The sequence below is a fragment of the Myotis myotis genome, unplaced genomic scaffold (assembly GCF_014108235.1).
Source record: "Myotis myotis isolate mMyoMyo1 unplaced genomic scaffold, mMyoMyo1.p scaffold_m19_p_15, whole genome shotgun sequence".
In the NCBI taxonomy this organism is placed as follows: Eukaryota; Metazoa; Chordata; class Mammalia; order Chiroptera; family Vespertilionidae; genus Myotis; species Myotis myotis.
In genome coordinates this window covers 13,940,782-14,012,870 of record NW_023416319.1, presented here as the reverse complement: position 1 = coordinate 14,012,870, position 72,089 = coordinate 13,940,782, and positions in this window count along the sequence as shown.

Sequence of the window (72,089 nt, the reverse complement as noted above, 5' to 3'; positions counted from 1 at the left end):
ACCGTATTGCCCTGCTTTTGGAAAATGCTAGAATATAATCTGAGAGTGTATATTGTTCTTTTGTTTAGTTGTTCCTCATAAAATGCTTTTTTATATGAGCATGTGTGATTATATCTTGACTACCTCGTTTGAAGGAAAGAAGTTTACATGCCAGGATGGATAGATAAGGAAGATGGAATGTACATCATAAAGAAGCATCTGGAGATGCATTTTTAGTTTATATGAGAATAAGCACTGAGAATGCCTTTTTTATTTCTTTTTTAAATATATATATATATTTTATTGATTTCAGAGAGGAAGGATGTGGGAGAGAGAGATAGCAACCTTAATGATGAGAGAGAATCATTGATTGGCTGCCTCCTGCATGTCCTCTACTGGGGATCAAGCCCACAACCCAGGCATGTGCATTTAACAGGAATCAAATTTGGGACCCTTCAGTCCACAGGCCGATGCTCTATCCACTGAGCAAACCAGCTAGGGCTTTTTTCCCTAATCAATATATATATTATTGATTTTTTACAGAGAGGAAGGGAGAGGGATAGAGAGTCAGAAACATCGATGAGAGAAAAACATTGATCAGCTGCCTCCTGCACACCTCCCACTGGGGATGTGGCGGCAACCAAGGCACATGCCCTTAACCGGGGTTGAACCTGGGACCCTTCAGTTCGCAGGCCAACGCTCTATCCACTGAGCCACACAGGTCAGGGCTGGCTTTTTTCCTTTTTTTTTTTTTTTAATCAAGAGAGGCCCTTTGTGTTTCTTCTGTCCAGCATCCTAGATTTCTTCTCCCCCATTCCAAAATTGTGGCTGTTTGGGCTCCTAATTACAGTCCTTAAACTTGCTGATGCTCGTGGAAATCAGCCCTGGCCTAGCGTAGTCTATACCCAGGCCACAGTGATTGAAGCAAGGTGAATATGTGCTTCTAGTCATCAGTCAGTATTTCCCCCAGTAAACTTGTTTTGAGCTTAAGGAAAGGCACCCTGCCTTTAGGATTATGTGGCTGAGGATATGTGAATAGGACACTGGTAAAAATAACCTTCCCCACACCTAAGAATTGAAACAAACACATGAAGAGGGATGAAGGTCAGCCCTGAGTTCCTACACCCATTGGGACAAACACCACATCTTCCCATATAGTTTCCAGTTCCAAAAACCAATCAAATATCTCTTCTTTAGGGTTGAACCTCTCTCTTACAGTTGAAAGAGTCTAGAGTAAATGACTCCTTATAGATAATATCTGTATGGGAGACCAATTTATAGGCTTTTACAATTCTTACGCATTGATACTGTTTAACATCTTGTATATACATAATAATTTTAATTCTAAACAGATATGAATTGGGGATGGTGAGAAGAGGGAGGGCACTTGACAAGAAAGCAAAGAACTAGAAAAAAAGGATCATCATGAATTATAAACTTACTTGCAGATATGTCTGTTCAGACTTATATTTCAGCCTCTACCAGAAAATAAAGACCTTATGCTTCAAAACGTGTGCTGATAATATAATAAAAGTTCAATAGTTTGATGCTGAGACTTTGTTTTCTAAGAAGATCTTACTATATTTTGAAGTAAATAAATACACCTTTGGTATGATTCTTCCTTTCAAAGCTAGCTAGTGTCTTGATCATTTTCAAAATACTTCTTCAGATGTGGTTAATTAATCCAGAGGGTTGCAAATACGAGATCTGATGCAGCCCTCATAATTAATTCCCATGCATGTGAACAGGAGGGGTTTTGTAGATGGCATTAAGTAGCTTATAATAATTTCCAGGAGGATTCGCAAATTATGCTTGGATATACACAGATAGGAAAAAAAAACAACTAGGAGAAATGGGGTTCTAGGGAAACCCATTGGCCTCCGTGCTGCTGCTCCCAGCCTGTGGTGCTCTCTGGATAAGATGACTAGAACCTTCACCACAGTTGCCATAAGGAGCAAGTGCCTAGGTCTCTCTACCTTGCAAGTAGCAACCATCTCCACCCTGTGGTTGCTGACACCCAGTTCTTCCTTCCAAACTTTGTACAACTGTACGCATGTGGCAGAATGTAAGCTGCATCTGGAGCGTAATGCTAAGGTGTCTCCAAACTAAATTTAGATTTCTAACTCTGTGGTATAGGAAGCCTGATAGAGAAGATTTAGCTTAGGGTTGAGTGGGCCAATCTGCAGGGTCCTTTGCATATTTTGTCTTCTATGAGTCTTATGAGACAGGTATAAGGCATCTATCATCCACATTAGCCACTGCTCAGAGATTACCATTGGAAGAATGGCATCAACACCTGGGTCAGATCAGGGATTTGGGGATTTTCATAAAGGACAGTTTCTAGGACTGTCCACTGCACAATAGAGCTCTTCATGGTAGTCTCCTGAGGGAACCCAAATTAACATTCTAAACGGGCCTTTGTCAAAATAGTTAATTCCAGCCACAGTCTTCAAGAGTGCAGTGATGGCACACATTCGGTTATTGTCCTAACAAAATGTCTCGTAAATGTGTACTGTGATTGGGTGCCAGGAAAAGACCCACTGTTTTTTTAATGATAAGTGGAAGGCATATAGGACCAAAAAAGGAAACTGATTTATGTTATTAAAAAACAGTTTCTCCTGCATTTAGTCATTTAACTATCACACCTACAGATGAAACTGTCAATTCATGATCACAGGTATCTTTAAGAAATTGGGATAATTACTGAAATAGTTGGAATATAGGAGCATTTCACCTGAATTCAACCTATGTACCAATTCTGTTGGGTTTAAAAATGACCCATGGAAGGTGGGGAAGGGAAATTAAAAAATCTTGAAATTGATGAGCTAGAATTGAATTTTCCAGAGTCAAAGTTTATCTTGCCTTATAAATAAAGCTAGAGGCACTTGTGATCTTAATTTAAATATTTAGTCCCTGGCTATAGAATATTACTAAAATTTGAATTAAATAGCTGCATGGATAACTGAAGTTTAGACTCAATATATTAAACCACTATATCAGTTGGTAGTCATTAGAAGGAAGGGGGCACCATTATTGTTACAAAAATCTGTTAATTTCTATTCTAAATGCCAGGACACAAGACATGGCTTTGCTAAATGATAACCTGTCATTAGGTAAAGAGTGAACTTAGGGCTCTGAATAGTATAAAATCTTTATGACAGTTAGATACACAAGATTAAATGGGGGGAAGTAAGAAAGGAATTGCATGGAAGCTCTGCCAACTTAGTAATGGTTGTGTAATTGTCCTGAGTGTCAATATTTGTTAACCATGATTTGTAGTGAGTTACAGAGTTTCTATTTTCTACCCATCCTCTGCCTATTGGCTGTAATCTCCACTACTAACTATTCTTTACACCAGAGAACCCATGTAAGCCAGTTTGTTGCTGAGCATTTACCAAGTATTTTTGGTAATTTGGTTCAACTCCCATATTCTGTGGAGGTGCAATGGCTATATATCTCATATGAGATTGTATATTACAATGAAAGCAAAATGTAAAGCAAATCTCTAGTGTAGAGCAAATCTCAAGTATGCAATCATACATTAGTGAACTCACACTAAAATATAACTTGTACTATAAGTCAGGCAATTCCTACTCTCTGCCCTGAGGCACTCTGACAAGCACCTTGCATAGAACACTCTTTTCAAGGTGCACAACTAGCATTATATTACAAAGTGGTAGGGTCATAAAGGAGGTAGGACAGGAGGCTCTGAAGGCCCCGGAACTCAAGTGTTTCCCTCAGATTATTGGATGGCAAAGTTTGCTGGCTTCCTCAACTTTTTTTAAATGCCAATTTATGTTGACATTTTTTTTGATACAGAGAGGAAGGAAGAGAAGAGAGAAAGAAAGAGAGAGAGAGAGAGAGAGAGAGAGAGAGAGAGAGAGAGAGAGAGACTTGTTGTTCCATCTATTCATGCATTCATTGGTTGCTTCTTGTATGTGTCCTGACTGAGGATTGATCCTGCAACTTTGGTATATTGGAACAATGCTCTAACCAACTGAGCTACCCGGCCAGGGCTGGTTTCCTAAACTTCTTCAAGATTGGTAGAGCCCATGTAATTTTTCTACCAACAGTCTAACTTTTAACATCTTTAGGATAATTTAAAAACTCTCTGGTGTGAATTTTGACAGATATATAAAGTGCCCAAATTGCAATATTTCATTTTCTATTCAAATATCCTTTAATTACCTTGGATTGTACAATTCTGATGTGATTTCTTCAGGTTTTATCTAACTAACTCTAAGGTGTAGATTAAGAGTTGAAAAATGTGAAAACACATCTTTCACAATTTATACTCATTTATTTTTAAATTAACTTACCATGCAGACAAAATAACATACCTACACCTTCCTTTGTTCTGTTTTTTGAGTTTTTTCTCCATGTCCAGATACTTTGTTTCTAAGGCAAATGCAGGAAATTGACCTTCACCATTAAGACATCATTTCCTTTGCCCTAGAACCCACAGCAAACGTTCCCTTAGATGCCTACCACTGGCTACCTTATTTGATTACTCAACTCTTTCATAAGTTTAGATCTTATTCTACACTGTAGCTCTTTATTCATCTATTATAAGGCCACATACCTTGGATACCTTGGAGATGTGTTCAAAAGATATCTGTTGATGAATGGTAACATGAAAGGACCATTAAGGAGAACTCCAATATGCCTATGACTGCTTCTATTTGAGGGAGATTTTGTGTCCCTTTTAACTTTGTGATCCAGACTTCTGGGGCAGAAGACTTACATGGTATTTGATTCTAGAAGCAATATACATTGAGGCATCCACGTTGACAGCTAAGGCAGGTGTCTTAGTGTTCCCTGCTGTAGCCTCTGGGAGCAGTGCTATTTAAGTTTATTATGAACCTTGAGCCCTAGGTATCTGCCAACCCCCACCCCAACAAATTCATGCATACACATACACCACACACACACACACACACACACACACACAATAGCCCTATCATTTATTTTGTTCCTTGGCATTTACATAGCAACAGCTGTGCTGTGAATAGACACATAGCTACAGGGCTGGCGTACCAATGGACCCAGAGGTGAGACATCTGGTAAAACAGATGTCACATGGCAGGGGGACACAGACTATCTAGAAAAGTGCTCATCTCCTATTCACAGCACCAGAGTTCTGACCAGTGCCTGCTTGGGCACCATGCCTTCCAAACAGATGGGAATATATTTGAGCCAAGTGTATATGGAGACAGTCCTCAGATTGCCTGTGAGGCAAGGGTCTGTGCCAGAGAAGTTGAAGCAGCCCTCTTCTTAAATTCAGCTCTTCACTGTCACCTGCGCACCACCCATTCATCAACCCCTGTCAAGCAGTTTTTGCCCAAGCTTCACCCTGGCATACTGAGACGTGAGATAAATGCCTTACCTTGTTCACGGAGATGACAAGAGGATTAATTAGTTAATGTTAGCAATGCTCTTGCAAGATGAATGGATGAAAGAAAACTCACAAAGTGTATTATTAATAATGGAATGAGGTCACACTTCATAAAAGCCCTGTAGGAAGTCCCATTTTCAGGCTAGAGCAGTCATTTTGTATTAGAGTCCCACTTTTTACTGAACTATTTAATAAGCATAATGTAATGTAATTTGTGTTTCTAACTAGAGGAAAAAAGTGCATACGGGAGAAATGTTTGGGGAAAAGCATTAAATTCACTCATCTTTTTACTTCTTTTGTGTGATCTAGAAGCAGGGTCATTTTTCCCCAGGAAGGATAAGCTTACTGATGCATGGCTTCAATACTTTTAATTTTTTGCATTCATTACATTAACTACTATAATACAAAGAAGAAAAACTAACTGTAATTTTCAGATATCCAAAAATAAGGTGATTGATATGTTGGTATAAAATAACATCCTTGAATAAATACAGTTCTCTTATTCTCAGGTATATTTGGCACCAGAATAAAGCTAACAAGTATTTCCAAAGTCTCCAGGGGCCTGTATTCCACAGAAGCATCCACAGGATAAGCAGCAATGAACACAGACAATAGGACTTAACATTAGCAACATTTCTTCCACAAAAGAATCACTGGACTTCCTTGTCTAACTTTCTAAATGTCAGCTTTCTATCACTACTTCCTGAATTTCATCCCCATTGTGAAACAAACTAGATCATCTTCCCTAAGAATCTTCTCTTGCACCTTACATCTGTTACTATAAGCTTTACCATATTTGCAGTTTTTCTCATTAACATTTCATTCAGAGTATGCGTACTGTTTCAGCAAGGTGATCAAAAGCTTATATTAGGCAGAGTCAGTATTTTCTCCCCCACCATCTCAATTACATTATCTTAATGTAATATGTCTTTCAATAAGTACCTATTGACTGATGCTTTTAAAAAATGATGATAACAGATGACATATATAAAGCACTCTCGTTCTGCCAGTTATTGCACGGTTTTCATGCATTGTCTCATTCTAGTCATCACAGCAGTCTTTGAAGTGAATACTGCTATCGCTTCAATTTTACAAAAGAGGGCAATGAGACTCAGACTAGCTTACTAAGTTGCCCCAAACTATACAGCTAGAAAAGTTTACCCCTTGGCTTGAATCCAATTCAGGATGATTTTAATGATCCATTACGTTATATTGGATTCCATTCCTTTGAGACATCCCCACCCCCCCACAATGCATCGTTTAAGGTTCCTTTAGAAAAATTTTTATTACATAATATTGTAAGAAAAACTCCAACTCCCTAAATTTATAACAAATGCACATAGGAAGAATACCAGTACACTCTAGAATTTGGTGGTAAATATAATAAGCTGGACAGAGCAGGTCTAAAAGAGAGAAGAAAACTTGCTCTTTGAATCCACAGAGTTCCATTCCTACAATAAAGGCACCCATGCTGTTGTCTGTCTCCATGGCTTTTCAGTTCCCTCTGTTCCCAACCAGGAATGCTGTGGGGACTAATTAGATACTGTTCACAGAGCATAAAGCAATAATACAATTGATGATAGGCCATCTAGGAGCTCTGTTATTATTATGAGATCATTTAAATACAACCATCTCTACGGTCCAAAAGCAGTAAATAACTTGCAGCCAAATGCTTTGACATTCAAGTTCCAGCCATTCTAGTGCATGGTACAATTCAATGCACTATAATAGCTTGTATTGGCTACTTGTTTTCTTGATTGACTCTCTATTAATAGTGAATTATTTAGTTAGTTAACAGGATAACTGCTGGGGAATGGGAACTAAGATCATAAGGGCATATGTTTTCAGAAAATGACTTCTCTGTAGTAAAGATTTATAACCTTATCTATTCATTCATTTGATAAATACTTATTCAGCAACATCCCTGTACTGCTGCTACAGATACTGAGATAGGCAATATAAATTCCTTGACCTCTGGAGTTTACAGTCGAGTAAGTAAGACACAAAATATATGTATTCACTATGTTATCATCACACTTCAGATAGTGATCATTGCTATAAAGCAAGAGCACATGAGAGGATACAGAGGAAGAAGGAGGTGACAGATAGTCAGGGAAGGACTATAATGGAAGTGACATGAGAAGACCCCTGCATGCTGCAAAGAAACAAATGCTAAAAATCTGGGAGAGGAACATTCTAGGGCTAGGCAGAGAAAACATCAACCATAAAGATTTTGAAGTGGGAACAAGATTGGTCTGTTTGAGGAATACTGAACAGCCATACTGGCTACTAGAAAATGAGTGAAGACTCATTTGTGGAATATAATGAACAACATAAACTGATAAACAAGGACTGATCCAGAGACGGAGAGGCATTGATTGGACTGTCGGGCCTTGGAGGGAAGGTAGGGGAGGGTGGGGTAAGGGGGAAAGATCAACCAAAGGACTTATATGCAAGCATATAGGCCTAACCAATGGACACGGATAACGGGAGGGTGAGGGCATGAGCGGGGGGGGGGGGGGGGGGGAAGGGGGGGGGTAGGGGGTAACGTGGGGATAAGGACACATATGTAATATCTTAATCAATAAAAAATATATATATATATATTAAAAAAAAAGAAAATGAGTGAAGAGAAAGTGCTAGACCAGTGGTTCTCAACCTGTGGGTCGTGACCCCTTTGAGAGTTGAAAGACACTTTCATAGGGGTCGCCTAAGACCATCGGAAAACACATATATAATTATATATTGTTTTTGTGATTAATCACTATGCTTTAATTATGTTCAATTTGTAACAATGAAAATACATCCTGCATATCAGATATTTACATTACGATTCATAACAGTAGCAAAATTACAGTTATGAAGTAGCAACGAAAATAATTTTATGGTTGGGGGTCACCACAACATGAGGAACTGTATTAAAGGCTCATTGCATTAGGAAGGTTGAGAACCACTGTTCTAGACTAATAGGTTGGGAAGGTAGACAGAGGCCAGACCATAAAGAGCCTTGGGGGCCATCTTTGAATTTTAATCTGAAGCCCTTGGGAGATTTTGAGCAAAGGAATGTCAGGATTACATTTACATTCAGAAAGGTCACACTGACTGCTTTGTAGGTAATAAGCTGTCGAACTGAAGAGAGAAAGGCGGTAGACCAATTAAGAACTATTTAAGGAGATGACAACTTTTTGGACTGTGATTTAGGAATGGAGGTGAGAGTGTTCAGATTCAGGATATACTCTTGAAGCTACAGGTGTCAGGATTTGGGTTCTTTGAGAATAAGAAAGAACGTCTATAGTCAACAGTTAAAAAGAGACTTAAAAATGCTAAAATACCAAAAATAGGTTTTACAAACTGTTTTCTTCTCAGCCACACTTACACATTTCAATGGATTATCCCCAGTGGGAATTTCTCAGAATACAACAAAAAGCTCTTACTGTTTTAAGGCTAGAAATGAGAGTTATGAAAAGTCCTTGGGTTTAGCAATCTAGTCCAAGCTCTGTGGTTATTTTTTCCCTTTTGACTCAGAATAGGCCACCACACTTCTCTGGGCCTCGGTTTCCTTATTTGAAAAGTGCCCCTGGAAGCAAGAACTGGAAAATTTCTAAGGTTCATTCTAGCTACATTCTTTAAGCAAGTGGTTAGATTTCATAAATTGTGAACTACATTCTTTAAGCAAATGGTTAGATTTAATAAATTGTAAACTACATTCTTTAAGCAAGTGGTTAGACTTAATGAGGTGTAAGCTTTATTTTAAACATAAGTAAGCAGTCTATAGACAGATGTCTTTTATGAAACTGAAAATAATCATTGATGTAGACCTTTATCACTAAAATTGGAAGTTGATGTGGTTTGACAAGTACAGTCTGAGGAAGAATGGCAAGTAATACTTATTCTCGAGGAGCCAGTGGGTCTTTCTGTCCTGCTGGATGCACCTACTTTAATTTGGAATATTTGTAGTGAAAATATTTTCCTTGTACCTTCACCCGGTACAAGTACTAAATCTATAGAACTACTTTTTCTTTACTCCCCTTTGATACTAAAAAATATGTATCAAACTATATTGCTTTCAATTATTATCAAGCCCTTATCAGATATTTGAAAATTCTTTACTCTCCAAATCAAGGATATGAAGATGAAAGGAAGAACAAATATTCTAGATGAAGGAATTAGAATCTCTTAAAAATATGAATGCTTTCAATTTAAAATAGTATAAATGTAAGAAAGATGTTAACATTCTATAATTGGTCTTTGCCTGGATTTCCCCAGAAAGCAGAGCTTGAGCCTAAGGCTTATCCACCACTATCTTATTAAGAAATAGAATCAGATAGAAGCAGAAGTGAGTAAAAAAGGGAGGGACCGCCAGTGCAAGGGTGCTTACTGAGCTGGCTTTATTGAGAATGGCTGATGTTGTGGAACTACCTTCTCAGAGGCTTCAGAAACTCCATCTCAAGTAGTCTGTCTAGGATGGGGATTTATACACCAGCTCCTTATCCTACTGATCAAAATCCATTCCATCAGGTGTTAACCCCCTCACATTCCTAATGTGCATAAATAGGGTGACCAGGTTGGGAGGCAAGAAACAGACGGCATAGGAAGGAGGTGAGGTGCTGTTGGGTTTCCCCTGTGTGCAGATGGACAGAACCGTGCAGAGTTGGTCTCCACAGTGGTGGCTGGAGGCATGAGTGTCTGAAGTGGTGCCTAAAAGGTGTCTGATGCAAGGCACTCCCCCTGCTAACTGTACAAATGCAAGGTACAGGGAGGAAGGGTCTCAATAGCCAAATACGTAAGGAGGACTTAGAAGACTTAACCCACAGTATCAGTGGCATGAGTTAAGTATGTCATGCATCTGACAAAACAAAACAAAAACAATTCCATGTTGGGTAGGCTCAACAAGAGTAGAGTGTCTAGAAGTAAGAAGACGCTAATATTGTTTTATTCTGTACTAGTCATATTACACAGAAAGCAGAATATGATCAAAGAAGAGTGGCTATGATAGCTAGGTGAATGATAAATTATGCTAGATAATGAGTTACAGATAAAGAAATGTAATTGTTTTATTTGTAGAATAAAATGAAAAGAAATAATGCTATTCTATAGACTTGAAATATTTCAAATGGAATTCAGCTGAGATTTATTCTGTGAGGTACAACCCATAGAAATAAAAACAATTGGCTAAAGTCATCAGAGATACCGTTATTTTAATAGTGAAACCTGTTCACATACAGATTGTATGCCTTGGGGTACAGTAGAATAATCCTAGTTATATTAGTGTACATTGGAGAGATATAGAAACAAAACATGGGATTTCTTAGCCAGAGAATATGTGTTTGAGTGTAGAGCTAGCTGGGTGATAATTGACAAGTTGCCTGACATCTCTGAGCTTGAGTTTACTTAACAGAATAATAGCAATAGTATCAGGGTTAACGCAAGAATTGCAAGATATGGGATGGGGAAAATGAAGAGAGGTTGTTCAAAGGGTATAAACTTTCAGTTATAGGAGGAATACATTCTGATGATCTAATGTACAGCATGATGACTATAGTTTATTATACTGTATTTCATACTTGAACTTTGCTGAGGAGTAGATATTAAACTAGTTATGAAATGTAATTATGTGAAGTGATAAATGTGTTAATTGACTTGATTGTAGGAATCATTTCACAATGCATACACAGATTGCATCAGCACATTGCACATGTTAAATATATTGCTGTTTTGTCGATTTTACCTCAACAAAACTGGGAAAAAACAAGGAAGTTTCTCAAGTAAAGAAAATTTACAAGATATATTATATGGCTTCCTGTGACTCTCTAGGAATACTAAGCAGGATATACCGTTATCAACATTCACTTTAACCACTGACAGAGAAGAAGAATGTTAAAGTAAAAGAATAGAGGAAGACGCCCTGACCGGATTAGCTCAGTGGATAGAGTGTGGGCCTGCAAACTGAAGGGTCCCAGGTTCGATTCCGGTCAGGGGCATGTACCTTGGTTGTGGGCATATCCCCAGTGGGGTGTGTGCAGGAGGCAGCTGATGGATGTTTCTCTTTCATCGATGTTTCTAACTCTCTGTCCCTCTCTCTTCCTCTCTGTGGAAAATCAATAAAATATATTTAAAGAAAAAAAAAGAACAGAGGAAGAGATTCTGAGGTTGGAAGGGTGAGTTTTGGCATCTCACACATAGCTGGTGTTCCCAGGTCCAGCAAGTTGGGCTCTACAGAGAGAAGCCTGGGTTTTCCAGAGCCAACATTCATTTAATGGCAAAAACATGCTGCATTTTAAAATGGGGTTCATTTGAATGGAAGGAAAGAGGCTTAAATTATAATGAGCCTCCAAGGCATTTTATAAAATTCTTATTAGAAAATAACACAGCCAACAGGCTGTATGGGTACTAAATCTAGGAACAAATAACATGAATGAGATGCTAAACATTCAGAGCCTGCACCGTTTGCTTAAAAGCATAAACTCAATTGGTCAGATGCCAAATTAAATCTAAGAGAGACTAACAAAATATTACCATAGCAGAAAACATTATTAGGAATTAAGCAAATGAATAAACATTCCCCCCTCTGGTGAATATTTGCAGCAATTATTGAAAAAAAAATTTGCAAGTCTGTGATATTTTAACAAACCTTAGCATTACATGATGTGCAATTGTATGTGGGGAAGCTCTGGGGTGTTTTGCTCTGAGAATTGGATGGTGCTCTGGCCTTCTTCCTAATGAAAAACAAGTAAATAATGTAAACCATAAATTGTGCACTCAGATGGCGCTAATGAATGAGCAGCACAGACTGCCAGCTCTTATCTGGGCAGGTGACTCCACGGGTAGCAAGATCCTAGGTACTAATGAGACTTTAGGCTGTCCAGCAGTTTCCATGAGATGCAGATGCTTTTTAGGTGACTTCGTCACAAGTGGCCCTTTTAAGAAAAGTCATTAATTTTTTAAAATTTCATTAAAACTAAATTGGAAACAAAAAAGTTTTCAAATACATTTGAATCTCCTACTATTGTTTGACACCATCTCAGAAGTAGCTCATATAGTTATTCATTTATCCAATCACCATTCACCATCCACCATCCATCCATCCATCCATCCATCCACTGATCATTTAAAGTATGGTCCTTGGAATTGTGCTGCTGGATTTCCAAATCTTGAACCTCAACTTGGTAACAATATAGCTTTTGGCAAGTTATTTAACCTTCCTAAGCTTTAGCTTACTCATGTATAGCAAGAGGATAATAATGCTACTTATCCCCCTAGATTGCTCATCATAAGTTGGAGAGTAAAAGATGGGTTAAGAACATAGCTGTCTCTCACTTAGTGTTAGAAGTTCTAGTAACAGTTGCTATTTTTTTTTAATTTGTAGGACATGCTTACTGACAGCTGACATTCAAAAACTATGCTCAATCATCCTTCTGCTGCTATGCTCCCTTCCTTAATTACTTTCCACAGTATACATACGAGAGGAAATAACTCACTTATTGGATGTGTTCATCTCCAGAAAGAAGGACAGGTCTATTAGGATTCTATAGGAATGCCCAACTTACCAATTCCTTCATTTACCTAGTCTGCTGCTCATGAGTAATACATGAGGCTGGTTTTCTGAACTTCTCCAGAATTCGTGATACCCTACCTTGGTCTTAACATGGGGTAGGATGTACAGAATATGCTTTGGCACTTTTCATTCCTAATGAGCATCAGTTTGAAGGCAACACATAGCCCTTTGCACACAGACTTTCCTGAAAATAACCCTGCTGTTTACTAAGGGACTCGAATAACAGGATAATGTCCATGGATGACCAGCCTTCACTCTTCACTCATGAGACATGTTTGCACAATGAAGCCCACCATTTGAATTAGCTTTTATTTTCTTCACTCGATAAAGTCCTTACTCTCCCCTCACCTCCATAGTGTATACACACACACACACTCTGCAGCTGTCCCTCTTTTCTGAGATACACTGTTCAAGTGAACTGTACTTAGTGTTGTATTAATTTAATTAATAAAAACAAAACATTAGTTTAAAATAATTAGGGAGAAATTAAGGGTATAGAAACCTAAACTATAAAATGTATGTTAGGGGATATCAAATTGTTTTTACCCAATACCACAGGCAATTGCAACATTATGTTGCCAGGGAAGGATTCTTGAATGTGGCTTTTAGAAAGAAATTAAGACTGATTTGTTACAAGCATATCAAGTCTATGCAAATGAATGCTGACAAAACATTTGAAAAGTGTATTTGCATGAAAAGCTTCCATTTGTCCCTGAGATCTGATATACATTTTATTTTATTCTTAAAACATTTTTTAAGACTAGGGCACAGATAAAACCTCTGTTAGAATTTTTGAATAAACATAGTAAATGACTCAATATAGCTGAAATATTTCTTGCCATTCTCCTACCAAAATATAAAATAAAGATACCTAAGAAGATAAAATGTGGAAACAGGACTGTAAATAAAGTATAGAAAAGTCATTTACCCAATCCCAGTCAAAAGTTTTATGTTGAGAAATATGTTTTTGAATGTACAACTCCTTAACAAGACAAAACCTCCCAAATAAGGGAGGGAGGGAAGTTTAAAAGGAGGGAAGGGGAAAGGAGAGAAAGAGACACAGGAGAGAGAAGGAGAGGGAAGTAGGGGGAGGGTTGAGGGGATGAGAATGAGGGAAGGAAGGAGACAACACCACCAGCCTTTGAATGATTCAGCTTCATAATGGTTTGGAGTTAGGCCTGGATGAGAAAGTGAGATAAGTTATATATAAGTGACCAATTTTATTCCTGATAATGCTGAACTGTAAGAAAAGAATGAGACAATGTGGTATGTTAGTATGTGACTGGGTTGGCCTAGGAAATGCTGTTTGCGGGGTGACATTTGAATGAGAACTAAACACCAGGCAGGGTCTAGATCTGGAGACAGCAGGAACAGCAGGTACAAAGAACAAAGACAGGGATGAAAAGGAGGCTGAGCATCACAGGTAAGTGGGAGGAAAGCGACTGAGATAAGTGTGGAGATGCAGGCAGGGAATCAGGTCATTGAGAGCTTTATGAGAGGTTGAATTTCATTTAAGTGAGGTGAGAAGTAATTGGAGGTTTTAAAGTCTCCCATTTTCTCATTTGCCTTATTTCCAATTGTTCATGTAACGTTTACTTTTTAATGATCATATATTAGACTAAATGTAGGCCTCATTAAGTTCCAAATAACATAAATTGCATATGAGACTTTTTTTTTCTCACAGTAACATAGAATTAGCAATTAGTAAAAGGGAAAGGGAAAAAAAATCTATTACCTAGATATGTAAAACACACACACAAAAACCCTCCTATGAAACCATTAGATCATGAGGGAGTCAAAACTGTAATTTCAGGCTATTTAGAGAATAATGAGAATTATATTAAAATTAAGTTATACTTTCATTTCTAGCCATGAACCAGACTTGGTACCCTGCACTACTGTACGACCATAAACAACTAAAACTCCTGCATAGAATTTGTGGCACAAACTGGTTAGATGTTCACTATCCTATTCTCTTTCTCTGAGAACACAAATGAGCTACATTTCCCAAACCTCTTCAATACAAAGTGGGATTACCTGTGTAGTTCTTGCCAATGGAATAGAAGCTGAAAGAAGCAAGGAGATGAGAAAGCAAAGAAAGACAGCTTACCTGGTACTTTAAGGAATACCTTTGCATTGTGTTGTTGGCATAAGAAATTGACTGAGCAAAATAGATTAGAAGCCGACTAAGTGCCAGAGGGATTTAACTTTTAAAAAGAATAAAAAACCCAAAACATAGAAAGCAAAACAAAAAATCTATCAGCACAGACTCAAATGAAATCATCTGATCAAAATTTAAAACAACCTTAGGCCACCTTTTGATGAGTAAGAAGCAGACTTGATAAAGCTATACAGCCTGAAAGGTTCATTTGGTCTCCCAATCACATCAGTATGGCCAGGGAAAATAAAGAATCAATCATTTGAGGATGAAGCCAGAAAGAAAAAAATTGACAAAGGCATCCCTCCAAGAGCCAAAAAATAGAACCGAATGAAGTAACTTCTCCCATATAAAAGTCTTCCAATATCTTCCCAGCAAAATTGTGGAATTACTAACAAGTGATTGTTTAGGATCTCGTATTCTTACCTTTCCAAAGAGAAGAATTTCCTGGTACCTCGACTATGTAGCTCGCTGTGTATTGAGTGTAGAAGGCCACTAGAAAATGAAAGCCATGCTTGGATTTGATGGAATTGACTATACATCTCTAGGTGATCTTAAACCCTGAGTTGAATGCAGTGGGGAAAATAATGGGGCATGGGTAGGTGTGATAAAATTAACATGGTCTTAAGTTTTTTGCTACTCCTGGTATTGAGAAGTAGAATCTAATCCCTCTCCCCTGAAGTTTGGCTAATCTTAGTGATGCTTTTGACCATTAAAATCTGGCAAAAGTGATGTTCCTAAACCTTTGAGGTCAGGCAATAAAAAGCCCTATAGATTCTGACAAAAATATATTCAATCTACTTGTAACACACATTTAGAGCCCTGGGCTTTTTTACACATCCAGTCACCCTGAGACCACCATGCTAGAAGGCCAAGCCTTCTCCAGAGGCCGCTGGAGTGGTTCTGAGATCACGTGGAAAAGGAGAGAGACCAGGCATTATGCCAAGGCATCAGGCACATGAATAAAGTTCACTAACCCAGCCATTAGATGACCATAGCGATTCAGATGGAAGCCATTCGAAACATAAAGTTGCCTGTGAGCCTTTTCTGAATTCCTGTCTCATAATTAGGAGATAGAAAAAAAAAATGTTATGGAAAACATAATTCATCACTACCGATTAAAAATAAGTAATTACCAAAAAAGCTAGTAAAACCCCTGAGGTTTAAAAATTGAAAGAACATATTTCTAGGTAATTGAGTCAATATGGAAATAATAATATAAGTTAGATGATTTAGAACTAAACAATCACAGAAATTCTATCTACCAAATATGAAATGAAACTAAAGCAGTTCTTAAACACTTAGGTCTGTATTTTGAAAAAGAAGACAGGTTAAAATTAATAAGCCAACTGTTAAACTTAGGAAGTTTGAAAAGAACAAAATAAACAGAAAGAAAGTAAAAGGAAAGAAGAAATATAATAAACCAGAAATTAATAAGCTAGATGACATGCTTATCATAGAGAAGATCAAAATAAGACACATGTTTTTCAAATTTTTATTTTTGGCTCTTCAGATTAATCTCTTGAAAGATTGAGCAACCAGTAGGACACAAAGACAATATTAGAAATGACAAACAGACATAGCTAAAGATAATTGAATGGAATAAAATATAACTTTAAAACAATTTTATTCCAGTAAATTTGTAAACATGCAAAATCAGTAAGTTACTAGAAAAGTATATCTTACTAACTTACTGAAGCTAGTTCAAAAAACATAAAAAATAAAGCTCCTTAAGGCTAGGACTATAAATCACAATACTTTGAAAAGCAATTTTTTAGAAAGACATTCTCTAGAAGAGTTAGAATGACCATACCTCTCACTTTCCTTGATACAGTTCCAATGTATAAATATTTTTTAAGCCTAATTGTGATTAGTGTTTCCTTTCTAAAGCAAAGTGATTACAGTGTTCAAGTTTGGATGTATAGCCTACAGCAAGCATGTCAAACTCAAAGGCTAATACGGGCCAAATAAACAAGGTTTAAGTTTATGTGGGCTGTAAAAAGCCAAAAGCTTCAATTTTCATAGAAACATAGGTTTATTTCGATAGAGACATCCTGAATACAAAGGGCTGAAATAAATGAGTAATCGTTAACTTAAAAATAATAGAACACTTTAATAAAAATTAGTATTTTTTTCTTGAACATTAACATAACAGACACTGAATAACTGCACAAATTAATAAGCGTAATGCAAATAAACCTATTTTTCTTGTTCTCCAAAAGTGAAGTATTTCCTGTTGCGCACACCAAACAAGTCAGTCCAAGACTAATGAGGTGGCAATCAGCTGCTAAAATATTCGCTGCTAGTATTAGTGGAGAGACATGGTGCGCCTGCACATAAAGTGCATAGGAGAAATGAATGCGACATGATTATAATAATCAGTCATTAGCAAACGTTGTAGTTCGTTATTAATAATTATGTATAACAGTATATTGTAAAAATTATGAAATTTTTATTAGAACATTTTTTACATACTGTTATATTGCCTGGGCTGCAAAAATATCATTGTGGGCTGCATGTGCAAGCGGGCCAGGAGTTTGACATGCTTGTCCTGCAGCCTACCAACTCCACTCTCAGGTATTTACCCTAGAGCTAATCCTGCATTGTCCCCCCCAAAATATGCAGAGATATTAATAGCAACGTCACACAGATGAGAAGAAAGAAACAAAAACACGGGGACCAAATAAACTATTCCTCTGAAATGTGTTTTATGAATTATGAAGAAATACCATACTGCAGAAAAAAAGAATGACCTACCACTCTATAAATCAATATTAATGAACTTGAGAATAACATTGTGCAGGAGAGGAAAGACACTGGTTACAGAATATATAAATATGATTTCATTCCCATAATACGGCTCAGAGGTACACAAATAAGTGGTTAAGAAAGATTAAGAAAGTAACAAGGATATAAACACAAAATTCAGAACAACAGTTATCTGTAGGGTGTTGGGATAGAGAGAACTAGAATTAGGGAAAGGCATAAAGATTCAAAAGTTCCAATTCCTTTCTATTTCTTACATTGTATTTTTATCTATATATATATATTTTTTTCAAGCAAAAATATAATAGTAATAACAGTTACTAACATTTATGAAGTACTTATTCTGAGCTAGAAATTATTCAATTATTCTAAGAGCTTTAATTCTCTCTACAATTCTATGAAGAAACCATTGTTATTTTCTATTTTTAAAAATGAAAAAAAAAACAGATATTATTTAAAATACAGGGCTAAACCACTTATGTATGGCAGAACTGGAATGTTTTAACCACTATGCTCCACTGCTCCTATAGCCTGGCTCTAATATTATAGATTTTCTACAATAACTATATATAAAATTTATATTCGAACAAAACAAATATTACAAAGCAATCTTCAGCCCTGCTTCTGCTGGAATTCTCACAAAACTTGAATTAATTTAGGCTAAATTAAGGAGACTGTAATGTATGACTGAAAGAACTGTGGAGCACATTTACAATGTACAGTGCGTTGCCAGTTACATTGAGCTTTCAACGTTAGAAGCATGCTGCCATAAGCCTTCATAAATGCATAATAAAATAGGTTTATGCCATTATTTGCATGTTATGGATGAGGAAATAGGTCGTGTGACTTCTCTCCTTCACAAAGAAAGGAGTCATCATCATGGATACAGACATGCATCTACCTCTTACTCATACTTATTCACATATATGTCTCACAGGTACAAAATAGTTTTTTATTTCCACAATGATTCTAAGTATGGTCCATGGAAAATGCTCACCTTAAATAATTCACTCTTCTTCAAGGGACCGGTTATAACCCAATAATGCTCACAGAATATTTGAATGAAAATTAAAATATTAGACCATATCTGGTGGCTAGAAAGGATAGGATCTCAAGGTGAATGTGTTTTTATTAAAAAGATGATTCTATGTACATTTATTTCCCATAAGCTGGATATGATTTAGGTGACAGTTCAGTGAGGCTACCTCTTGACAAAAAATGTAAAATTGGCAATGTTTATTTTCCATGATCTGTTTCCTTCCTTTTATTTTATTTGATTGCTCTTGATACCACATCCTTTAAGCACCTAGATCCTGTTCCTGCCTCATTCTTTCCTTAATTGGCTAACAGACTTCTAGGTTGGTAACTGGTGAAGCTGGTATTCTGGGAAGCAGGCTAGTTTAGAAATCATAAGACTAGTTTTGGTCCCAATCCTCCACAAACTCACCTAGAAATATGAACATTCTTTCCATCGTCTCTGAATCTCTGTCCCCCAACCCCCATGTTTTTGGAAAGAATTGAACTAACTGGTTCAATAGAAGCAATGCCTTCTAAATCTAACATTTATGTCTCTATAGCAATATTATGTGATTAGAAAATTGCCTAAGCTATTACTTCTCCCAGGAGTACCTACCATTATAAAGAAAAGACTTTCATATCTCATTGGGTTATTTCATTCCTTATTATCTCTTATAAGTGATAGTAACACTCTCCAAATTTTCCTTCCTTCAGCCATTCTCTCCTCCAATGTATTCTACATACTATTGCCAAAATGAGCTTACTATTGATTCTTCTACCCTGTTTCCATCATGGATTTATCTACCTTATCAACTTGTTAAACTTGTGATGACATTAGATAGGAAGGCAAATGAGGCAACATGGATCTACAGAAGTGTAGTTTATATAAACTGAGCATGACCAAGTCAACAATGGACATAACTTGCCTGCAATCCCAAGGATTTCCTGATTATTTTCAACATATTCATGTTTATTTTAAAACCAAATCCAAAGCATATTTCATATTACTTTCTTACATTTTTTTAAATGTTTCCATTGTACTTGACATATGATATTATATTAGTTTCAGGTGTACAGCATAGTGATAAAACTTATGAAATGATCACTCTGATAAGAATTATACCCATCTGAAAACACATATAACATATCAGATATTTACATTACAATTCATAACAGTAGCAAAATTACAGTTATGAAGTAGCAACAAAAATAATTTTATGGTTGGGGTCACCACAACATGAGGAACTGTATTAAAGGGTCGTGGCATTAGGAAGGTTGAGAACCACTGCGAGGATATGATAACATCACTGTCTATATTCCCTATGCAGTACATCCCTGTGACTATTTTGTAACTCTCAATTTGTACTTTTAAATCCCTTTACCTTTTCTCACCCATCCCCCCAACCCACCTCCCATCTGACAACCAACAATTTGTTCTCTGTGTCTATGAGTTTGTTTCTCTTTTGTTTGCTCATTTATTTATTTTTTAGATTCCACATATAAGTGAAATTATATGGTATTACCAATTAACCAACCCCTTGAAACTCTCCTAGTCTTTCTCCTCTTCCACATTGCTCTCTCCTGGGTTAGAGCATTTTTGTTTTGTTTTTCTCATTCCAATAATAACCTGACAAGAAAAACACCTTTACTACAGCAACATGCATATGCACCCTGGGGTGGTTAGTCCCTCTGGACCATTTGCTCCATTTGCTTAAATTACAAGTGCTCATTTCGCTCTTAGGTCATAAAACTATAAATATTTCATAGTTTTTCCTTTCTAGTCTTCTTTCAATAAGGTCTTTCTGATATGATATGTTCTTCTAAATGCATTCATAGTACATTATCTTCACCAATGCCATGGATTTTTTATCTTCACTATACAGCCCAGTTTGAACATACAAAATCGCTCAATTTTTTAAACTAATGGATCATATCATTTGTTAAGTATTGATTGCACCATGAAAATTCATTACATATGGACAGACAATAGCGCAGTGAAGGCCTAGGTAGGGGTTAGAAGTAGAGTGGAGGGTTCAATGAAGGGGAGGAAGGAGGGACATCTATAATACTTCCAACAATAAAGATAATTTTTTTCAACAGACATTGTGGAGGGAAGAGAGATGACAATAGAGGGTGATCAGTTCTGAAATACAAATAAACAGTGGGGTTAATATGAGGAATGGGTAACAGTAGGGCCCCATGTATTGAAAACACTCATTTTTTAATGACACTCTATTACTATCAAAACGGAAACCCAGACTCCATATGCTGGTATTCAAAATCCTTTGCAATCTGGTTCTACTTTAGCTTTCAGCTTTAATCCACCCTCTATCTCTCCTATCTTACCTACTGTCACCTCATGTCCTCAATTCTACTGAATAGTCAGAACTAGTCACCTCTAATCATTCTCATAAGGGGTGTTTTTTGTATTGATTGAATAACTTAACCATGTAAGGGCCTAGGAAATTTAAAAACACTTATAAATGATTTACCAGTAAATATGAGCTATTAGTTTTTATTATCATTACTCACATTCATGTCTGCTCATGCAGTTTCTATAGCATGAAATGTCTTTCATTATTCTCTATTTATTGAAATTTTACTTATTCTTCAAGGGTCAGCACAAATACTATCAATCTGTGGTCTTCTGAGATAATCATGGTCAGAATTAATTGTTCCCTTTTGTGCCTTCTCAAAGCTTTAGCTAGACTTCTGTTTTAGGTCACATTAGAGTTATTTATTTCTGTTTCTGTAATTAGATTATAAGGTTAATGAGGGTGGGGACCAAGAGCTATTTGTTACTCAGCTTCAATTATCCCCAGAGTGCCTATGACTGATTATTCAGCCAAAAAATGCTTATTAAAGTGATCTTGGAAACTGAAGATGAAAATTCTTCAGAACACTTAGGAGATAAATTAAACAATGAAGCAATGGGCATTTAAAAATCTTCTGGATAGTTTTGAATGGCCATCTATTAATTTCTAGTTCTGCCTCACTTTGAATGGTCACCTATCCAAGGTCACCATACAATTTACTCTTCTCAGAAAAGCGACACAAAGCTAAAGAGAATGGAGGCAAGAAAGGGATTTATTAAGTAATTATATAAAACTTTTTATGCTCATCCAAGGACATGTTTATTGAGAGAAAGAGAGAGAGAAAGAGAGAGAGATAGCACTGCAAGAAACATCAATTGGTTGCCTCCTATATGTGCCCCAACTGGTGATAAAACTCACAATCTAGGTATGTGCTTAGGAATTGAATGCACAACCTTTTTGGCGTATGAGTGTGTGGGACAATGCTCTGACCAACTGAGCCACCCCACCATGGCTAAATGAGTAACTTTTTAAACTGAACATTAATTTTGTCCACAATAGAGTGCCATTGGAATATTAAGATTATATGCAAGCAAGGAAGTTACTAACCAAAGAGAGAGGTTTTGGGGGGTGATAATAAAAGTGTTCTAAAATTGATTGTGGCAATAGTTGTACAATTCTCTCAATGTATTAAAAACCATTGAATTGAATATTCACAATGGGTTGATGCCCTAGCTGGTTTGGCTCAGTGGATAGAGCATCAGCCTGTGGACTGAAGGGTCCTGGGTTCAATTCCAGTCAAGGGCACATGCCTGGGTTTCGAGCTTGATCCCCAGTAGGGAGCATGCAGGTGGCAGCCGATCAATGATTCCCTCTCATCATTGATGATTCTATCTCTCTCTTCCTCTCCCTTCCTCTCTGAAATAAATAATATATATATATATATATATATATATATATATATATATATATATATATAAAGTGCATCACAGAAAGAACATTGAACTTGTCCAAGGTCACATGGCTATTAGGTGGCAGTCAGGATTGGAATCAAAGTGATCTGCACTCTTAGCCAACCCATATATTGCAGCTCTTGTAAAGGTTTCAACAATATTACATAAAAGCACCAAGGGAGAGGCAGGCCTAAAAGAGGAAGAGGAAAACTATTAGAATGGCGACTTTCCTAGCATTTCCTGGCTCCAAGTTGCTCTTGGAAATAGACAAGGGCAGACGCTGAGGGGAAAATGTCATTAAAGTCCTGATTACACTCACAACCTCCTGTAGAGGAAGGAGGCTTTTTTTTCTCATTGCAATTCTGAGGGGGGTTGTATTGAAGGAAGCAAAAGAAAAGGCCTCCAAGCAACATGATAAACACACTCCTTGTGCCCACTGAAGTTATTTAGATGCATGACAAAGCGTCATCTGAAACCAACTTAAAATTAACTCTAATGTAGCAATATTGCCTTCATTTCACAGCCTGTTACACATTGGCTTTCCTTTCATGATAGGTGCCGCATGACTATCAAGCACAACTTAGATTCCCCCCAACCCCACCCCAGCAACTGAAAGGTTTATGCAGCGGATGAAGGAACTTTCAGGGTGTGTTCTGTTGAAGCACTTTTTTTTTCAAATAGCAGGGGTCGACCCCACTGATCATGCTGCACTCTCAAAATCATGTCCCTCAGGCCTGAATAGAGATGGAGTGTCAAGGTTCTACACTCCTCTGATCCACAGTGACAAACTAACAGTCCAGCCTCTGAGAGCCTTGGGCAAGCCCTGAAGGCAGCTGAATCCAGAGGAAGACAGAATCTTCGGGGTGTAGTTAGTGGAACAAATGGTTGTGGAGGAAGAGTCCCGAGGTGTTCATACAGGCAGGATCCCAGCTGGGAAGGGCCATGTATCTCACGGTAAGGAGCTAGTGCCTTATCCAGCAGGCCATGGAGAATCTCTAAAGGGTTTTCCGTATGGGAAAAACATTTGATACTCAGATATTATTTCTGTTTGTGTTATGGAATGCTGATTTGAGGGGGCAAGAGAAGAGATGGCAGAACCTAAATGGATAATTACACATAGACATGTACTTAATGTCAACTTTATAGTTGAATAGTTGTAGACTGGATGATAAAGACCTGAACTCAAATCTCACTTTACCTTTGATAAGCTATAAAAGTTTTGGACTTTTTTTTTTTAATCACTAAGGCTTTTATAAAGGGTTTTCAGGAAAACCCTTGCCTGTAAAGTAAGGATAAAATAATATCTCCTTCCCAGGGCTTGATTAAAATCAGGTAATATATAAAAGTGTTTATTGCTTATTATGTGTTTCAAAAAAGCAGAGAATTAGGCAAGGTGAGTATTGTTGTTAGTTCCTAATGTTAGGTGCTTAAGAATGAGGAATTCAATGATTTATGTATGGGCCCAAGAAATAATAGAATTGAATTCATGATATCACTGAAGAATTTGTCAGGTACTAATAATATTGTAGAAATGCAGTTCTTAATGGGGTCATACTAAGGAACAGGAAAGCCCAGAGATACCCAGAAATCTCAGAAATTCCTAGAATACCAGAAATTACACTGAGAAGTGAATTAATTCACCCATCAATCAAACATGCCTTGGCATTTTATTTAATCTTCAATTTGACAAGTTTTCCTGAGCTCCTACTTGGTGCTGGGCACCAATGACAGGTGATGAGTAAGCAGAATGTGACCAAGCATAACTCATTGCTATGAAGAGAGGGTGGGAGACTGTTCAGCGAGAGACTCTGATGCAACAAATTATGAGAGATAATCAGAAATAGCGGATAGAAATTCCTGGTTAGTAAAGACACCCAAGTTTAGAAAAATAAGCTGTGACCCAAAATGCCAGCGTTGAAGTTTATGTATAGCACAGGACATTGAGAAATATTAGAAAAATTGAATTTCTAATGTAAGTGCTATTTTATTTTGGATTTATCTGTTAAAAATATGCAAGATTGAAGCAAGGTGGCTATTGCAATTTTTTAGAACACTATGGGGAACTGAACTCTTACAATAGGAATGAAAAGGGAGAACATGCAAAACTGACTATAAAGGAAATACTGATTTATTCTGGGGAGAATGGGAGATGGGAGGATGACAGGAACTTCACCCTGGTATTATTAGTGATAAAACTGATTTGCATATAAAATTAGGCAAATGTATGAGATGCTACACATTCCTACATTGCGTTATAAAAGAAAAGGACACACACATATGCAAAAATGAAATAAAATGACTTAGGCACAATTTATCTTTCTTCGGAGTAAGGAAAGATCACAGAGGCCAATTGATTTGTCCAAGGTTAACCACAAAGTGGCAGAATTAGAACTTGAATTGGCATCAGTTCCTCTTTATTCCATAGCACAGGTCTCTATGGCCAAGTGCACTTACATCGGGTCCGGGTGTAAAATAACTCCCCATGGTGTTCTTGGGCACTACAGAACCTGCCGCTGCTGCCAGGAGGTCCATCGGAGCACACCTCACTTATGCCTTTGTCTTCTTTTGCTGAGCACATGCCAATGATTAAAAATGCCTCTTTGGGTTTTCAAAAGAGCCCATTAGGAAAGCTTTTGAAGGCGCTGCCTTACTGGATCATGGACACCCAGAAATTTGGAAACATAGAGCATTTGCTATCATGCATTGAAAATTGCAGCTCTATTAAGAGGTCTTGCTGCCGCAACCTCTTCTACAAGACTCCTTGATGTATGAGCATCTGCCAAAATAAGCTCCTTAAAGGTAGACACTTGTATCTCTTTTACTCAATGATATAGCTCAAGTGCTAGAATGATAACTGGCACATAGTAGATGCTCAATAAATGTTTAACGTATAAATCCCTTTCTTCTGGATGCAAAATATGAAATGTTTAACTTAAAATACCCAAAGAATAAAGGGCTTAAAATCCATTAGGTTTCCCCCCCACAAGAGGCCAATGAGACAATGTCTTCATTACTGGATCACCCTGAATCTTTATAAGCAGAGGAGCACTGCAAGGCTCTCCCAAACATGGTCCTTGGGTAATGTCTTCATTTGCGATTTGATCCACAAGGAACCTATAGACAGAAACAGTGAACGTAGAGTCAACATGAGCAGAGAAACCCTTGGCTACTTGCAAATGAGGGAAACTCCATTCTCTAGCTTTTCTGTCTATCATCATCATCATCATCATCATCATCATCAGTCTGAATGACGTCTGGGAAAGGGCAACCTGGTCCAGTGAAAAGAACATGAGCCTGAGTCCAGGCCAAGAAAGTCCTTTGACTCCCAGCCAACCGTTTGTCCTTGGTCATTAGCTGTGTGACCTAGGACAAATCATTACACGTTTCTGTGTCTATTTATAGCATCCTCATCTGTATAATTGAGAAGAAACTATCTACATTAGGTTGTTGTTGTTATGAAAATTAAAGACTCAGCCTAAAGGTCTTGACACAAAGCAGATACTTAGTAAATATTTATTGTTTTCATTTTTACATTTGTTAATTCTTTCTCACTGTCCCTTTTTATCTCTGTAGATAATGGAAAAAGGTAATGTAGGAAGAAGAATCATATGCCAACATCTTATAGCTATAGGTAACCCAGGATTGCAAATATCCGAAGGCAAAAAAGAACAAACTTCTGGTGTCTCTGTGGGTCTGTTTAATGAGTCAAGGGGCCTGGAGGCTGGCTTCCTTTGTTCATTAAAGTCCAATGGTGTGTAGAACCCAGGTGTGAACAGTCAGAAATTCACCTTTAAAAATAAGATCTGCTGTGATATCTTTTAGGGACTGTGGCCTGGGGAATAAGCTGCAAGTTCCTGGGGCTGTCTGCTGTGCGGGAGAGTGACTGTCACTGGCTCTCAGCTTGTCAAATACATGTCTCAGCCATTAGAACTCACTCCCGAGGGAGCCACCGCTGGGAGTATCAACACAGAGAGTTTAATAGACCCTAGGGTTTTGTGGCTCCAGGGCTCACACTAGCCCAGCAGGAAGCCTGCTCCCCTTGCTGGCATTTACAATTGGTGTCCTAAGTTTCCCATCTTCAGCTTTCTCCCTCTTGACATCTATTGAATTTCTCTAATGCTTAATCAATGCCGGCTTTGTGGCCAGGACTGGTGCATACCCTGTTATTTGCCTTTACAGTGCAAAAGGATGAGTGGTTTGTATTTACAGCTAAAACTGAGGTTCAGAGAAGTTAAACAACTCTTTCATATCCACCCGGATAGTTTTGCAAAACAAGATCCAAACCTACCCCGAGTGTTAGTGCTCTAGGGAATGATCGTCTGTAAGGCAGTCAGCTCTGAGTCGGGTGGTCTGAGACCTGTTGCCCTGGACATACTGTCAGGCTCATCCTGAGTGAACCACAGTCACCCTTCATGCTACCCTTGGTCCCTATAGGAAGCCTCTCTGATCAAATCTTTTCTAATTTGATGTGTATAATCTTAAATTGATTTTGAAAGATGCAAACAGGACCAAAAAATGGGAAGTGGACAAGTGTAACTTGGTTCCCATTTGCCCACATGCATCCATGATAAGGCTATGCCGGGAGCCGGTCCATGCTTGCTGTTTCAAGGGACCCGGCATATATGGCATACTGTTCTTAATATGTTAGCTCACCTTCTTGGCACTATGTGTTTTAACCAAGGTCTCTGAGAAAGGTTGTTTCCCCGGGATTTTCCCCTGAAGTTAGGGAGGGAATAAAACCTCTTAACTAACTGCCAGGCGGGTAATTAATCACTTTAACTACGAACAATCATGCTTAAGCCACATAATCTTTACTCCCTGGAATGGAGATAAGAAACGCCCTAACCTTTGTAATAGAGATTGATAGGATTGAATCAACTGGTATAAATACAGATGTAACAAGACAGCAACACACAGAACTTAGAACTCAGAACTTAGAACACAGAACTTAGAATACGGAACCGGGAGAGACGAAACCTAGGCACAGAACCTACACAGAACATTCTCTAGAGACAGAAGAACTTCGCTGGAGAGAACATGGCAAAAGTTCCTGGACAGAAACTGGCCTCAGAACCTAGAGACAGAACCTAGCGAGAGAACATGGCAAAAGATCCTGGACTGAACCTGACTACAGAAATTGGCAAGAGAACCTGACTAGAACCTGGTAACTGAACCTGGCTGGAGAACCTGGACAGAACCTGGCTGGAGAACCTAGCGAGGGAACTTGGCTACAGAACCTGGCTGGAGAACCTGGATAACCTAGCAAGAGAACATGGACACAGAACCTAGCTGGAGATCCTAAGCAGAACCTCTCTGGAGATCCAGACCAGAACTTGGCTGGAGATCCTGGCTGGAGATCCTGGCTAAGCTGCTGATCAACGGAACGCTGTCTCCGTGTCATTCCTTCTTCGCTGACTCCATCCACACCTTTGGGGACCCCTGGACCTGCTGGGGCAGGACCCCGGCAAGGCTATCCGGAAATTATGGAATACCTACTGCACACCTGGCCTGGCTCAGAGTTTTAGACATACTAGCTCCTTGAGTCCTCCCAGCAGCCTCAGAAACCAGGTACTGCAACATCAGATGTAGAAAGGCACTTAAAGAAACAATAGCCTTTGTTTGCTTTTTAAAGAGAAGACAAGAGTAAGCAAAGACTGAGGAGGCAGATACCTTAGAAACCCATTTAGATAATGGAGTGCCCCCCCAACACCAACACTGCCACCTCCCCCCCAAGGAAAGGTTATTGAGGCAACTGAGCTGAAAATGATTTTAAAATTGATTAGCAAAGACAGAGAAAGGGCCTGAAAGAGCTGCTGGGAGTTGTGCTTGCTTATTTCTGGAGGCTTCCATTGTAAAGGTTGTGGGATGGGGGGATGATCATAATCAAAGGATGCCCAAAAGATACCAAACCAAAACATCCAAATGACCAACAATCTCCTTAAAGGGCAGGTCTTCCTTTCCTGCCACGTGGGGAGAAGTCACGGAATCGTGGCAGAGATGCGGAGCCTGTGGGATAAAAGCAGCACCAGGTGCAGCCAGGGTTTCTCTCACAGAATCACATTGCTCCTCGTCTGTATGAGGAACAAGGAGCAGAGAGTCTATGATGGGAAGGAGGGCCTCATTCCTTTATTTACTTCCATATCGAAAGGATAAATACATACACAAAAGCTTGAGGTGAGCTTTAGTGGTTTCAGAAGCAGTGTGCATGCATTTAAAGAACCCGGGGGAACATGTTAAAATGCAGATTCCTAGTCCTCCTGTCCAGAAAGTGTCATTCAAAACGTCCAGGAGATGGCCCAGGAATCTCCAGTAATAAACCTGCTTAAGGCAGTTCTCTTTTTTTTAAATGTATTTTATTGATTTTTTTACAGAGAGGAAGGGAGAGGGATAGAGAGCCAGAAACATCGATGAGAGAGAAACATGGATCAGTTGCCTCCTGCACATCTCCTACTGGGGATGTGCCAGCAACCAAGGTACATGCCCTTGACTGGAATCGAACCTGGGACCTTTTAGTCCATAGGCCGATGCTCTATCCACTGAGCCAAACCAGATAGGGCTAAGGCAGTTCTCTTGCAAGGGCTGTTCAGATCTCATTTTCAGAAGACCCGTTGATGGTTTTTAACAAGAGGTATGTATTGGAATTGCCTGTGGACCTTCGCAATACAACGTCTGCCTGTGCTGTGAGGCCCCGTGTACTCAGACTTCTGTGCGAGGAGGCCATTTGTTCCCCCGGAAGCTGACTCTGAGACAGATATGTCCTCTTGGTGGGGGATAGGGGAGGAGATTGTGCAGAGAAAGAAGGTGAGCTGCGAAGTGGTCTCAGTGGAGCCTTGGTTAATCTAAGGCTCCTGGTGCTAAGATGACCCACTCAGAGGCATAATTATTTGGGGTGAGAGAGCTGGGACTTGATAGCCTCATGTTGATCAGTCATTGGATGCTGGCTGCCCTGGGGAGGGAAGGAGACCTTGCTTAGCCTTGGCAATCCCCACAGCAGTCTCACAGTAGAGAGGGATCCTGAGAGCAGGATCCTGAGAGCAGCTCTGGGCAGTGCATCACAGCATCCTTACACTGAGTATGAAGGTTTTTTGGTTTAATTTTCTTTTAGTGTGGAGATTCTTACATACTCCAGGCTGAGAACCAGGGGAATATGAAGAGAAAGAGAAGATCCTTACATGTTTTTCTGGCGGGCCAGCTCTATAGCTCCCTCTCAGAGAATTACCCTCATTCAGCAGGACTCAGATCAAGTGTCCTCAGTTCTTGGAAGACATTTTTCACCCTCCCGGCTGAGTTAATCACTCTGTTCCCAGAGCACTCACTTATCCTGTATTACCTTCCATCATTACATGTCCCACCTCCCTCCTAGTCTGCTTATTTGGACTAGTATCATGTTTATTTCTATATCCTAGCATCTAACAGAATCTACACATAGTGGATGCTGTATATGAATCCAATATAATAAAAGGCTAATATGCACATCGACCGAACAGTGGAATGACCGGTTACTATAACACACACTGACCACCAGGGGGCACATACTCAACACAGAAGCTGCCCTCTGGTGGTCAGTGCACTCCCACAGGGAGAGTGCCACTCAACCAGAAGTCAGCTCACGACTGGTGAGCACAGTGGCGGTAGCAGGAGCCTCTCCCGCTTTCGTGACAGCACTAAGGATTTCCAACTGCTGGCTTAGGCCCACTCCCCATGGAGAGTGGGCCTAAGCCATCAGCCAGACATCCCTCGAGGGCTCCTGGACTGCAAAAGGGTGCAGGCCAGGCTGAGCCCCGCCCCCCACCCCACCCCGAGCTCATGAATTTCATGCATCAGGCCTCTAGTTAATAAATAAATTAATGTTTTGTTTATCAGGAACTGAAGGGTTAGGAGAAAAGGCAAAAAGAAGATAATGCTCCTATCAGGCATCCCTGGATATCCCCAAACACAGACTTTAGGTGAGATAGACAATATCTGTACCTTGATGTGAAGATTCTGACATCATAGTATCTCTTAGCTTATTTGAGAACCAGTCACTATTGGGGGAAACATTATTTTTATCAACCCCTAAAATGAAGTTTACATTAAAAATATATTATAGAAATAGTTTAAACAGCAGGGTGATCCTGCACACCTTCTTTCTCTAAGACTCATATCAGCCATGTCTCCTTCTTGCCTATGAATTAAAGGAGCATGTGTAAAATGACTAGGATGAAATGATAGACCAGCAAGCTGGTAACAGATTTCACAAAGCCCCTCACTAGTGATTCTAGAAGGCTAAACCTTTCCTCCTATTCCCCAGGAATTCAGATTCCCCAATAAGGTCCCTGGCCTATGGAGTATATCTGTGATGCATATTAGCAAGCCCTGCCTCACACAGAAGCCAAGTGAATTCCCAGCCAGGCAACCCTGGCTTGATTAGGTTGCAGCCTGTGCTCTAACTCCAATCACTTGCATGAGCAGCCCTGAAGCAGAACCAACAGTGATCGGCCACAATAACAGGTCACCGAGGGCTCCCGAGGAGAGGTGCACACAATGAGTTTCGCAAGTTCCTTCTCCATCCCGACAACTGCCTGGGGACTCCAGTTGTTGGAGAGCCTGGTGCCATTACAGGCTCCTGACAGTTTATTTAAGATTTGTCCTGCGGGAGAGAGTGTCCACATTTCCTACCGATAGCTTGTAGAGGTGAGCGATGCTGTTACTTGTTCCAGCACAAAAGATGAGCTCATAAATATAACAGGAAATTTGGCTTCCTCTGAGTGCCTCTAAAGCTGGAAATTTTCTAGAGTTTTCTATTATGCAAGTCCCCAGTGCTGGAAAGCTTCAGGAGGTGCTACAGAAGGGCTGAAGGGCACTCATCCCGCACCCCCCACCTCCACCCCAACCTGGCTTCTTCTTCCAGGATTACTTCGCTACAGGATAGCATTGTAGTATATATTTAAAACAATCTATTCATATTCCATGAACACATCATGCATGTTCCTGTCTCCCCCTTGCTCTGTTAACCTCATCTAAAGGCCCACATCCATTTACTTTTTATAATCCCTTCTGTCTTATTTCTCCTTGTGGAGATGAGGGGAGAAATCTAGTCAGAATCTGAACTCTGATGAGACTTGTCTAGAAGCAAAATTGTTTACCTTAGAAGGGATACCAGGTATGCGCATGTACAGGGAGAAGGCAGTCATCTGCTAGCCACGGAGAGAGGCCTCACCTGTGAAACTACTAACTCTGCTGGCACCTTGAACTTGGACTTCCAGCCTCCAGAACTTTGAGAAAATGAATGTTTGTTGTTGAAGCCACCCAGTCTACAGTATTCTATTATGGCAGCCCCAGCAGACCAAGATAATAAAAGAGCAGCCACAGAAAGCGGGACTGGCTATATTACTGTCAGACAAAATAGACTTAAAAGGTGTTACTGGAGATACAAAAGAGACATTTCAGAATGATGATAAATCCATCAGGAAGCTATAACAATTGCAAATATAAATGTATCTAATAAAATAATATCAAGTTACATGCAGCAAAGGTAGACATATATGAAGGCAGCGATAGACAATACAATGATAAAATTTGGAAATTTCAATACTCCACCTTCACTAATGGATAGTACACCTAGACAGATGGTCGACAAGAAAACAGACTTGAACAACACCATAAATCAACTAGACATATCAGACATCTATAAAACTGTTAACACCATGGCAACAGAATGTACATTATTCTCAAATACACATGGAACATAGAATATATACCAGGCCATACAATGTACCTCAATAAATTTAAAAGGCTAGGAATGATATGCAGCATATTCTCAGACCACAGTGGAATGAAATTAGAAACCAATAGCAGGGAAAAAATGCAAAACTCACAAATAAGTGGAAATTAAACAACACAGTCCCAATTAACTAATGGGTCATAGAAGAAATCAAAACAGAAATTATAAAATACTTTGAAATGATAAAAAGTGAAGATTCAACATACCAAAACTTATGGGATAGTGCTAAGAACTACGCAGTTCTTAGAGAGGGAGATTTTAGGTTGGAAATGCCCACATTAAGAAAGACCCTAAATAAGTAGGTGAGAAAAGAAGGAAGGAAGGAAGGAAGGAAGGAAGGAAGGAAGGAAGGAAGGAAGGAAGGAAGGAAGGAAGGAAGGGAGGGAGGGAGGGAGGGAGGGAGGGAGGGAGGGAAGGAAGAAAGAAGAAAGATTAGAGTAGAAAAAAGTGGAATAGAGAAGAGGAAACATTAATGATACCAAAATCTAGTTCATTGAAAATAGCAACAAAATTAACAATCTTTTAGTTAGAATAACCAAGAAAATAAATCTAGAATCAGAAATAAAATAGGGAAGATTAATACCAACCTTATAGAAATAAAAAAGGATGATAAAGGAATACCATAAACAATCATAAACCAACAAATTATATAACTCAGATGAAATGGAAAATTCCTACAAAGAACCTAGAGAACAATATAAACTTTTATTTTAATTAGAAAATAATTTTAATGAATTCAGTCATTTTGAAATTCAGGTCTCATTTGCCAGTTTGCCAGGGGGTTTGTTTCTGGGCCATGACCATATACACAACAAACTAGACTCATAAAAGGCATGCAAAGCAGAGATTTGCTCTTACACCAGACCAGCTGTCTGTCTACCTCAGCTATGTGCCATTTTGCTTATTTGGCAATGCTCCAAAATGACAATAAGACTTTCTTTATGGCATTAACTTTTTTTTTTCCCTGCTTGTATCAGAATGAAGTTTTCTCCAGTAGCTCTACTCTCTCAAATCACTCTCTTAGCAAATCCCAACCATACATATTCAGCTGAGAATTTTAAAAAAATCTTACTTTTATTTGCCAGTGTCCCTCCTTCTGCTTTCTTCCTCTGAGACTCTGGGCCTGCCTGCCTAGACATCCAGTATTTCTTGATCCTTCCTATCTTAGCTAACCGACTGAAGTGGATTAATCAGCTGCCTGTGTTTTTTATTTTTTTTCTTGATTAATCTTCATTATTGTCTACATCATTGAAGTCAACCTTTTCTGACCCTTGATAATGTGCCAAATTCCTCCAATCATGCTGGAACCACCCAGCCCTGGCTTTCTGTATCCAGTGAGGCAGAACATATTTCATCTTTGTATAGACTTGGATCTAAACGGTTGACAGAGATTTGACGGAGTCTCTAGATTGGTGTATAGAACTCAGCATGAAAGATAATAAATTTATTTTATGCAATTTCTGTGATTAAAGTACAGTGCATCAGGGTTGTTGTTTTTTTCCATTTATAAAAGGAAGCTAAACTCAAATAAGCATGAATAAATGAAAATGATGGCAATTGCTGGAAATTCCTACAGGATAGATGAAATAGATGGAACATTAAGTAATGCATGATATATAGCAACTGTAATCAAATGTATTTACTGTTGATAATTTTAATTAAGGAAGCTGTTAATAGAGTTGTGTATATTCAGGAAGGATTTCATGGCTTTATTTTTAGAAGCACAGACTCTCAAATTTACAAGTCATATGAATTAAATGAATCCAAAGATCTACATGTAATCGAAAGCTGTCCTTCCAGTGCAGGAGAATAATTTTAATTGCAAATGCTATTAAGCTGTCTTTGTGAAGTTATTGATGTGAATAAAGTTCCCATAGCAGGGCTACTATTTGGTTATTTCAGTGTGTATGATACAGTCATTGAAGGCCTCCAGAATTTAAAGTACTTCCCCTTTCATTTATTCCTTGAGATATTCCCCCCAAATTAGTTTCCTGAAAGTTTACAATGTGGGTTTGTTATTTTTTTTTGTCCCAACACCACCAATGTTTACTTATGGAAGGGCTTAAGTTCTTTCATTCTTGTGAATCCAAGATTCAAGAAAAACTGAATCACCCAAGTTTGACAAAGCACCTACCTAGACCACAATGGAGGTCTCTGATTTGGGGAGGCAGATGTGCCCATACGCTGCACATTTGCTTTTAGACAGGATACACTATCTAACCTGAGGTTAACATTTGGAGTGGAAAAGTTTGATATGAATTTGTATTCAATTCCTTTTTATATCATTTGTTCATTTTCAGAGGGCTCAGAGACACTGTGAACAGAGTATGACCCTCAATTGCAGTGATCTACCATTTATTTATTTATTCTTTCATTCATTTAATATGTATGTATTATTGTATGGTTTTGTTGATCTTGGGGAGGTTCTGTATTTTATGATGCTATGACATGTTAGGGCTTTAATGACTTGGGTCTTCTACATTAGAATTCAAAGTTTTCTTCTTCCTACATTGGAGAATTTAGAGTAGTATTTAAAAATACACATTCATGCATAGACTCTGGTTTTCCTTGGAAATTTTGTGCTACCAGTTGCCTAATAAAAATTCTTAACTTATAAATGTCCCTTCTCTTAAAGAAAGTAAAAGACCTTTCTGCCCTTATCAGTTTATGTAATACAAACTTCCCCCCCCTTCCAGGAATTTTTATAAGAAAACTTATGCCCCAGGGGAATCACTGAAAATCAGTAATCCAAAGTGACAATAACAAAGTTTTTCAAAGTTTATCTTTCTTCATTAAAAATACCTTTCAAAAAAACCAATAATTCTGATGGTGCAAATTAATAACTGCATTTCTGAGCTTCATCACTGCTCTCATTTTGCTCAAGTTTTCCTGGAAACCTGTTTCCTGTGCAGGGCTATTTACATAGTCTCTGCATTGTTATCTGCCTTCCAAAGTGACAGGAAAAATTCTAGGGCCTTTGGGAGCAGTGGAAGGATTTCTTGCATAGAGGAAATATAAATTTTTAGGAGAATATATCCAAACAGTATGAAAATCAGGGTTATAAAGTAACAAAGGCAAAAGGATAGAAAAGTAGAAGACAGAAGGAATGAGAGACATTATTTTAGTAGAAGTGTGAGAAATGAGTATCAGATTGCTTCATTCACGTCATTTCTTCAGTTCTCAAGCGAGAAGTAATATATTCCATAAGACATACTCAGAAAGGCTACATGATGCTGGGGAAGGAACCGGAAATTGGGACCAAGATGGACAAGAGCTGAGGTCCCTATGCTACAAATCTGGAAGCAAGTCATTTACATTAATTTTGTCGTGCCTGAAATGGAGCCAGGAATACCTACTGCGGTGAGTAGTTATTGGAATTAATTGAGAATAAGTGGAATGTGAAAGAACATGGCAATATTAGGGACTCAAAAAATGTCCCTTGTTCTAAGTGAGATATCTGGTCCAATAGGTTTGGGACCAGTTACTACTCTTCAAAGGATTTGTGGTTTTTATAAAGCTACAGTAATGTCCTTAGGTCAACCTAACCAATACCTTTTCAGAAGAGTCTTTATTTTAAAAAAGATCTTCCTAGTGAGTTGTACAGTTGAGTTTAAAATAAATAATGCATTAGAAGGAAGCTGCTAGACAGATCTTTCTGGAAGGCAAAAATAGTGTATTTAAGTTGGTGGTGCTTTGAATATTGAGGAGTTTTAGGTTAAGTCCTGGAAAGACCATCCTAATCCTATATAATAAAAGGGTAATATGCAATTGACCCTAACAGAACAACTGGGAATGACTGGTCACTATGACACTGGTGGTCAGTGCGCTCCCACAGGGGGAGCTCTGCTCAGACACAAGCCAGGCTGACAGCTGCCAGTACAGAGGTGGTGGTGGGAGCCTCTCCTGCCTCCTCAGCAGCGCTAAGGATGCCCGAGTGCAGCTTAGGCCTGCTCCCCTCTGGCAAGTGGGCATCCCCTGAGGGCTCCCGGGCTGCCAGAGGGATGTCTGACTGCCAGCTTAGGCCCAGTCCCCTGGGGAGCGGGCCTAAGCCAGCAGGTGGTTATCCCCCAAGGGGTCCCAGACTGCTAGAGGGCACAGGCCAGGCTGAGGGACACCCCCGCCCAAGTGCACAAATTTTTGTGCACCAGGCCTCTAGTCTATATATAAAAAAGGCTAATACGCTAAGTGTCCCTTCTACCATCTGACTGGTTGCAATGATGTGCACTGACCACCAGGAGGCAGAGACTCAATGCAGGAGCTGCCGAGCTGCAGTGACTTGAAAGTGGCAGTTCTTGGGTGACACACCCCAAGACCAGAGAGGAGGGAGCCCGATTCCTCACTGGGCCATGCGATTCCAACTTCAGCTGTGGGTTATGTTGTTGCTGGAGCACTGTCTGCCCCAAATCTGGTTTACTGCACACTTGTATTTGCATTCCACACCCTGTAAGGCAGCAACTTTACAGAGTTCCCTTTCGCACTCCGGGACCCCTTGGGGGATGTCGGAGAGCAGGTTTTGGCCTGATCCCTACAGGCCAGGCTGAGGAACCCCACCTGCTGGAGGGACCTCTCTCACTCTGCTACAGTGCCGCCCAAGGTGCAGCTGGCAGGGGAGGGACCATGGGAGGTTGGCTCTAGGGCAGGGGTGGGCAAACTTTTTGACTCAAGGGCCACAATGGGTTCTTAAACTGGACCGGAGGGCCGGAAAAAAAGCATGGATGGAGTGTTTGTGTGAACTAATATAAATTCAAAGTAAACATCATTACATAAAAGGGTACAGTCTTTTTTTTTTTTAGTTTTATTCATTTCAAATGGGCCGGATCCGGCCCGTGGGCTGTAGTTTGCCCACGGCTGCTCTAGGGTGTGTCTGGCCTTTCTTGCCCAGTCCCACCCCACCGGCCACCTTCTAATTAATTTCCTTTCAATGTGCACGAATCTGTGCACCAGGTCACTAGTATAAAAATAAGAAAAGTGGCTGAAACATATTAAGTCTCAACATTTGAAATTTGAGTTCTTAACAACATGAAGAATGCCCTTTCATTCCTTTTGGTCCTGCTGCAATCACCTGTGTAATGGTCTTGTCATCAATTCAGATGCTACTGGGCTGAGAAGCTCTTTCTCTCAGAGAGAACAACACTCTGGGACACGCATTGAAGCTTTGGGAGATACTTTTGTAAGCCCATTTAATTATGTCTACGATGGGTCACTTGGAATTTTATCTAGCGGAAGATTTCTCTTAGCTGTTGTAAATTGTGGTGCTTCATGGCAGTTCTGAATTACAACTTATTTGAAGGCAGTAAGACAAAAAATTTTAATATGGGATCCCCCAAATAATGCCCTTAGGTAACAAATCAAACTCCATTATTTATTTAAACTACTTGCAAACGTAGATGCTGAAACCTCACCAGTCGGGTGTTGTCACCATGTGTAATTTTTGGCAACACAAATTTCAAGCAAGAGATTTCTTCACTGAAATTTGTAATGATGAGGAGAGCCATGTGTTGAATGGGGAAATGAAACTGACAACTCACAATTGTAGAAAGCAGTAGAGGCTTAGAAATAAAACATATCCAGTCCCTATGTCCACATTCAAAATGTGAGAGAGTAAAATCCTCAGTGCTTTCTGAGTTTCTTGTGTTTTTGTTTTAGATCACCTTTCTTTCAGTTGGGTAATTATGTCAATTAGCAATTGGGCTGTAGTTAAAATGTCATGTAACTGGTTTCTAGGTTCTAATTCAATGCAATGCTCCTGACCTGGTTGTATAAAATACTAGTTCTTGCCTTAATGGCTACAAAATAAACACTCTGCCAACTTGCACAAAATTCTGACTCTAATGCAAAGGGTCTCTATCTTTTTTTTTTTTTCCACGAAGAGAAGGTTGAAGACGAATTATCACTGAGCACCAACTAAGCCCCCAGCTTCCCTGATGTTTAAAAGATGAATCTAACATCTTAATTCATTCTCGAGGATGTGTCTGATTTATGTAGCTTAACGTGCACTTAAGACATATCTGTCTTACAAAGCTCTGTTGATTGTAGTGCTTTCTTGTCCATTATGATAGGTTTGTAATACTCAGATTACCCTATAAATGTAGGCATTCTAAGGAAAATGCAGATACTCCATGGTGCTTAAGAGTGCAGTGCACACAGAACTCATCTTTTGACTTTGTTCCTCATTAGCTGTGTGTCCTTGGACAGGTCTTTAAACCCTCTAAGCCTTAGTTTCTCATTTGTAAAATGGGAATAACAATCACAACTACCTAGTAGGAAGATTGTGAGGATTCAATGAAATAATTCATATTTTGGGCGCAATGAATGTCAGCTATATTTTTGCTGTTATTAAATCAATAGAGGCCCGGTGCACGTGATTAATGCACTGGGGGGGAGGAGGGGTCCCTCAGCCTGGCCTGCAGCCTCTCGCAGTCCGGGACCCCTCAGGGGATGTCCACCTGCCAGCTTAGGCCTGATTCCCAGGGGGATCAGGCCTAACCCGGCAGGCAGACATACCTCTTGCAGTCTGGGGCTCTTACAGTCCAGGACCCCTCGCTCCTTACCACCCACCTGCAGCAGAGAGGTCATGAGCCCAGCTTCTGACCACCAGGGAACAGCTCCTACATTGAGCATCTGCCCCCTGGTGGTCAGTGCGTGTCATAGCGACTGATAGTTCTACCATTCGGTCTATTTGCATATTAGCCTTTTATTATATAGGACCAGAGGCCCGGTGCATGAAAATTCGTGCAAGAGTAGGCCTTCCTTCCCCTGGCTGCCGGCACTGGCTTCCCTCAGGCACCTAGGACCCGGGCTTCTTTCCTCCAGCCACCCACAGGTACCTGGGACCTGGGCTGGCTTCCCTCCAGCCCTGGCTTCTTCAGGAAGGATGTCTGGAATGACGTCCAGAAGACGTCCATTCTAATTAGCTTATTACCCTTTTATTATTATAGATAATATTTTATATGCACACAGATAGCAACCACAGGATCTATTTGAGGAAGGAGCCAAAGACACCTTGCAACCTTAATTTCTGAGCCCCAGATTATCCCAAACTCTTTTTTAAAATATATTTTTATTGATTTCAGAGAGTAAGGAAGAGGGAAAGAGAGAAACAGCAATGATGAGAGAGAATCCTTGATCAGCTGCCTCCTGCATGCCCCATGCTGGGGATTGAGTCCGCAACCTGGGCATGTGCCCTGACTGTGAATCAACTGTGACTGCCTGGTCCTTAGGTCAATGCTCAACAACTGAGCCATGCTGCTGGGCCCCAAATTCTTTAATCTCTTTCTTTCTCTTATCTTTCTTGTTTGTTTTTCCTTTTCTCTTTCACCTATTCTCCTATCTCTTTCATTCTTATTCTATCTTATTTCTTATCCCTAATTTTTTTAACTTACAATAGCTTCCATTTGCTTAAAGTCAAATGCTTGACACGTGTAATTTCTGTCTCTTAGAAGCAATGCAAATGTAGCTATCATTGTTATCATTACTAATTTTCAAATGAGAAGATTCAGTTAAACCTTTAGGAGGCTAACCATTTGCGAGATACAGCCAAGATTCAAACACCAGCTAATTGAACTCAAAAAGTAGTTTAATTCTTATTATAGCACGTAGTTTGGTTAGCTATCTATAATAATAAAAGTGTAATATGCTAATTAGACTGGACATCCTTCTGGACATCCTTCCAGATGACCTTCCAGATGAAGCTGGCAGCCGGAGGGAAGACCAGGTCCTGGGTGCCTGCTGGCTGCCAGAGGGAAGCCAGTGCTGGCAGCCGGGGGAAGGAAGGCCTACTCTTGCACAAATTTTGTGCATCGGGCCTCTAGTTTCTATATAACAAAATACCCCAAAACTTTGTAGCTTAAAACAAGCCCCCCAATTAATTAGTTCATGATTCTATAATTTAGCATTCGAGGTGTGGCTCAGTTGGCTGATTCTTCTAGTATAGACTGGGACTACTCGGGTGTCTGCTGTCAGCCGTGTCTTAATGAGGCAGCCATGCTGATTGGGTCTCATATGTTTTCTGGTTGGCTTTTTGAAGGCTAATCTGAGATGGCGTTAGCTGGAACAATTGATCTCTCATCTTCTATGTCATCTCTCATACTCCAACAGAGTAGCCATTTGTTTCTATGGTGGTGGCAGGGTGCTGGTAGAGCACAGAGACCAGACCACAAGGTCTGTTGAGGTCTGGTTCAAAAAGGACTCTCTATCTCAGTGGTTCTCAACCTTCCTAATGCCGCGACCCTTTAATACAGTTCCTCATGTTGTGGTGACCCCCAACCAAAAAATTATTTTCGTTGCTACTTCATAACTGTAATTTTGCTACTGTTATGAATCGTAATGTAAATATCTGATATGCAGGATGTATTTTCATTGTTACAAATTGAACATAATTAAAGCATAGTGATTAACCACAAAAACAATATGTAATTATATATGTGTTTTCCAATGGTCTTAGCGACCCCTGTGAAGCCACAAGATCCTGATTCAGTGGTTGAATGGAGTGTGAAAGGAGTTGCAAAGTTCACATTGCCAAGGAAATGAGTATGGGCAAGGATGAAAAAATGAAAAGGTTTTTGCAATCAATTTCCACACCAGATATTTTGGCATTTTGGGTTTTTCCCCCTGCACTGTTTGTGCCTCATTTACTTTTATTTCTCTTAAATTCAGAAACGTGTGAAAGTGCTTCCCTCCCTCTAATAAAAAATCTTGCCCTTTTTAGGGCAACGATGGTAACTGGCTCTACGGAGAGCAGAAGACTAATGGCAAAGTCTCTCGTTAAGAATGAGTACAGTTCAGTCTCTATACTAGTTGCATTGCAATTTTAAAAAAATAGTTTTCAGAATTATTTCCTGCCATCTGTCTTTATTTTTCTAACCCACTTCATTGACATCCCCAGGAAAGCCAGGCATGAGGTAGCAACAGGAAAAAAAAAATCACACACTAATTTGCAAACACACATTTCTATTTTGTTTATAGCCTCAATAGGAATACATTGGGCTGCATAGGCCTATGGCAACAGAGTACAAAGCCATAGCAAGTATCCACTTCCAAATTTATCTTTGCCTAGAGCCCCATCTGATTTATTTTTAAGTATATTTCACCAGAATGCCCGGAGTTAAAATGTTACTCACAGTGTGGGGCTAGCAGCAGAACACACTGCATCCATTTTTCCAGAAGAAGGGGCCCAGAAATCCACCCCCACGAAAGCAGGAAAATGCAGCCCCCTTATTTGTTTATCTGCAGGCCTCTTCCTTCTAGAAAGGGACTTAAGGTCGCTTACACAATTGGCTGCAAGTTAATCCACGTGTCCTTGGAAATGGGAAATCAATTCTTTTGTAACAGCCCTGCCTTTGATCGAGCAGCATTTGTATGTTTAAGGAGAAAAAGGAGAAAGATTCAGCAGGTATTGATTCCAAAGTCATTATCACCCATGTTCAGTGATAAGAAACCAGCTTTCTGTTTCTACTCAGCATTTGTTTGAATTAACTGGAGGGTACAAGGATACAAACACAGTAGTTGCCTCTATAGGGAATTTTAGCCTGGACCTTGAAACTAGGACTTCCAAGAATCCATTTTTCTCTCTGAATTTCCCTGGGACACGCATACAGACGCACATAACAAAAGAAATTCTTCTCATCGTAGCTAAGTGGTTTGAGACGCATACCAAAAATATTTTATTCTTTTCAGAGGTCTCTGAATCTACAAAAAAAAAAAAACAACAACAAAAAAACAAAACAAAAAAAACCTACTCCAAATACCAGTCTCTTTAAATTCTTCATTTTCACATGGTAGTCAATAAATGCTTTTGAATTCCAGCAGACACCTGCTGGAGGTTTCATTCCACACAAAGAGGTGCCTATGATGATATTCTGACATTTTCTTGCTAGGAAATTTGAGTATAGAGGAAGAAGGGAGGATAATTTTTTATAGGCCTCATTCTGACCTACAAGAAAGAACTGGCTATTAATGTAAGTTCTCTAAATGCTTGTTGATCATCAGAATGTGCCAGGCACCATTCTAGCTGCTATTGATCATATCAAGATGTAAAATATATACCATTCTTAATCTCAAAGAGTTTGCACAGTGGCTTACGTGATCTGGCAACACAACACACACTAGGAAATACCAATAGAGAAGCAAAATCCAAAAACAACTGAGCTCAGAAGAGGGAAGATTTGATTCTGAGTAGAAAAGAACCAAGAAAGACTTCATGGAAGAGAAGGCATTTGAACCAGTCTCTTTGGGCATGTTTGATGTCAGCACTGCCTAAAAGTCTTAGTTGATATAGCTGGTCTCATTTTTCGAGGTGGTGTACCTCTCCCTAGCCAAAACTGACTGACCAGGTAAAATATAAGTTACTACCACTGTTGTTTTTCCTTTGGAAATTCCCTTCACTATCCAATCTTAAAACCAAGGCAGCTGGTAGTGGGGGAGGATAAACTGAAATTTCTCTGCCTGCAACCTTCTTTCATCAATTATGGACTTGCATTTCTCATTTCCTCTTTGCAAGTTTTTAGACAGAGCACTCCAGACTTGTTCTCTCTACTGTGAGATGTATGAGTACCTTTACTTTTTATTGTATAAAGCAGTGTGTGTGGTGTTTTGTTTGTTTGTTTGTTTGTTTCATTTCAGAACTATACAAGTTGAACATAGTCGTGTACTCATGGTAATGTGGTCCCCAGAAGGCAATATAAGTGGTTCAAATATCTTCCTCCATATCTCTCCTTGCTCTTCAACACTCAAACACTTTGTAGAACCCGATTATTCGACAGAAGCCTACACTGCAGACTGGAAACAAAACCCCTCTGTATCAACCACAATGACCAAGCAAGCCACATCATTTCAAACTAACAAACAATTCATTCTTGGCATTACAGACAGAGAACTAAAAGCTGGGTGAGTTTTCTACCTACGGCTTGAGTGTAGCCCAGGAAGGGAAATCCTTCCAACTTTTGCATGTACTAAAAGAGAGTTTTAGTAAACTCTAGTTTTATTTCTCAGTTTGTAACTCACCTTCACTGGATGCTTGTGATGGGGCAGATGCTATGCTGGAAAGCGGGATACACAAAAATGAGTAAGATGTGAAACCTGCCTTTGAAGACGTCACAGCCTGGCGGCTGCATAAACATGTAAAAGTAGTTGTGCTACAAGTTAATAATAGAGATGTGCGGAAATTCCAGTTGGATCACAGAGGAGAAAATACTCAGTTCTGCCAAGGGAGGGACAGGAAAGAATTCAGAGAAGCAGTAGTCATTGACTTCCTTGAGCTAAACATATTAGTTTGGTAATACCGGGCATAGGAACCCATATGTGAAGAGAGGCGTGAGTAGTGCAGCGTATCCATGGAAGGGTCAATAGTACACGAGGGTGGAGGCAGAGCGTGCTATCAAAAACATGAATTTGGAGAGAAGCTGGGGCTACACTTTGAAAAGGGTTATTAACCTTTAGTTTAAAAACATATTTGTTAGATTGCTGGCCCTCCATCACAAATGTAACTCTGTCTCTTTCTTTCATAATCTGATGAGTATTTATGAGGAGGGCACTGGCCAAATTTAGGAACATAGGTATCCTGGATTCCACAAAGTCTAAGATGGCCAAAAGCTGCCCACATTTCAAACTTTAGAAACGTATTTGGTGTTTTCTTATGTCAAGAAATATTAGAGATATGATACTACTCTAGAGGAAACTGTCTTCCATTCATTTGTACGTTCCTTCATGCGACTGATAGTGTTAAGTGATTGCTTTGTGCCAGATGCCTTTCTACCAACAGAGGTGCAGTCATGCAGAGACAAGAATTGTGTTCTCACAGCATTTCCCTGTCAGGTTGAAGGTTATTGAAAATCAACAAGTAAACAGTGAGCAAGGTAATTTGAGAGCGTGATAAAGCTTGGAAGAAGACAAAATAGGTAAATGTGTTAGAATGACTATGAGGAAGGGAAACAAGTATTCAAATAATTATAATAGCAATAATGATAGAGTTTAATATGCAAAGATATTCTTCAAAGATAATTACATTTATTAAATAATTTAACACCCCCTCCCATTAGAGAAGTAAGTAGAATCTTTGCCCTTCTCTTAGGAGGAAACAGAAGCTCAGAGAAGCTTTCTAAGGTTCCACGGCTTATCAGAAGCAGAAATGGGATAGTAGAAACTGTCTTGAGGAGTGACATTTGAGCTGAGACCAGAAGGAAGAGAAGACGCCACCCATGAAAAATCAAATGAAACATCGACTGCAGATTTCTGATAGTGAATATATTTGACCCATTTGTAGAATAGAAAAGCCAGTGTGGAAAAGCTTCTGGAACTTTCTCCATCATAATATACTAGAGGCCTGATGCATAAAATTTGTGCATGGGCCTTTTCCCTGGCATCCCGCCCGCCCCTACTGTGGCCAGGGGCCTCTGCAGCCTCTGCCTCGGCCCCTGCCCACTGTGGCTTTTTCCGGAAGGAAGGATGTCTGGAAGGACGTCCAGTCTAATTAGCATATTATGCTTTTATTATTATAGATTTCATCCAAGAAATTTAGGGACTTCGTATTTCTTTTTGCATAATTTCTGCTGGAAAATATTTTAGTCTTCTTCATGGTGGCTGAGTATTCTGCAGGGCCACAGGTAGGGGAGTAGGATAGGTCTTGGGAGCAGTCCCATTTTCTATTGCAGATGCAGATATTGAATTAGAGCACCAGGGAACTTACACCTATTCAGATTTCAGCAAAACATGATATTCTCAAAGAAGAGCCAGAGGATTTAGGCCAACTTAAGTGGTTGCATTATAATACCTTGAAAGTGATGAATAGCTCTATAACAAGTAAGTTAGTCATTAATATCATGCCTCCAGGCTCTATGCTTGCACTTGGCACAGTCAAAGATTAATAATTCTTTTAATAAAGATGTAGAAATGTGCTTATTAAATTTATGGATAGCACAGAGCTATTGTTAAGTACAAACAGAGGGTGATAGAATCAAAGTTAACAGGAATTAAATAGATTATAAGTCAAGGTCAAATTTATAAGGTGCAATCTAATAGTGAAAATTATGAAGTTGTATATTAAGTTTAAATGCATGTATACATATATGCATGATATATGCATGCATGAGTACATTTTACATATGTGTATGTGTGTGCGTGCGTGTGTGTGTGTGTGTGTGTGTGTGTGTGTGTCTATGTATGCACACCCAGAGAATGGAGAAGTGCCGACATCATAGATGTTCGTTTAAGAGGGTATCAAGTCTGATGCCCCTATGATGTCAGTTTCCTCCCGAGTACTGAACCTGTCTAGCTCATTTTAAGAAATTGGTCAACTGAAGAGGTACTGAAAAAAAAAAATAAGGAAAATGAGGGTTCTAGAAAATAGATCATATATGAATAATCTGAAGAAATGAAGAGGAAAGGCTGGAAAAAAGAAGTTAGAGTCTGAGAGCTATCTCTACAAATATTTGAAAGCTGTTAGGTAGAAACAAGGTACTGTTATGGGTTCACTCAGCGAGATAGACCGCCGACTCAGAATTTAAATTTAAGAGCCTTTATTAAGCTGTCCAGCTGACTACAGTTACAGCACCCTGCCAAAGCAGAGGCTGAAACTGCAGCGCCGACTTCCATGGCCAGCGACTACAGTTACAGCACCCTGCCGAAGCAGAGGCTGAACTGCAGTGCTGACTGCAAGAGTTACATTTTATTATTAAATTCTGTGGAGGCCCCAAGAAAAATGTGTCTTTCAAATTCTGGGCCCCCAATATGGAGGAAACTCTCTTTATTTATACTTTTTCCAGTCCTTTTGTCTCCCAAATTTGGAATGAGACTTCCAGGCCTTCTAAGAAAGAAGGCCTGCGTGCTGGGAAGGGGCCATGAGACCATATCTCAAGGCCTGGCCTGATGTCACTACCTTCCTATCTATGTGTTTTAGGAACAGACAGCACAGCATGACCCATTTGGCCAAAGCTCCAGATATGTAGCCCAGCACAGTACAAAGTTTAAGACAAAAGGCAGTGGTTAAATCCAATCACCAATTCATTTGTGAATGATGTTCAAATTTGAATTCATTGTCAATATTCAAAAGCTGGGAGTTTTTACCCATGAATCTCAATTCCTGTTCTTTCCCAAGGAATTAAAAAATCTGATAACACTGGACCATGCTTTTTTTCCACAATAACTTCTGGGGCTGATAGCTCTGTAAGCAGATAAATGCATATTTCAGTTCACTGAAGTCACCACCCTTATTTTAACTCCAATTGACTATCTCATACCTAAGCCACATCATTTACTTAATAAATTATCACCCTAAACTCTATTATCTGTAGGACACAATCAGGGCCAAGGATCAGCAGTTTTAATGAGACATATACCAGCTCAGCACACAGAAAAGTAAAATTATAGATTTGTCCACTAGTGGAACTAGGTGCCCTGAGAGGTAGTAAGTTCCCTGACACTGTCAATACCAAGAGAGACCAGAAAGAAAATTTTTAGAGATAATAAGAGTCTGAGTGCCCAATTCCAACATGTAGAGATGGGATGGGGACAGGGGTTCCTCACACCAATAAGGGTTGCAAGTCCAGGAAGTCACCTGTGCTTTTGACTGACCAGTTATAGGCTAGAGGTTCCAAAAATTCCCTTCTTGGACTCATTTGATTTGCTAGAGCATCTCACAGAAATAATAAAAATATTTTATATACTATATCATCAGTTTGTTTTAAAAGAATTTAACTCAGGAAGAGCCAGGTGGTAGATATGCATGGGGCAAGGTATATGGAAAGGTGCACAAAGCTTCCATGGTCTCCAAGGGTGCCATTCTCCCTGGCTCTCACATGTTCACTGCATGAAAATCCTCTGAACTCATGCTTGTGGTTCTTATGGAGGTTTCATTACATAGGGATGATGATTGACTCATTGGCTTTGGTGATAGAATTCAATTTCCAGCAACTCTCCCTAGCATTTAGGGGTATGGGATTCAAAGTTCACACCCGCTTGTTTGATTCTCCTGGCAACCAGCCCTCAATCCTAACTGCTTTCCAAAAGTCATCTCATTAAAGTAACAAAGGACACCTTTATCACTTACTAAATTCCCAGGGTTTTAAGAAGCTCTATGCCAGGAACTGTGGACTGAGAGCTATAGTGTGTGTGTGTGTGTGTGTGTGTGTGTGTGTGTGTGTGTGTGTGTGTTCTTTTTTCTTTTATTAAATCACAATATTACAGATAGTATGCAATGAATATCTGGGCTGGGGCTAGCGCAAAGGCCAAATGATCAAGGCAGGCCTTTCTCTTATTCTATTACAGGCATAACTCATTTTAATGTGCTTCCCTTTGTTGTTGCATTTTTTTTACAAATTGAAGGCAAAAACCCTCCACCAGCAAAAGGATTGTGATTCACTTTATTGCTATACTTAATTTATTATGATGGTCTGTAAAAGAACCCACACTATCTCTAAGGTACGCCTGTAATACATGCTAAGTCAGAAGGATGGGTGAAGGGGAAAGAAGAAAAAAGATGAGGGAGAGGGAGTACCATTAGGTGATGAGAAGAAAAAGAAAATAAATAACAACTTAAGTAAAAGTTGCCAAGATTATCCAAGAGATAATAAGAATATATAAGACTACTCCACATTTCCGAGAGAATTATAAACTTTTCTGCAATTGCAATGAAATGGGGTGTATCCAGGCAGCTGCCGTAATGCATGAGGCAGCCAGTTAGAAAGTGAAAAACATAGATTTCCTCATTTAAAGAACCACCACCAACTCTGAAGGGTTGGTGTCTTAAGGGTCTCAAATCAGTTTAGCTGAGGTGTTTCATAAAGAACACTCATCAAATCTTGTGTGGCCCCAGAATGGATTAGCCTGATCTGTTTTTATGCATGATAATTACCTAGTGGCTTTGTGTATTACATGTTCTCCTTAATCATACATGCCACCAACAAGCACACAAATAGATTTAATTTTTCTGTGCATCTTTTGTATCCTAGGTCTAGTCCTGAGAGGACTCCACTGTCCCAGCTCCTTACCATCAAGCCTCACCAAACTGAGTTTGCGCATCTATGATGCTTAGAAGAAAAAACCACAGATCTACTTAGAGACGAGGAGATTATGAAAATCTATGCAAATTCACAGAAGAATGGGAGGGAAAAGGAAACAAAAAACAGTTCCCAAGAAAGGTCAGTGCATCTCGTTCCTCTTTCTGGTGCATATATATTGCTGAAAGCTCTTGGGGTTTAAAAGACATGGCTAGTCAGCTTGCTAACTGCCTCTTCTTTCATTTCTTTAAGATAATCATGTAACAGAGAGAGAGAGATACACTGAAATGTTGATCTTTCTAACATTTTTCCAAACCAGAGCTGGGTTTTTAACATTCTGGTCACATCCCTCTCTCTAAAGCATTATCAAGGGAACTTGTTAAAAGTACATAAATTCCTGGGTCCTTCCTTAGACTTACAAATGCAGAATCTCAGGGGAGTATGGCCTGAGAATGTATAATTTTAAATTTCATAGGTGATGGTGATTGCACATAGATATGTCACCACTGCAGATATAGAGCCACACGTGGTTTACACTGTGTCCCAAGCTTTTGCTGCTAGGATTGGGTTGATCAAAAGTGGCAATGTGGAGTGGAGATGAAGGACTTGTACATTTGTTGGGTTTATAGCTGTTGAGGGCTCTGGAGAGAGTTCTCAGCTTTTGGTATCCTTGGTAAATAAATTGATTGCAATTCCATGAGAGAGGGAGGAAGAAGTCATTTCTACCTTAGTGGCATACCTTTGTACATACATGCTTTGACTGATTGCCAATTGTACTTCTACTTGTTCTAAAGCTAGCACTAAAGCCACCCGAAGGGTGACCTGGGAAAAGCTTACAGCAGCTCTCGTCATGCTATTCAGGGGAGAAGAGAAATGTTGTTTGTTTCTAGGCAAGGAATTGAGTACCATTCAGCAGTACTGAAAAGAAGAAATAATTATGACACAGGTGGTAAAGCATGATGGATGGTTTGGAGAAGGCCAGTTGGCATTTTTTATTTACCCTTTTCTGTAACAAAACAACACCAAGTCACTCATTCAATCGGGGAAATCAAAAAGCAGTACATTCAAAACAAATGAGAGGAAACTTCACAACCTGTAATGAATTCCATACACTGGGGCTGCAGATTGCCAAGGAAGATTACCAAAGCAATTAAACATTTGTGTGCAAATAATTATAGCATTGTGCAGCCTAAATAGGTAGAAGAATAAATCATGTACTTTTGGCTAAAATTATTTATTTTCTTTAAGTGATATCTATATTCCCACTAGGAAAAAACAACCACCACTCTGATCTTCAACTGGATACAAAAAGTGCTATTTCTCCCTTAAACAGATGATGTAATGCTCTTGGCCAGACTCATTAAATCTATGAGAAGAGTGGGACTGTCTGGGGGTCTCCAAGACCAGACAGACCACTCTCAAGTTTAGAGATTTGTTGAAAAGGATTCTTGGGACTCAGCACTCTGTTTTACTAACAGCTAAGACTCATTGCAGTAGAGTTACAGCAAGGACACACAGCCACATCAGAAGGGAACGGCACAGGCTGAGTATGGAGGAATCAACGTGCAGGCTTCCCTATTCCCTCTTCCTCCCATGAAAGGTTGTCAGTGAACATTCTCCTCCAGCATTGCGTATGCTGCAATGTGTTTGATGTTTCTGCCCAGGGAAGCCCATTAAGGATAAACACCCAAGGTTTTTATGGGGAGTTGGTCATATAAGCACCATCTGTTTACCATGTACCCAAATCCCAGATACCGGATATAAGCAAGTGTTCATCATAAACCATGTTGTTTCTACAAACAGCCTGGCACAGTGACATGCTTATCAGTAGCTTTTGATGGGGGAAAACCCCAATAGCCATGTTCTCAGATCCACCCGAGGGCCAACCTTACAAGCAAGCCTTTCGAAGGACAGTGTTCTCAGACCTTCTACATTGACACTTTTCTTCTCAGGGGCAGGTAGCAAAGAAAGCAGTGGTGACCTTGGGCTTAAAAGGACTTTCAGATCTAAAATCAATCACTGCCAATTGCTACAGACTTCATGCCATGGCAAAATAAATTACTGGGCAACCCAAGAGAACAAATGACTTCATTGTTTTAAGACATGGATAAACCATTTCCATGAAGCTTTATTTTTTTTATCTTGCTCTTTACCAATTGGCCTAGTCACTCCCAACTCCCCACCATAAACCATTTGTAGTGAATCCAACTAAAAAAAAAAAAATGGAGCAGCCCTAACCAGTTTGGCTCAGTGGATAGAGCGTCAGCCTGCGGACTCAAGGGTCCCAGGTTCAATTCCGGTCAAGGGCATGTACCTTGTTTGCGGGCACATACCCAGTGGGGAGTGTGCAGGAGGCAGCTGATCAATGTTTCTCTCTCATCGATGTTTCTAACTCTCTATCCCTCTCCCTTCCTCTCTGTAAAAAATCAGTAAAATATATTTTTTAAAAATGGAGCAATTTAGAAACTCCAGAAACCTGGGGCTAATATTTGTCCACCTATTTATTGCTCCCTTATGTTAAAATGAATATGCCTTCTCAGAAAAGTGACCTTTAAAATTGCTTGCTATACTGCCATGAGCACAGACATACAAATGCTTCATGAATTTCCACTTTCTAAAAATACCTCCAGTCTCCCAGTCTTAGTATCAAAGTAGAGCACTCTACTTAAAGGCTAGAGAATGAAAGCAGGGGTGTTGGAGATGTAGGTAATAATGCATTCAGCTCTAAATATAATTTAAAAAGTAGCTTTGCATATGAGGGACAAAGGCTCACTAAATACATTAAAAATAATTACCTCTCAATATAAACAATTACCTATAGACATAAATATATTTATCTGAGTAAAATCTGGCGCATAATTTGTAGTGCCTTAGTAGCTTCCATTATGTCCTAAATATAGTGATAGCTCAGTGGGAAATGATTTATTTGAAATCAATTCATGATTTAAATTTTCTTTCCTGTCCAATGCTGATTCAGGATCTGATGTCTAAAGCCTGGACTATTTAAAAAGCCACCTTTGTAATTTTACTACCTGTAATATCTACACCTTTGATATATATCATTGCCAAATGAATCTTCCCAAACATTCTGCTAATGTTATTCCTTGCTCTCAAATCTTCGATAGATTTCTTTCACCTTGAAAACAAACCTTTGGAACCACCACCATCACTCTCTGATTTGGTCCAAATTTAGCTCTCTAACTGAAGAGCTGGTCAGTTGTATTGCTTATGACAACTATGTTGGAATTCCAGATAAAATGTGTTTTGCTGTGCTTCCAAGAAAGAGAAAAGTAACTAGGCTACCCTCCTTTCTACCCATTAAAATCTTACACGTCCTAGATGCATAGATTCTTGTTGTCTTCCATACTGGATGCTGTGTTCACCCTCGTTGATGGTTAATTTTATGTGCCACCTGGCCTAGGTTAAAAGATGCCCAGATAGCTGCTAAGATATTATTTCTGGGTGTGTCTCTAAAGAGTGTTTCTGGAAGAGATAAGTGTGTCATTCAGTAGACTGAGTGAAGAGATCCACTGTCATCACTGAGGGTGGGCATCATCCAGTCTAATTTTTGCCAAATTAATCTTCCCAAACATTCTGCTAATGTTATTCCTTGCTCCCAAATCTCTGATAGACCAAAAAGGCAAAGTAAGGGCAAATTCTCTTTCTTTCTTCTTGATCTGGAAACCTATTCTTGTTCTTGTACATCAGAGCTTCTAGTTCCAGGGCCTTTGAACTCTGGGACTTAGACCAGCAGTCCCCTGGCTCTCAGGCCCTTGGACTTGGACTGAACTACACCTACAGCTTTCCTGGCTCTCCAGTTTTCAAATAATTGAAAGATGGTGGGAGTTCTGGCCTCCATAATCACATGAACCAATTCCTATAGTAAATCTCTTTACATACATATCTATTATAAGTTATATAAGTATTTATTACATATTATATATATGTGTGTATAGCCCATTGGTTCTGTTTTTCTGAGGAGTTCTAATACACCATCAAGGTCTTCCTTATTGCCTTGATGAAGGGGGGTTTTTGTAGGGCCTTTTAGGGTATTTTGTCAGGTGTTTGTTTTTCTATCTTCAGGTAATCCATTCTAATATTCCTACCTCCCTATGTTTTCTGATGCCTTCTGCAGACTTTGGCAAGGCTGTTGCAGTGCCTCTACCTTATCTATTGTTGGAGCCACCACCCCAATAGCACATTAGGATGGGCTCCAAGTGTCTTTGCTGTGACACTAAATGCTGAGTCAGGAAGAATACTCCCATGTAATAGCACCCCTCTTCACCCTCACGATCCACCCCCATACCTCTCCCTCTGCTTTCTTCTTGGATACATCATCCAGGCCCTTCAGTTATTTTGAGGAGCAAGCTATTTCTGCTCCAATAGGGAGTATAATTTCCTGTTCAGGTTTTGCGGAAACCTGCCTATAATTATCTGAAGGCCTTGAGGAACTGTAGAGTAGAATAAGCATCACCTTGAAAGTAGGTGCTCAGGTGTGGTCTTTGCAAGCCCTCAGGCAAAGTAAAGCTATTTTGTTTTGTTTTTCTCTGCAAGGGGATAATGGCTGCTTCTGCCAGCCCCTTGTATTCAGAGCAATCTGGATTCAAGAGTCCCCCCCTTGTCACTCACATGTTCTCAATTCAGATCTCAGGTACTATGCCCTGCTCTAAGAGCCCTAACTTTAACATAAGAGGCTTGTAATAGATGTGTAGTCTCCTTTCCAGTGAAATCTTGGGCATGGATTTCAGCTTAATCTGCCCTCCTGCTGTAGGAGATAAGGATCTCTTTAAACACCACTGGGATGCCTTCTGGCTTATACAGCTGGTCATTTTCTTTACTTAAGATTTCCAAAGCAACTGCTTTGGAATAAGGTCAGTGCTCTCCACAGTCCTTATACTGATTGGTGTCCTCTCATTGCTTACATACCTGAATTACTATATAAACTAGTACTTCACCTTCCACTGGTGTGGGACCCCAATGCATTGCAGGTGAGAGTCTTACTAATTTGTTGCTACAGGAAACCAGGAGTTATTGTACTCAAATACTAGCACTATTGGTATCTTTGTTCCATTTGAATAGTGAGGCATCCCTTTCCAGAATCCCAGAATTAAAAGGAATTTGCAAGATTTTGAAGAATACAAGACATGTATTGCATTATCTTGAATCATTGAGTATTCTATTTCTGGCAAATGTCAAAAATGTCAGTATCTGTGTGTGTGTGTGTGTGTGTGTGTGTGTTTATGTTTATGTTTGTAGGTGTGTCAGTAGTAGTGGTAGCAGTAGCAGCAGCAGTAGTAGTAGATGCTTTAATTAAATCAGCATGGTCATAGGCTTTCTTTTTTGCTCTCCACTTTGAATTTTCTGGAGAAAAGCTAAGTCAATGATCTTAAATTAAAATTAATTTTTAAAGTAAATATGAATAAAAGACACATTATTCTTCATTTTTGAGACTATAAATCTAACTCCTTGTTTAATCTTAAGTCTATAAATCGATGGTATGGTTCCAGGTACCTTTGCCTAGTCAAACAAGGAAAGATCCTTCTTTAGTCAATCATCAGAAAAATGTGACTTATGGTTACAGGATATAAAATAAATATAAATTTACCTAAAATGTTATTGAAATCTATACCAACTTTTTCTTTATTGATCAAACACAATATAAAGGTTGCTCGGGGTTATTTCTCTAAATATCTCTGTTAGCAATCTCCCTTTCATTCATGATTTCTAAACCAAAGACTAACTCCCTTATTTTAGTTCTATTTTTTAAGCCAGGGCAGAATTTTGAAAGATGGAACTCATAAATTCCTGTTTTTATCAGGGCAGCCTGATTTTACTTGCAATTTGAAATGGCATTGTTCAATCCAGGATTTCTAGCAATAAAGACTATTTCTTAAATAGTCTTAAGAAATAGGGATATGGTTGGCAACATAGAGAAACCTCCATTAGTATATTCCTCATAATAATGACCAAGACCTCTTCCATTAGAAAATTCCCTGATCTTAAGTAATTCTGGCGATTGTGGTAGCATAGTTGTGTAAGTCTCTGAGAGTATTTTTGTCTTCTGTGACATTTTTAAAGATGTAAATTTAACTTTGCCATTTTCTCTTTTTTATTCTTCCCCAATACCCCTTTCAGAGAGTGAACAAGGTCCTGATTCATGCTATGTTCTGTTGGTTATATTTCCCCCCTGAGGATTAAGTGCTAGTAGAACAGAACTGAAGTATTGCTGACAGGTGCCACTCTAGACATTATAGTTAGAGGGCACATGTTGCAGTGATAAATTTAAGCTAGTAAAATAAAAATTAGGCTGCTGTTCATCATTCGGCACCTTCTGGAAAATTGTAAGCTGAAGTTTTTTCTCTTACAAGCAGGAAGCTATCTCAAAGGCGTCCATGCATTTGTTGGCGAGTGCAAGGAGACTAGGAACTGTTTAGGCTGGCCAAGCCTAATGCATTTTTTTTTTATTGAAGCCTAACATTGTATATAATAAAAAGCGCAGACTTTAAGTCTACAATCTGATCAGTGTTGAAAAATGTATGCATCCTTGTTATCAGCACCTAAATCAAGATATAATAAATTTCCATCAAACCAGAAAGTTCTCTCATGCCATTTTCTAGTCATCTTCTACCCAGACCACTTCCATGACAACCACTGTTCTGTTTTGCCTGTTCTTCAACTTTATTTATTTACAGAATCTTTGAGTGTGCACACTTTTGTGTCTGGCTTTTTTTTTTTTTTGCTCAGCACTGGATTCCTAGATGTGTGCATGTTGTTGCAAGAACTATTAGCTTATTCCTGTTTATTGCTAAGTTGTAACAAATTATATGCGTGCATCACAGTTTGTTTATTCATTGTCCCATTGATGGGCACTTGGGTGGTTTGCAACTTTTAGTTTTTTCCTAAAAAGGTTTTATAGAACATTCTTGTACATGTCTTTTTGTGAATGAGTTTAGGAGTGGAATGGCTGGGTCATAGGTTAGTCATGTTTATTTGTACAAGAAACTACCAGATTTAGAGACACACACACACACACACACACACACACACACACACACACACACACACAAAGTTATGTATTTGATCTATACTCTCACTAACAACATATGAGAGTTTTAGTTGCTCCATATCATTACCAGTGTTTGGCATTGACTATCATTTTAATTTCAGCCATTCTAGGAAGCATGTAAGAACATCTCATTGTTGTGTGTGTTTTTTTGTTTGTTTGTTTTGTGTGTGTGTGTGTGTGTGTGTGTGTGTGTGCAAAAAGCTTTATTGTTTCATTGGGTCCAATGCATGGGAAAGGGCTTCAGGGTGGTTAAAAGAATGACTAGTAGTTTTGGGAAGAGGCTCAGGGAAAAGCCAGACACCAGGGGATGCAGAGGGGCCTCTCAAAGGCCTCTGGGCTCCAAAGTCTCCTAGTAGCTACAGTACTTGTAAACTTTGAGAATGAGTGTGGAAGAAGCATAGAAAACACACACATGCAGCCTTTGTGGGTTTCTGGGATTCTCCATAAGGAACACAAGGGATGGTTATGTTTCTCTTGGTGCAGTGAAACTTGGGAGGTTAGTTTGGCCTGCAGTCGAAGTGTGATAATGAGTTGACCTTTTCCCAGGAGGCAACCAGGAAGCATGCGCTCTGTGCCTGATGACAGTGGGTGCTTGCTTACAGTATCGTGGCTGAGAAAGACAGGAAAGACAGGCAGAGTTAAATTTCTCATGAAGCGATGAAGCATAAGTATCAGAGTCCTTGATTGGCATGGACCTTTACCAAGACCCTGAGAAGGGACTGGTCATGTGTTTACATGATTTTATAGTTCTTTTATAAACTTTGCAAAAATAAGGCATTTGAACCACAAGGTTAAGACCACTGTCTTTCTCCACTCTGATTTTCCTCTCTCACTCACCCTTTCTTCTCATCAATTGGTCTTGGAATACCCATGAGTCTTTGGGGGACCTAGTGAAGCTAGGAACATTGAGATGAAGGTACATTAAGTTTTGGATTGGTGGGATACATCTATGAGGCTTGCAGTCACCTGTGTTTAGTTTTATCTTTCCTGCTCATCCTACTGCAGGAATGGCTTCTAGGAATAGTCCTACCATCCCTATACCAATGCCACTGGTGCTGGGACACAACAGTGCATGGGCAGAGCTTATATGGAAATATGATGTTATTGTTTGATGTTGGGTCCTAGAAGCACATGCATAGTGAAGAAAAACATGATTTGAAATATACAAACCAGAAACTAGTCTGTGAAACATTCTTCTAATCTTTAGGCATGTTGAAGTATTATGTGATGGATTCATCTTTTTATTACCAATCAAAAGTTTATACTTATGAAATATATACTCAACAATACTGATAATATACAATATAAGCACGTCATACTCATGTTTAATGAAATCACATAAAACATAATAAAATTTTTGTATCTGTGAGGCACAAAACTTCACAAACACTGTAAAAGCTACATGTGTTTATATATATTCACAAGCTTTATGCATCCCAACATATAAGATGCATAAAGTATATCTGAAACATTTTGTCCTAATAGCATCTTAGTGATTTGGGTAGCAAGGGAGCACTACTAGGACAAAAGGAAAAGTTGTGAAAAGACAAATGTTCTACTACAGAACGTCCAAATACATCCCTTAGTAAATGTATGTAGCTACAGGAATATTTGATCATTCAATTATATGACTCAATACCATGCAATGACCATTTGAAATTCATTTGCATTGCTTTTTTTGTGCACCTTATATCCAGATTATTTTTTTCTGAATAATTTAATGAATGAATAAGCTGTTAACTATTTCGTAATCCAGTTAGTGAACAAAAGTGAACCACATAAATGCATTGGAAAAGATTTCTATTTTTTTGCCATTTGAAACAAATTGCTGACCTTGATGAAGATGATAAAATTTATAATACATCACGACAACAAAAATGTCATTGCCAAACTGGTTAGAGTATAATTGCTTCGATGATTATATAATTTTAGTCACTCCTAAGAACATTTGAAATGACCTAAAATCTAATAGGTCATGTATAAAAGAAGCTTGATAATAATTCTAAAACGGGCATGAGGTTTGAAACCTTTTTCAGTCTATCAGTAATAATTTTGATATGCCGTGATAGAAGGAAGCCTAAATTGTCTTTCTATTCTTCCTAGAGAAATTACATAATAAAACCATGACATATGAGAGGTGGTAATAAAAGAAAAGGTAGCCAAAGTAGAGAAGAATTACCATTCATGCAGCAGGCAGTTAATTAATGAAAATATCAATGGCTTCTAGCAATACTCCTAAATGTCAACTTTTAAAAACTCGGCTGATGTTTTTCTGGTATTTTTTTCTGAATAATCATATTTATATCACATGGTGTTGAAAATGTGTATTTTTTCTTTTAAGGAGAAACCCCCAATTTGCTTATTTTCACTCCTCAGAATTTAATATAGGATGTGACAGTGTATTAACCTTCAGCAGACATAGTGGGAAAATCTTCGCAACTGGCAGAGTGCCAGTCATGTGGGCTGGATGCCCAGCAGATTCATATGCAGCTGATCATGGACACACCCAATCCTGGATCAAGTTCAAAGCTCCCAACAAACACTCCATGTTTGTGCCTTATGTGTCATCTAATTTTTTTTTAAATTTCTATAGGTTCATTTTCATCATCTTTTTAGGCTTTTCTTATAAAATCTTTCAATATTCTCACTACTTTTACCATTATCAGACATAATGGTGTTAATAAGATTCAAGTGAACAATGAATGGACAAAGACTAAAATTATTGTATGATACCCAGTGCTTCTGTGCTCAGGCAAAGAGAACCCCCTTGAAGCAAAACTTTGACCACATTTTAATGAATATTATAAATTAACTAGAGGCCTGGTCCACTGGTGGGTTCCCTTGGCCTGGCCTGCAGGGATCTGACAGAAACTAGCAGTCCAACATCACTGAGGGGTCCCCGAGTATGAGAGGGCACTCTGCAAAGTTGCTGTCGCTTGGCAGCTCCTGTGTTGAGCATCTGCCCCCTGGTGGTCAGTGTGCATCATGGCTACCAGCCGGTTGGCTGGTCAGCCAGTCAGCCAGTCCACTTAGACTTGCATATATATATTGTATTTTATACATGTTATTGTTTAAGATAAGGTGCTCCTTTATTTAGAGTATGTAAAAAATGAAGATTTTATGCGTAAAATACACTTGATAAGCACATATAAATAACCAGGGCAGTATCTGTTTTAGGTTATCTCAGCCTCTGTTTACCTCCAATATTGACTACATGAAATATTCTTCCTGTGATACATTCTGAGGGTCTCTAGGAAGATGTGCAGGAAGTGACTTTGGCTAAACGGGGACCAATATAATTAGATGTAACAGGAGCACCATTAGCTTTTACAACAGTAGAAACCATGCATGGGACCCTCCCTTATTTCTCCTCTTACGGTCCCTTCTCTAAAAAACAATTCGCAGATTCCACCAGCGGACATAGTTTTCTTCAATGCAATAGGCTCTTCCTAACAGTATCGTGGAGAGTTAAACATTTAGTTGATTTTTACTCTTCTAGGGCTTCGTGTAAACAAACCTAGAGACAGCACCTCTCAAAATTCCTGAGATTGCCAACCCTCTTTAGATAGTAGGCAGCTGGGGGCAGGGTGGGCGGTAGGAAGGAGGGAGATGTCATTTTCAGGTTTGGGTCATGAGTGGATTAGATTTCAGAGTAATGAACGTTAAAGGATACAGAGGCAGGATCTGTCTAAAAGGGAAGAAAAAGAATTGAGAGAGAATCAAAGGCAAACTTCACTTATTTCGCCTCCAATAGTACCAAAGAACTCTTCTTGAAATACAGGGGTGGGCAGAAATAGGTTTACTGTTGTTCATACGAAAAAATAATACAATAATTAGTAAATAATATTATAATAATGAACTCTGTGTTTCAAGTACTCACGACTTTAACCCTACTTTTGCCCACCCCTGTACAAGTTCCCAAAATCACCTTGTTGCTCTATGACATCATCCAAACTTCATCTGAACTATCACCTGCTCAGAGAATCCCTCTATGTCACCTCTCATTGAAGTTGCTCTTCTTTAGGTATCCTCTGTTTTTTAGTATAATTTACTTAGATATGTTCTCCCTCTGCAATAATCTTTTTAAAATTGTGTTTGTTGTCTGTTTCTCCCATTAAAATATAAACTATATAAAGACCAGTCTTTTTCTATCACTGTCATGATACTAAATTCTATAATAGTGCACAGAGCTTATAGATTGATTGGAAGTGTTTTAAGTAATCATTAATTCTTAGAGTCTCACAACTTGGCTTCTGTCTACTTCTCTGCAGTCCTCTTACACCAGCCCTTTAGCCCTTTGCTTTTCCATCTGCCTAGGACGCTCTCCTACAGGATTTCACTTTTTTATCCTGTCACTCTTACTATGAAGGAACTTCTTCAGGCAGATTTTCCCTGGTCACATAATCTCACATATATTGTTCCTGCCTCACTTCCAATTATACTCTAATCCATAGTCCCATTTAATATCCTTTATGGCACTTACCATGACCAAATACATTTAATAACCTCTTTGTATACAGGGTTCTTTATTTTTATTCTCCACAAAACCAGAAACTCATTGAAGGTAGGAAACGTGTTCTTCACTATGATCATTCTCAGTGTCCAGAATAATGCTTGGCACATGGTGGGTGATCAACAAAAATGTTCTTGAATGAATGAATAGTAATAGAATCACTACAAGTGTCAGGTAACATCCAAATCTGAGCAGAGGTGAAAGTAGCTTTCCTGCCTCTCTCTAACACTCAGATATTTTCCTGTTTCTAGCAAATATATCCTTAATCATATGAGTCAATATTTTTCTATTAGATGAATAATCCAACATTCATCATCGAAAAGGTATCATTTGAATTACCTCTCAACATTAAAGTTTAGACTTTTTTGGTCTCTGTTTCCTGGAAGGGGTGAAACAGTAAAGTTCTGATTATAAGTATCAACTACTAGCCACCAGGCTTTAATTTGGTGGAACCCTAGTTTTTCTCACACTTTTTACCCTCTTCTTCAACATTCAGTGAAATTCTCTCCAGTGATATTCTTCAGTGACACACATAGCCCTTCTACCCACAATTTGCTTTAAAGTGATGATTTAAAGAAAACGACAACAGAATTTGTTAGCCATACCAGGACACCTCAGTACTTTATTTATTTTTCATTGGAGACTGAGCCCCTTCTTCTACACAATGAAAAGGGCAAGAATTAGATTCAGATAATGAAACAAGGACAAGGTGACCTAGCAGAGAGTTATGCACTGTGATTCTAGATTTAACAATTCTCCAGACAGGAGACTAGAATATGTTTTAAGACCCAGGAGAGAAGAAGTCTTTAAAGATTTTAATTTTTTTAACTAACACCCACTTGAGTCTCTGCAGTTGATTACAGTTGCCTGTGACTATTTTGACAAAGACTGAGAGGATGGCTTTGGTATTGTGCATCTGCTGGCTTAAGATAAAAGAATGCACACTTCATTGTGTACTAATGTTCTAATTCTATTGATTCAGAGGAAAAGAATAATTGTAATACAAAAGGGCTCTTTTAAAGGGGCCATAATGTCTTACTAAAAGAACTGCAAAAATCTAGCCTGCTAATACAAAGAGCTCACTCTAAGCTAAAGCAAGAAGTACCATCTCCTCACTTTCTGACAGTTTGAAAACAAATGACAATTTATGCTCATGGCCAAATGATTTCAGAAATGGTCCTTGGCTAGAGGCAGATACTTCAGTTCTCTTAGAACAAAGTCCATCAAAGACAATTTCAGTAAGCATCCATGCTGTAAGCACCTTTCCTCTCATAACAACTAAATCTGGAACTTTTCCATGAGCTGTAAAGGTTTATTGAGTAAATAATGCCCCCTTTACCATTGTTTTAACTACATATTCACTTGACAAATAGCGGGAGGCATGAAGATGTTGAATAACAATACTTTGTTAAGAGACTTCAAAGACATCATCCTTCCAAAGAAAAATGCATTGACACAGATAACCCCATAATATGTTAAGTGCTTGTCATAAATATTTAAAAGTATAAGGATATTTTAAAACCAAAATTTTAAGTTAAGTTTAAATAATTTAGGTGTTTATAGAATGGGTGAGGATGGATGGCTTGCACATGTCACATTATTATTTTTTATATAAATTGTCCTTATTAAACTATTGATATGATTTTTAAAACATATGTTCCCTATGCAGTTAAAGCTAGACTAGACAAAAAATATTTTATCTCAATTAAAATTAAGAATGGGGTAACTAACAAATTCAGATGGTGCTAAAACATTGATGTAACTGTATCATCCCTGAAATCTTACATTTGGAATTGTGGTGTTTGCTATGCTATTGCTATGTAACGGTGCCATATTTATGGCTACCACTAATTTTCTGGGGCTATATGGGTGGGAAGTTCAGCTCTCGGCATCTGCTATGCACTGCACAGCTCTTAGAATGATACAATTACATCTGGTTCCTCAAATCCCAGTTTATACCTAAGTGGCTTTGTTGTGCACAGTCTGAAAAAATAATAGCATATGAATTCATAGGCACAGTTGGAAAACATTGGAATAAAGTAGAGAGCATATGCACAAACACAGGAAACAATTAGGGCCACCCTGCTCTGCTCCAGGGTCCCATGCATGAGGAAGACCTGAATGCATTTATTAGCGGCACCCTGTCTCCAGGGATACTTTGCAAGTCAGATTTCTCTCCACTTGCTTCTAAACCATGATTGTGTTCCTAGTAATTTTGGGCAACTAGTGAACTATAACAATTTCATAATCAGTGTTGTATATGTATAATATTTCTAACTCCAGAACTGATAGCAAGAAGTATGCCTGACCGCGGAATGTTGGTTTAAGAATTCTAATAATGATCATGATTTATGAATGCACTGTGTGCACCTGTTAGAGGGAGCATTCTGCATGCCTCAGTGGGAATCTCCATGATTTGTTGCATGTGAGCCGAGGAGAAAACAGGCATGTGAATTACTGCTATTTTATATGCTATCCTTATAAGGTGTCGGGGGGTGGGGTGGGAGGTATTGTTTTGCTGCCCGAGCTGAATTTATGCTTTCCATATAACTTAATTAGTGACCAAAGCAAACACTTCTGATGTGATTTAGTTAGGAGTAAAACCAAGGCTTGCAGTACAACAGTCTTGACAAATTTATGCGAAGGCTTATTTTTACAGTGCAATCCCTGGAGTAGACATACCAGCTTTATTTATACATCTCCCAACTGCATGCATAGCAGTCAAGGGTTGTGACCCAGGGCTATGGCAAGACTAATTACATTCCTACGTTCACTTAAGTTTCTCTCCTCTCTCTCTCTCTCTCTCTCTCTCTCTCTCTCTCTCTCTCTCTCTCTTTCTCTCTCTCTTCTATAGTAGAAAATAAATAAATAAATATGCACACACCATATCGATTACTTATAAGTAACTTCATTAGGTGATGAGGAGATGAGGTTGTGGCATTTTCCAACATTTGAATACAGGGAGAGGGGGAAGGGGGAAATGTACTCTCTATATGTTTCCACAAAGGAGTCTATAACGTTCCATAGGAGGAAAGTAGAAATGGAGTGAAGAAAATTCAATATTTGAAGATATAATGAATATTTTTTTAAAAAAATAATTAAAACAGATCAATTAAGTAGTGCTACAAATGTCAGGAAAGATAAAAAGAAAATCATGTCTAGGAAAATCAGACACTGCTGAACCCAAAGACAAAAAGAAAGGAAATTGAAGTAGCCAAAGGAAAAGAGGCTCAGTTGAAGAAGGAACAGTTGATTCAGTTTATCAAGAAAAATGACCGAACATCTCATGATGATGGGAAAATGACATCTCTAAAGTACTTAAAGAAAATAATAACTTTTTATATGTATAAAAATTAAGAAAAATACAGTATTAGATTTCAAGAGTTATTAAAAAGCTATAGTTCAAACCTTGACAATGGCATTAAGATGACAGACCAATGGAACCTCAATACAGAGTACAGAAGCAGATCACATCCCCACAATTTTGAATTAGGACAAAGGGGATGATAATAAGCATTGGGAAAGAATGGCCTTTTAAATAAATTGAGGTGGGTCAACAGGATACCAGCATAGGAAAAGAAATATTTATTGACATTCCTTGCACAATGCACAAAAAATCAATGCCAACTAGATTATCCTATCTAATAAAAGAGTAATATGCGAATTAACCATCACTCTGAGACAAAGATGGTGGCGCCCATAGCAGCTGGGGCAGGAAGCTGGTGGCGTCATCTCAGCAACATGAGCCCAGCAGGCATTGCCTTGGCGACCCGGAGCAGGCAAGTGCCCAGCAGGACCTGCTGGCGGGTTGTCATGGTGTGGAGCAGACAGGCCCCACAGAGAGCAGAGAGCCATGGGGAGCGGGCCTAAGCCATCAGTAGGACATCCCCTGAGGGCTCCCAGATTGGAAAGGGTTCAGGTTGGGCTGAAGGACCCCCTCCCCCTCCCATGCACAAATTTCATGCACCGGGCCTCTAGTAAAACAATAAAGCTTAGAGGAGGTAAAATACGTTAATATTTCCAATACTTGTGCTAGGCAAATATTTTTGAATATATAACAAAAAGCAGTAGTTATAGAAGCATTAATAATAAATTGGATATAATAAAATAAAAAATTTTCTATTCATTCAAGGATATCATTAGAGAGTGAAAAATAAAAACAAGCTATAAAGTACTTTGTAATACAAATATCCCAAAAGAGCTTATAAACAAACATATAAAGAAATCTTACTGGTCAATCAGAAACCTAATAGAAAAAGAAAAATTACTTGAACAAGAATTTCACAAAAATGTGTATAATTCTCTCTCTCTCTGTCTCTCTCTCCCCGAATTCTTTCTCCTCATTTATCTCTCTCTGTGCTCTCTCTCTGTGTTTCTCATACGCGCGCACACACACACACACACACACACACACACACACACACACATCTAAGTGACATTCATCAACAAAAAAGGCAAATACATTTATAAAGAATTATGCACCACATAACAAACAAATTAGCTAAAATTGTAAAAGGCTGTTAATATTTCATGCCAAGATTTTGTGAGGATAGGGAACTCCCACCTAGAACTCACACACACTGCTTTGTTGATGAAGGTATTCGTTAGTACTGTCTCTTTGAAATGCTGTCTGGGCATATTTACACAATCTAAATGTATCCATATCCTTTGTCTGGATTAGACTCCCCTAAAGGCTTAGTTTCAGACAACAATTTTGCAAGAAGCTTGTTTGGTAGGAAATAACTGGAAACATGGAGAAGGGAGACAGTGGAGGAAAGGAAACCAAGAAGAGTGTATGCATTATCAAGCAAATAGTGTGGGCACCTGGAGCTCACTCTCACTAGGGAACTCTGCAAGCAGTGTACAAGATGAATCTGGTGAGAGTCAGTTCTTGTTTAATAGTTACTCCCAGAGGTGTTAATGCCCTGACCTTCAGCCACTGTGTGTGCATACCCGCATTTAGGGATGGGGTATTGAACCAGCTCCATTGGACAGAGAAAACTCTCGAGCAAAAGATAGACCAGTGAGAAACAAGGGGTTATGGGTACAAGAGCTTCTGCTTTACCCTATAACCCAGATAATATCTTTGAAGTATATATCTAACAAAAAGTGCAAACGTATATGCACTAAGAGACATATACAAATATATTGATAGCAGCAGTATTTTAACAGCCCCAAATTGAGAAAAACCCGTGTCCTTAATTGTTGTATAAGTAAGTGTATTATATTATTTGTAATAGAATATAAGCAATGATAATTAACTACTGTCTTATGCAACACATGGATGAAACTCAACAAATACCATATTAGGGGAGAACATCAGATGGAGGAAAATACGTGGTGTCAGGCTCCTTTTACATAAAGTCAAAATCAGACAAAACCCATTTGTGATCTTAGACATCAGGATAGATAAAAAGGTGATCTGTGTAATGAATGGTCAGGGATAATAGGCAGCATTCCCTGGTGTGTGAAGTGTTTTATTTCTTAAAGAGGTTGGTGGTTATATGAATGTCAACTCTGTGAAAATTCATTGTCATGCACTTACTATTTGTGGCTTTTTTTATTTGCATGTTATGCTCCAATAAAAAAAGTTTATTTTGACAAATATAAATCATAAAGAATTTAAGAACAAATGGCCACATTGATCTCACACTCCTTCAGAGGGAGAATTCGGATGTATACTTTAATTATATCTTTGAGCAATTGCATTGGAGGGTACTAAAGGATCCATACCTCTGTCTGGGATTAGATGAGAATACTCTGGAGAAATGACTAGGACATGCCAAATGTTAAATCTTCACTTTCATATGTTCTCTTTTACAAGTTCCTAGCTTTAACCTTTTTAAAAAATATTTCCTGTAACAGTTCCATAGTTTTGAGTAATTGGCTAGATTTTGTGAAACCCATCTTATTATGAGACCAAAATAAAATGTCTTTGCTTCTTCTGATCAGTTCAGTTCTTAGAAATCCTTTGTGCAACTAACCTCCTCCCAAATAACCTTTCTACATGCTACTGATCTCCAGGCAGCTGAGGTTGCACTTCTACATGTTCTTACAGAAGCATATGTTTTGTCCACTATCTAGTAAAGGAATGTGCTCTTTATTATCTTCCTGAGAGGAATCCTAGACAGGATAAGCAGTTATCTGGGTTTAAATATAAATGGCGACAGAGTTCAAGTATTTTTAGAAATGCAGTAAAAGCCAATAGGAGCTGCTTTAGAAATGCAAATGAAAATCACATTGCCTGAAGGCTGATGTTGTAAGAAAAAAAGTATAGGTAAGTAATATATTATGCTGCCAGAAGTTACATTTGTGATTTTCCTCTTTTCTGGGAGAGGGGTCGTACAAAAATCTCTTTAGGACTAGCAAGAGTATCCTTTCATCCCACTCTCGAACTCCTCAAGTTTATAGAGAGGTTTAAAATAGTTACACATATAACTGTCAGTCATCCGAAGGTCAAATATAGATTTCCATATTTTTTCCAGAACAGAATATAGTAAGGACAAATTGGAGGTTTAAGAAGTGCATATAGGGGAGAAAAAATTAATTTGTTCTCTATTCTTTTAGGTTCTTGGCTGAGACCGCCTGTTATAAAAAGTCAGATTAATAGGAGAAAGCGAATAGAAGTTTACTATACCTACATATATATGGAGAGACCCAGAAAAACTAATCCCCCAAAATGGTCCAAGCCTTCAGCTTAAATACCATCTGCATCTGAGCCAGTTTGACTCAATAGATAGAGTATTGACTGGCCCAGGATTTGAAGGGTCCTGGGTTCAATTCTGGTCAAGGGCACATATCTTAGTTGCAGGCTTGATCTCTGGCCCTGGTTGGGGCGCTTGTAGAAAGCAACCAATGTATCTCTCTAACATCAATATTTATTTTTCTCTCCTGTCTCTCCCCCTCCCTTCCACTCTCTCTTAAAAAAAAGAAAGAAAGAAAGAAAGAAAGAAAGAAAGAAAGAAAGAAAGAAAGAAAGAAAGGAAGGAAGGAAGGAAGAAATCCTTGGGTGAGGATTAACAGAAAAATTGAATAACTAAGTAAATACCATCTGTATCTAAAGACAAATATGGGAGGCAATCAGGAGCATCACAGTAAACAAAAGTAGTGTTGTTATGTAGGTTTAGGTCAATGCTTTCCCCATTGATAAGAGTGTCTAGAGCAGGGGTGGGCAACCTCTGGCACACGTGCCAAACATGGCACGCCAGTAACTTTTGCTGGCACGCGAAACCCTCTCTTATAATCTTCCATTTACAATTTTTTTTCTTAATATCGACTTCTATATTTTTCAGATAAATTCAGTGTAGGTGCATCTTAGATAAATAAATAATTTTACATAACAAGTTATCTTAAAGACCATAGATGTGGATTGACAAGAGAGGGTAAGAGCAATTTCTATGCCTCTGCCTTAACTCTCCCTGCCTTCCTAGATTCGACCAGTGTCTTGGTTTCATCCACATACACTTGTGAATCTTTGTTCTCAGTGATGAATTCTGTTAAGTCTCGTAATAGGAGCAGCCTGACGGATGAAAGTAGTAGCTCGTGCATATCCCTGAAGGTCACGAAATGTAAACCTGATGTAAAATCTCTGTCATCAGTGGTGCAGCAGCAAAAGTCCCACTGATAATATCAAACAGAGTCATAAAGTTTTCCATCGGACTATCAGTGTACATGTATACATTAAAAAATAAATGTATTTTTCATCATCATATACTGTGTTTTTGTCGCTTGAATGAATTTTATCATTTCTTCAAGGTTCTTCACATACGTACACCTTAAGAGATATCAAGTAGGCGTAACATGTTCTCAAAAAATTAGGGTTGGCACACAGAAGAATTTTGAGTCAGAGATTTTGCTGGTTTTGGCACGCACTCACAAAAAGATTGCCCACCCCTGGTCTAGAGGTTTGGTCATCCTTCTCTTCCTGGTAGAGAGGACAACACTCTTACAAATGGAGATTTCCCTTCTAAATGTAATTGTCTCTTATAAAAGGGCAACTTGGTTTTCTGAGCTTTCCCTGTGTTTTCCGTGTCTTTAAAATAATCAATCTAAAATAACCGTATGCCTACAAGGCATATTCTGGGTTGGCAAATATCTGTTTTCCTTCGGAAGCAAACAGATGAGAGGAGATAAATTCTAACCAACTATTTCAGTGTGTGGTTATAGGAAAATGATCCATAAGAATTCTTTGTCTTCAGCCAAGAAGAAAATTAAGCATGGAAAGGAATGTATAGTCAACAAGGGAATCTATAGGGAACTGCTTACTACTCAGTCATTCACAATGCTACCTGTAAAATTGCTGGAGCTTCAAGCTTTGTATTCCAATGTAAACTAATGACTAACATTATTAAATATAAAATTATTTTTTTGTTCTACATGCTGGGAATTGACATAAAAGAGAGAAAATTACTTTTATTGGAGAAACCTAGAGAGAATGGGATAGAGGTGGGAAGAAGTTTGGTTTCACCACTAACTTTTAATGGAAGTTGTTGAATTTTCCCACCTATTTTCATCTATTTTGGCACATTTAGATATGCAATGGTATATCTTCTTCTATTTTAACCTAGACTCACTTTAAGTTTCTGTTTTAAAGGAAAACAAAACAGTGAAATGGGAACTTTACAAACAAAAAGAGGTGAGATATGAACCTGTATAAAAAATGTGAAAGGTTAAAAATTATTTGAAGCAATGACCCAATGAAAGATATATTTTAGATCTTCTACTGTGTAATGCTGGGCTCTATCATCTCAGGTGGTGATGAGGAGAAAAGCAATAAAACAGTCTTAGTGGTTGGTCCCCTAAGTGTGACTAAACTTTAGCCATGTGTCTTCCTGACTACAGGCCCCTAACCTCCCTTTTCTTAGAGCATGGTCGGCAAACTCATTAGTCAACAGAGCCAAATATCAACAGTACAATGATTGAAATTTCTTTTGAGAGCCAAATTTTTTAAACTGAAACTATATAGGTAGGTACATTGTTATTAACTTAATTAGGGTCCTCCTAAGCTGGCCTTTGCTAAAAGGGTCCTCAATCTGAGGGGTTGACCTCAGCGAACATATCCTCACTTCTTCTAATGCCACTCTTTCAAAATAGACTCGCCCAGGCCGAAAACCGACTTCTGGCATGGGCCACGAAGTTTCAATCGCACTGCACGTGCGCGCCCGCAGGTGGTATTTTGTGGAAGAGCCACACTCAAGGGGCCAAAGAGCCGTATGTGGCTCACGAGCCGCGGTTTGCCGACCACTGTCTTAGAGCATTTACTTGGGAAAAGATGGATTTTTTTTCTTTGGTCAGTTTGAGATGGATAATCTTCTACTAACTAGGACTGTCTTTCTCACGGGTCTGGGAGCCATCCTTTAGAATATAAATATCAAGAAGATGGCACCCCTATCTTCCAGACTGTGAGGGGGTGGAAACCTAACTTTGGTAAGTGCCAATTAGTAAACACAGACGGCTAAATCACACAGAACTGCGCATCCCTAATGCCCTCCAGTACTTTCCCACCATCTCACCTCAATGCTCAAACACTGGAGTTGAACTCAGTCTTCCTTCCCTCTTGCAAGTCTTGAATAAAGTTTCCCTTCCCTTTTTAACTGGCTGGCTACAATTATTTTCTTTCTTTCTTTCTTTCTTTCTTTCTTTCTTTCTTTCTTTCTTTCTTTCTTTCTTTCTTTCTCTTTTTATTTTTACAAAAATTTACAAACTGTTGCTCTTAGAATGAGCGCATTTGAAGAAAGCAAATATTATACAAATTATAGTTACAGTTTATGCTGATATTAGAGAGAGAATCCCCTCCCCCCAATTGAGGACAATGCAGGACAGCGGCACCATGCAATATAAACTTTCTAAAGGGACAAACCTGGCTAGGATTTATATTTCTGACTTTAAAAAAGTAAACTAAATGAAGAGGGAAATGTACATAACTGGAGCAAGTGGAGAGAAAATTCTATGAAGGTCTTTTCATTCTATAAATGGAACCAGTTACAGAAATTCCATCCTCCCAGAAATGCAAACTTTTCCTCTGCTATTGATATCAATATGAATAGCCCAGTCTGGCCAGCAGGGCTCAGTGGTTGCGTGTCGACCTGTGAACCAGGAGGTTTGATTCCCAGTCAGGGCACATTCTCGGGTTGTGGGCTCCATCGATCAATCCCAGTGTGAGGCATGCAGGAAGCAGCCAATCAACGACTTTCTCTCATCATTGATGTTTCTATATCTCTCTACCTCTCCCTTCCTCTCTGAAATAAATAAAAATATGTATTAGAAATATACAAATCTTTATGCACTTGCTACTATGCAATAAAAACCACAAAATTGAAAGTTGATAATATAAAACTTTCTGGTCCTGGAATGAGGCTTATAAACAAATAATTATATTATGACATGATACATGTAAACAAATAATTATATTATGACATGATAAATGTTATAAAGAAATGTACAGTTACACTAAGGTTGACACATTTGCCTCAGGCTAAATGCAGGAGCCTAGGAACACTATGGGGGAGGGTGTGGTAATTGAACTGAGTTTTAAAAGAACAAATATATGAAACCTACTGGAATCAGTAAAGGTAATCAAGTTTTTAGAAACAGAATCTTAAGAAACTGAACTCTGTGATAGGTTTAGATGCCCTTTAAAGCATGAGTGTATTGCGTTCACAATCAAAGAAAATTGATGTAAATGGGAAGATCAACAATGAATTTTTTGATTTGTAGAAAAAATTATTCAAATATGAATCAACATCAGAACTTTAGTGCTAAAAACTACTCTTCTAGAGGTTTAAAATGTTAAGCTTTGAATGCAAAATGTATAGCTTGATGATGAAATTTACTTAGCTTGTGAAAGGACTTTGAGGACAAATGCATTATTAGCTCATGCAAATGTAATTGAATTTAAAAAATAGATTGGATTTTGTAAGCATCAATACCTTTACATGATCATCAAAACCTAATTCAATGGATAGATGGCTAGATATGGGATCAAGCAAATATAACAAATTGTCAATTTGAGAATCTATGCAATGGATACATGGATGTTCATCATATAATTCTTTTCAACTTTTTTTTATGTTTGAAAAATTTTGGGAAATAAAAACAATGTAATATTTCTCCTCAGGAAGGTTGTGAGTTACCAGGACACATAATAAACATATGTAGCTTTGCTTTTGGACAACACTTGAATGTTTTTCTGTATTTAACCAAAAGGTCGAAACACTTGGTTTAGGCATAAACTAACAAGATAATCTAATCCAACCCCTTAGTTATTCAGTCAAGGTCATTTATACAAAGATGAACTATTATGATTTGAGTGAAGTTTGTTGAAATCTTCTGGGGGATGAAGTTTCCTTACTCCTTGGAAACCATTCATCTATCTTTTCCTTTGGGTGTGGAAGAAGAAGCCCAAGCTTACAGGAATTGTTGAGTATCTTTTTTTTTACAACAAAAAGGATGGCAGAAATACAACAGGTCCTTATTGCCACTACTATAGAGATGTTGAATCAAATCTTCTCTATACTTTGTCTTTCTAGTTAAACATAAACCCTTCTTTAATTTATTTCAGTGGACCTTCTATTGAATGAATATTATTGCAAATTTCATATATAAACAAAACATTCATAGACCTCTGTGCAAGACATGTGTGTGCCGCAGTGGCAGTTGATGTCTTTGCATTGTTGATTTTCAATATTGCATATAGTTGAAGTGTATCCCCCAAAACAAGATATATTGAGGTCACAATCCCTGGTACCTCAGAATGTGGCCTTGTTTGGAAATAGCATCTTTGCAGATGTCATTAGTTGAGATGAGGTCATACTAGACTAGGATGGGTCCCTACTCCAGTGTGTCTGGTGTTATAGAAAGATGTCCATGTGAAGACAGATGCACACTGGGAGAATGCCATGTGACAAGCAAGGCAAAGACAGCAGTTACAAGGATAAAGCCAAGAAACAGCAAAGATGGCTGAGAAACCAGCAGAAGCTTGAAATAGGTGAGGAAGGGGCTCTTTGAGCCTCAGAGGGAGCATGGCCATACCGACACCTGGAGTGTGGACTTCTGGTCTCCAACTGTAAGACCATAAGTTTCTGTTGTTTTAGAACACTCCTTTTATGAGTTTATGGTACTTT